This window comes from Eucyclogobius newberryi, unplaced genomic scaffold (genome assembly GCF_026437365.1).
Source record: "Eucyclogobius newberryi isolate DKJ021-1_F unplaced genomic scaffold, fEucNew1.0.hap1 SCAF_19, whole genome shotgun sequence".
NCBI classification, from domain to species: Eukaryota; Metazoa; Chordata; class Actinopteri; order Gobiiformes; family Gobiidae; genus Eucyclogobius; species Eucyclogobius newberryi.
Genome location: NW_027315823.1, coordinates 28,550,690 through 28,622,778, shown reverse-complemented (window position 1 = coordinate 28,622,778; position 72,089 = coordinate 28,550,690). Strand labels below are relative to the sequence as shown.

The 72,089-nt window shown below is 40.7% G+C and overlaps 3 protein-coding genes across 3 annotated transcripts in view; 1 reads left to right on the top strand and 2 right to left on the bottom strand.

Annotated features, from left to right (window-relative positions):
* Positions 1 to 7,187, top strand: part of st7l (suppression of tumorigenicity 7 like) — a 17,474-nt gene extending 10,287 nt beyond the window's left edge. The window contains exons 12-15 of the mRNA XM_072452589.1: positions 2,548 to 2,698; positions 3,122 to 3,214; positions 3,302 to 3,441; positions 5,475 to 7,187. Of these exons, the coding sequence (XP_072308690.1) occupies positions 2,548 to 2,698; positions 3,122 to 3,214; positions 3,302 to 3,441; positions 5,475 to 5,570 (480 nt within the window). The 3' untranslated portion in view covers positions 5,571 to 7,187. The remainder of the gene's footprint in view (positions 1 to 2,547; positions 2,699 to 3,121; positions 3,215 to 3,301; positions 3,442 to 5,474) is intronic.
* A 3,817-nt stretch (positions 7,188 to 11,004) lies between these two features.
* On the bottom strand, positions 11,005 to 22,987 carry LOC140365963 (protein Wnt-2b-like). Its single transcript, XM_072452588.1, has 5 exons — positions 22,702 to 22,987; positions 18,179 to 18,399; positions 16,292 to 16,566; positions 15,422 to 15,686; positions 11,005 to 12,580 (listed from the first exon to the last, which is right to left on the bottom strand). Exons 1-5 carry the CDS (start codon positions 22,815 to 22,817, stop codon positions 12,366 to 12,368), a joined length of 1,092 nt encoding a protein of 363 aa, XP_072308689.1. The 5' UTR covers positions 22,818 to 22,987; the 3' UTR covers positions 11,005 to 12,365.
* Positions 22,988 to 29,868: 6,881 nt separating this feature from the next.
* Positions 29,869 to 66,744, bottom strand: cttnbp2nla (CTTNBP2 N-terminal like a). The gene is made up of 7 exons (XM_072452587.1): positions 66,631 to 66,744; positions 60,144 to 60,248; positions 36,225 to 36,473; positions 35,417 to 35,524; positions 34,277 to 34,465; positions 32,356 to 32,526; positions 29,869 to 31,252 (listed from the first exon to the last, which is right to left on the bottom strand). The coding sequence occupies exons 1-7, from the start codon at positions 66,634 to 66,636 to the stop codon at positions 30,383 to 30,385; spliced, it is 1,698 nt and encodes a 565-aa protein (XP_072308688.1). The 5' UTR covers positions 66,637 to 66,744; the 3' UTR covers positions 29,869 to 30,382.
* Between the last annotated feature and the right edge of the window lie 5,345 nt (positions 66,745 to 72,089).

Below are 72,089 nucleotides of genomic sequence, written 5' to 3'. Positions count from 1 at the left end.
AGGAGGAAAACGTTTGACTATGTTTGTGTTAAATGGCAAAGTTCAAAAGACCGTAATATTCAAAGCAACAAATGGAATTGATACATTTTTTTGGTTTAATCTACTACTTCATTTGATAAGAGCATGTCCGTCCTGTCTATATAGAGAAACAAAAAAAGTCCTAATGTGAGTGCTCCCAAGTGGGGGCAGATTAGAATGAGGAGGCAGCTTATGAGTTATGCGCCGGGCTTATGACTGGCCCTGGATAAAAGGAGAACACATGAAACCCAATCCCTTCATCAAAGAGGTGCGAGCAGCAGAGAAGCAGACAGAAGACAGAAGAGAGGGGGGGGCTGTGTGGACTGAGGTGTCACCAGGTCTAATGCTTTGGCATGCAAGGAAGGACAGCTGAGCAGCCGGCCGTTCTAAATGTTTAATCTTCAAACATGGGTGCTCTACTGTATGCCTTGACCACAGCTACTCAGCCGGGATCAGAAATGTGGACAAGAAAGTGGACGTTCTGCGTTAGGGTTAGTCAGTCATCGTTTGTCGGTGGCTTTTCTGCAGTGACCTGTAACGTTTTGCTTTATGTGTTGGAGATGTTCTGCAGGGTGAAGGGTGGGAGCGGTTTACTGAGCGGAATGGTTCTAGCAGATGGACGATGTCCAGTAAGGTGATTGGGGTCCAGGTGGTGGTAGCCGTTCGATCGGGTGAGAATGGTTCAAGAGGTTGAGGTGAGAACGGTTCAGTTGTGTGAGAAGAATAATCCATGGGGTGGGAGGGTTTCGCTATGACGAGAGCTGTACAGGAGGGTGGAAGAGGTTAAGTCAGATGTGGGCTGGAAGGGTTCGAGCAGTTCAGTAGAATTAAAACTGTGCAGGGGGGTGGGAACAGTTCAATGGGGGGTGGCAGCTTTTCAGTATGATGTCTAGAAGGCTAGGGGCGTTTACATAGTGAGAATGGGCCAATGGGGTGGGAGCGGTTCAATAAGGTGATTAGGGTTTAGTATGGTAAGAATTACGATCGTTACGGTGATTGGGGTCCAGTTCAGTTTAGTTGGGTGAGAGCGGTACTGAAGGGTGGGAGCAGTTGAGTTTGATGAGAACGGTACAGAAGTCTTTTGTACCATTGATTTAGGTGAGAATGGCACTGGTGGGTTGTAGCGGTTCAGTTGGGAGAGATTAATACTAGAAGATGGGAGCAGTTCACTTTGGTGAGAATGGTACAGTTGGGTAGAAATGGTGGTAGCAGTTCAGTAAGACTCAGGATCAATAAATTGATTCAGTTCAAGTTGAAAGAGAATGGTCCAGAAGGGCTGGAGCTGTTCACTAGGATTGTACTTGAAGGTGGGAGCGGTTCACTTGGATGCGATCGGCACAGAAGGGTGGGAGTGGTTCAGTCGGGTGAGCAGCTTGGAGGGTGGGATTGGTTCAGTTGGACGAGACTGGTCCAGGAGGGTGGAAGTGGTTCATTTGGGTGAGAATGGTACAGATGGGTGGGAGCAGGTCAGCAGATCAGTTGGGTAAGAATGTCACAGGGGTTTCACGATCAGCGATGAAGGGCGGGAGCAGTTCAGTAGAACGGTACAAGACGGTGGGAGGGGTTCATTCGGGTTAGCAGTTCGAAGGCGGGAGCGGTTTAATTGGGTGAGACCGGTCCGGGAGTTTGCAATCAATGAGGGTAATCTCCGAGGGTCTGTTCGAGGGTGAAAATGGTCCCGGTGGGTGGTAAATGCAGAATGCGTGTTACTTTGGGGGGTGACAGCGCTCCAGCACACCGAGACCGGTCGGGGGAGACGGGCGAGGGACGACGGATGGATGGTTGGGTGAGCCTGTGACCATGGAGGGGGATTAGACAGGATTAGTGCGTGGGTAACCTTCCCAAAGTGTCGGTCTGAGATCTGGAGCGCTGTGAAGCTGGCCGCCTGGGAATCCAGCCGGGGGGCCCCCATCCCGCCACATGGGTTTTGTTTGACACAGTCCTATGCCACACCGGGCAACGCAGACATAAATTACAGGAGCAGTGATTCATCAAAGTAGGTATAAGAGCAGTAATAGCCATACCGACCACAAATCAGGATTAAAATCACACGCAAAGCAGAAGCTAAATAGAAGTGATAATAATAAAGGCTAATGTTTTACTATTTTAAAGCCTGTCTTGACTTCTATACATTTGGAGTCTGGAAAGGAGCCTTTGTCAGCGCTGAACTGATTGACCCCCCAGGGCAAACTTACACTGCAAAGGAAACGGGAGGGGCAGCGGGCAGTGACACACGATTCATGGAGCAAACGCACTGTATGGACACAATAACAGACGCACACATACCGTACTCCTCAGACAATTGCCAAAGAAGACTCCAAATGTACCTCACATGAAGAAAATACACATATTGCAGGAAAGGAGGCAGTAGATTTGCACAATAGATTGAAATAGCGATTGTGCTTTGAGGAAAAAGGACGACGGAAAGGAGAACATTGTAACATTTCACTGTGCTTCAAATTACTGTCCATGTTATAAGGAATGCAGTATTTAGTAATGCTATATTTCTCTCCGTCTCTCTTCTTGCAGTACTTATTAGAGATGAAGAGCCTGATTTTGCCTCCAGAACACATTCTAAAGAGAGGAGACAGTGAAGCAGTGGCATATGCATTCTTCCACTTGCAGCACTGGAAGAGGGCAGAAGGAGCCTTAAATCTACTGCACTGCACTTGGGAAGGGAGTAAGTGTCACACATGATCACAAATACGTCGCTGTTGTTGGAAAAGTGTTTAAATACGAGAACAAAATTCACAGACTTTCTTGCACAATAAGGTGCAACATAAAACAATGATAATGATTAGTTAAAATATAAACTATGTTAAAATAAGGACATGTAGTGTTGAAATTTAACAAAGCGGAGCATAATTTTACATTTTGTTCATTGTAAACCGCAAAGTTGATCTAAATCTTAGTCATAGAAACAGGTTATTGAACTCTTGAACCTGATTGTGGCATTTCACTGTAACATACTACATACGCTACTGATTTTCATTAATTTGCTTTTGTTTTTGAAAAGTGGCTTCGTTTCTTTTTAGAACCTAGGTAACTTTAAAATAGCCTCCATCTATGTAACATTATCTTTTGTATTTTGCTGTCCTCTCAGCCTTTCGAATAATTCCTTATCCACTGGAGAAGGGTCACCTCTTTTATCCTTATCCAGGATGCACAGAAACAGCCGACAGAGAGTTGCTGCCCTGTAAGTGACGCCCTTCAACTACTTCATAACATGGCCGACTCGAGCCGCATCCACTTTCTTAACTGTTGCCTCGTTCTGTCCATCCAGCTTTTCACGAGGTGTCTGTGTACCCAAAGAAAGAGCTCCCCTTCTTCATCCTCTTCACAGCAGGCCTTTGCTCCTTCACTGCCATGCTGGCCATGCTCACACACCAGTTTCCAGAGCTCATGGGTGTCTTTGCCAAAGCAGTAAGTACAGGCATGTTATATTATATTATCATATCATATTATACTTGATATAGTACATAATATTATACAATAGTATACTTAACATTTCATTCATTGCTTTATTTTGGTTTTATCTTTCCAGTCTTTAGTTCAGTTCAAGCTCGGGGTGAGCGAAAATAATTACAACCAAGGTCAATTCTATAATTATAGTGAAGGAGTTTTGATTGTTGCCAAAGTTTTACTTGGTCAAATCTGTTAAAAGTTGGCAACATTAAGCTTTTGTCACTTACTCACTGTGAGAAGAGTAATTTTGACCCAATCACTACTACTTTTGCACTGTAAAATATGTTACTAATGTAAGAGTATAAGTATGGTGTCTGAAAACTACTTTAAGTTTTAGGCATAGGTTGGCAATACCGATATCTCATTAAACTTCACTCCTGATGACGACTCAGCAGTTATAAGTCAAAACGTTCACCAAATCTAGCTCTCCCCCTTAAACAGTCAGCAGAATGAACTCTTGACTTGACATTCTCATTAGTGCTGATGAACCTCTAATCTCCGAGCCATTTTGCTTCATATCAATAATTTACGGTGTCATTAGTTAGTAGAAAAGCTCTGTTGTCCATTTTTTTATCAAATTTGGCAAGGTTTTGGGTCACGCTGTTTATTTGCTTCTGCCTATACATAGACACACAGCCCCTCTGCAAAACAAGGTCACAGAGAACATCTAGTGCTTAAGCTGGTGTTATGAGAAAGATAGGGTTTTACAGCAGCCCAGATGGGTCTGCTTTGTGTAATACATAAATGGACATCATGTAAAAAACGTTGAGAGGAGAACACCAAGGTCCGCACGCTTCTGAGGTGTCTTGAGTTTAGAGAAAATCCAACAGACACGGCAGTAGAAACATGACCTACACATTTTCCTTTATAATGTAATTGCATTAGAAACATTGTATTGGCAATTGGTAAACAATCACATGTACATGAACAGACAAATAAAGTTCTGTTCTAAACGCAATGTGGGTCAAAACCTGTGCATAAATGAATAACTAGAAATGAACATACACTATACGATTTTGTTTTATTGTTCAACTCCCCCAAATAATAGTAAACAGTATTTAGTGGTGTTACCTGATTAGTAATAGAAAAACAACTTAAAAGTAAACCGGTGTATATACAGATACTATATTACAATACTAACATGATACAATAGGAATCTACTCAATTCCCAACACTTATTTTGACAATGAAAAAAGCTCAATTTTAGGTCTTTATTCTAGTTCTAGGCTCGAGATCATTCTTAAACTGTTCACGAAAGGTCAAATGTTGTCCTGTTAAAGTTATTTTTTAGTATCGATACTTGCTCAAATGAGTATCTAGTCTCGATACTAGTTTTAGTATTGGTTAGTATCTGACTGTTGATTTTTTGACCACCCCAGTCTATAATTGAATGGCCAGGCAATAACAACACTACAAATCAAATTGTGATCCGATCCCTGCAACGTTCTGCCATTTTGGTGATTCTCCTTTGTCACATTGTGATTTACTGCTTCGTAATGCAGCTCTATACCCCCGACCCGCTCCTGTCGTGCTCTTAGAGAGTGACAGGTTGATTTAACCAATTACAGTGAAGTGTGAACTTTCAGAAGAGGTAAATGTTCGCTACAACTTAAAGACAATTACAAAGACACTAAATGATCAAATTAAAATCATCTGGCTTTAAGTAAATGGAGAAATACATGTTTTGGCACCTTTAACCATCTTCCCTTTGTGCATTTATGAATTGTGCAAAAGGAAATGCATCTCAAACCCTTTATACATTATAAACCCAACAGAAAGTGAAAACAAAATGCTGTAAGTGATGGATTTGTTGCATAAATACGCCAGGACAAGTCACAAAGTTTATATTAAGCTCGTGTAAGCACATTTAATTATCCACGCTTTCTACAAACAAAACAGATAAAGTGATTAGGCTTTTTTCACTGGAAGAATGTAACCTCTTGCTGCGCGTTTCGCTGTAGCCGCTGAAGCTTTCTCGTTCTGTCTTCCAGTTCTTCAGCACACTCTTCGCGCCGCTGGGCTTCTTCGCCGACAAGATGGAGAGCTTCATGCCGTCCAGTTTTTGGCACCAGCTGACTCGGATCTGACCCGTCCCCGTCGCGCTCTCTCTCTCTCTCCGACACACATAACAAAAGACTAAACGCTCCAAACCCTCCGAGATAATGTGTTTGCTCTTCTCCTGTCTCCAGCAGCACGGCCCACTTCCACAATTGTAAGTAATCGTATTGGCCGAGGTCGTATCAACACGACGCTCTCCAGCAATTGTCCCGCCGGAGTTTTCCGAGAACGTACTAAATTCAATTTTCATTTGTCATCACTATTGCACTTAAGCTTAAATCCAGGCTGACAAATGTAAACTCAAACGTAAACAGAAGTTGGGCTAATTTATTTTCAAGTCTTTTAGCGAGAGCTGTACTGCTCTTCAACCCTTGTTCGAACGCATCGGCAAACGAATCGGACATTTTATTCTCTGGGACAATTTTGTGTTCTACAATGAGCACAAATTGGTATGCGACACACTACTAAATGCAGTCCGTGAATTCAAATTATAATCAAAATGTGAAAATGTATAATATGACTACAGCTGCAATGATCAACTGAATAATCGTGACTACTCGACTATGAAAAAAAACTGTTGTAGTCATAGTTTGATGTTGACCGGACTATTCAGACTCTAAAACACACACGAAAAAAAAACTTCATTGTTTAACAAGAAATGAAACAATATCATCAATCATTAATATTACACTTTATTCGTATACGTTTTCTATCTCGAAGCCTTCAGTCACCATATTTCAACCTTTATGTCATTGATAATGGATTTAAAACGTTTCAATGTACTAAGGTTAGGCTTAAGCTAATCGTTTGACCAGTGGATTAATTGAAAAAATGATCGCCCGACTAGTCGCCTACTAAAATAATTGTTCGAAAATGATGGCAGCCACGTTTAGACTCTAGACAACCGTCTGCGTGTGTTTGCTCTCTGAAACGCTCCACACGATATACATACGTCTCCCGATAACTGTTCAGTTCAGTTCTGGAAGTCTGTGAGAAATCCTACAACCCTAGCCCTGATTTACCGCTCCAGTGTCCACACCGTGCGCCGCCGCCCGGCTGTTGTTGCCATGGCACGACACTTGAGTACTATATCACCACCACGACCTCTGACCCCCAGAGCATCCACCAGGAAATGGGGATCGTCACTGTTTTCCCATGTCCGTGCCAGTCAAAACCGCTCTCGATGACATCTCGTCTCGGCTGATAAATTGGCGTCAAGGGTTTTAATGAAGATCAGATTTGAAATGATTATAATCGTCTCGGCCGGACTCGAGCGGGCAGTGCAACAGTTGAGATACAGAATACATTGGAGTAGATGTGCAGAATGAAATGTGCCTATTGCTTTGTATATGGATTGTTGCTTTTAATGACCTTCGAGTTTGTCTTATTTATTGAATCGTAATGCCTTAGGATAGGATGTAAAAAAAAGAATAATGTCGACAATTATGTAGATTTCAACAAGTGCCTTTTTGGTTCTTTGGATATTAGTGTCCAATAAAACAAAGATAGATTGTTGAAAGATGAATTTGACGCGTAAGCTAAAATGGGAGTGTGCGTAAATGCTGAAGACAGGAGAAAGTCCAAAAGATTTAACCACCCTTAAAAACGATTAATGGCAAAGTCACAATAAATACCAACTCAAACATGCTTGTAGTTGATTGGTTTATTTCACCTTTTTCTTTTTCAGGTAACGAGTCATCTAGTCCTATGCATTTAGCCAGGGATGTGCAATTAATTTGATCGGGATTCAGTCACTTCAGACTTTAGAGGTGAAACTAGACTATTTTTTGTGTTAAAAGTCTGTATAGTTTGTGTTTAGGAACTTTATATAGAAAGCAAATGTTTTTAATAAGTCTAAATGATTGATGATTGATCAATATGAGTTTTTAATTTAAATTTTATTTTTTTAAATGAAAGAAAAGCTAGGAAAAAATATATAATACTATTTTAGAGATAACAGAAAAATATAATAATATTGATAATAATAAAATACAAAATTAAAGGGCATCCCATGAAAAGAGAGGTTAAGGCACATAAGTTTCAAAATAATTCTCCCATTTAGTCCAGATTCTTTTTAAATTTGTCCGATCCAGGTTGAGTCCATGTGTGATTTTATTTGTCCGTATTTCATCTATGGTTATTTTATATTTTGTCTTATGGCCCAGCTCTACATATACACTGTGTGATTTATGACCTGTGTTCTTTGGTCATTAACAGTCCAATAGCACAAAATCTGATTCAAACACTGTAAATACAGCCTGCAATGATCGATCAAGGGCAAATCTTTCCAGGCCGTCACTGCTTCTGAATGATATAAATTCAAGAGGCACCATTGCAATCATTATGGCTGCCCCACTCCAGAGCCATCAGCGGATGCTTGTAGTGTCCGCAGTGCTCCACCGGTGTCGTAATCACACTTCAGGCTGCTGGAGTGGTGAGGAAATGAAATGACTGGAAAGGGCTGCTCACAGGACCTTTAAAGATACTATATCATACTAAAAGGCCTTTTTTCCCTTCTTTTTTCTAAGCCATGTTCCAATGTTTCCTGGTTGTTTAGTTTCCTTCAGTAAGTAGATGGACAGAAAGGCTACAGTCTTTTCACAATAACCCAAGATGTCTTTAATCACAATTTTAAGACCTTTTAGTGGCTTTATTTAGAAAAGTTAAAAAGCCTGTACTCTATCTTGGCTATTCGTCCTTGTGCCCTGATGAAGGCCGTGTTCTCCAAAACATGTTGGTGCGTAACTTTTATAATCTTTTAGAGCCAAGCGCTAAAAGGTTATAAGTTATAACTTTTCTGAATGGTTACGTGAAAGATGATGGCCAAGAAACCCTCTGTCTAGTGTAACTTAGTGTAAGTACATGTAAGTAAGTTTGAGTGGGAGTGAGCAAAAAAAAGATGACACAAAACACAACAAAAACTTGATGACTTTCTACAAGATTGTACCCCACAGCCAGCCACTTAAGTACTTTCAAGTTGAAAAGAACCCTTTCTCCAAAGAGCACTTTAGAATTAGACTTAAACCTACCTGCAGTACATTTTTTTCAAAGAGGAACTTTTTAAAACAGTGCTTTGTGACAAAAATGAGACCACTGTTTGCTGTCCGCATCTAATAATAAAGTATTGTCTTATCAATCTGGAAGTTAGAGCTGAGAGAAGCGCTCTGATTGGGGTGGACCACCCAGCGCAGCCAGTTTCACTTCACTGCTTAAAGCTGTGCACGTGCCTAAAATGAATGCACGTGAATATTAACACTGTGCCAAAGGTTGAGTTCATAATATTGTCACTTTGTAAAAAATAATGTATTATAAAGAATGTGATGGATGTTCGCCAAAAACCCTCAAGGGGCTTAACATGTGATGACCCCCACATGAAACGCTCCAGTAAAAGCAGTACAACATAAGGAAATCAATTGATACTTCAATTAAATCAATCAAAGATACACTTCACGTTGAACTCGACATGTCATATGGAAAAGCGCAGTTGTTGAAAAGCAGAGGGTTTGTGAGAGCGAGCGATGAGTCACACACTTCTATTACTTCTGGGTTTGTGGTGTGAAATCAAGTACCCCAGCTTTAGTATTCTTATATTTACACATAATCGCAGCTCTTTATCTATTGGACACTGTGTACTGTCTGTGGTCACTTTTGATTGGTCTCGTTCTCTTGTTTCACAGCAGCACACAATTGCCAAAAATTGACTTCATATAAAATGCACAATAAGACAAAAAAAAAAGTCAAATTTCATACACACACAACACAGCTAATTCCCTCTGATGGGGTCAAAAGGGTCGTCATGTAGTCCAGCAATAACAGTGAAGCTACATTTTGCCAGTTCTTTTCATCACGACATACACACACGAGCATGTAGATAAAGTATATTAATCATGGTTGGTCTGTGTAGTAAAATGCAGCGGGGGGAGCGGGGAGGTTCAAGGAGAGCGCACACATGTTTACAATGAACCTGACAGCCATTACGCAGTGTAGACACGCGTTACAACATATCTGCGCTGTGCTCGGGATGAATGTGAAGCATCCGCAGGACCACACTCCCAGCATCTCCCATCGGGCCAATTTTAGCCCCGCTATGCTGTTAAAATGAGACAGCCATTTGATATCACTGTGATGGCTGCAGTGACACTCCGGTTATTTTTGTTATTTTTACAGACTGATAAATCACGGCAGGGACACTCGCACACTTCAAACTCAGGCCGGCCGCTGGATGTTTGCACGGGTCGTCTTCAGAATGGTGCAGGAAGTGTTGTTTAGAAGTGTTGTTTTTGCATTCAACTATGTATAGACGTTTTAAAAGTGTGTGAAGAAAAACATAAGTAAGATTTAATACGATTTCAATGGTGAAACTGGGATTCATTTAACAGAATATCACAACATATGGAAAATCGAGGTGGTTTTGCAAAAGAAAAGAATCCGTCAGATACATTAGTGATATCAGATTGGTTTCATTTAAATATATTTACAGCTGTTTTTCGCATTTTGTATTTATTTAACGGGACATTATGAGAGACACTTACTGAAAAATACCCTGATTTTTATGTTTTCCTGGACAAAAAGGTCAAGAAATGATGAGCCCACATGTTTGCAGTTAATCTACTTATTGTTATTCTTTTTTTTATCATCCTTTTTTAATAGAGACGAAAGCTAACTGACATTTCAACCCTAGAAATGACAAATTGTTACTTACTCTTTTTATGTAGACGAAAAATAATCATTAGCCTTAGATCTGATGTCAGTTAATCATTGTAAAGTTTACTTACTTAGTAGCATTTTAAAGGGGAACACTTGAGTTTGCAGTGTCAGCTTCTGATTCTGAGCAACAACATCCTAATTGTGTAATCAATAGCAGTTTGACCGAAGCCAATTTGCTCATGTCCAAAAAGTCAATAGAGTACGCTAAAGGTCAGAGGTTCTCAAACTCTTCGCACCATGACTGAACCCAGACTCAGAGTTCATTCTTGCACAGCATTCAAACTACAACTCAAATACCGTATTTCTGGACTATAAGTTGCACCGGTCTATAAGTCGCACCCGTCTATAAGTCGCACCAGCCAAAAAATGCATAATAGAGAAGAAAAAAACATATATAAGTTGCACTGGAGTATGAAATGCAGTTGCAAGTGTGAAAATAACAAATAAAAGTCGCTCCGGAGTATAAGTATATAAGTATTAAGTCGCACTCCGGCCAAAACTATGAAAAAAGGTGCGACTTATAGTCCAGAAAATACAGTCATAAATCTGGAAATAACATGGACAAGGCCAAATCAAGTCTACAACAGAATTAAACTGGGCTCAAAGCAGGACAAAACAAGTACAAGGGGCAACGCACTTTAAAAGATATGGGCTAAATCAAAAACACAGGTGTATTTTGAGTAAAACCTTAAAAGCAACGTTATGTCTTTGTTATGTCCAATGGTATTAACATGAATATAGAAGTCAGAATGAAAGCACCGTGTCATATTTGTTTATTTTGGACACATCGTATAATACACATAAATATTTAAGCAGCAAAGGGCAGTAGACATATAAGACATGAAGGAACAAATAAATTGAGAACAATCTGTTCTGTGTGTTTGTTGTCACTGTCGCCCTCAACTGGACTTTTTTACTGTTTAGTTGTTTTATGATCGTAAGAATAAAAGTATTCCAGAGCCAATGCACCAAGAACCACAATCCCCCTCCCTGTTTGTAACCCCTCACCTTTCTAATCTTTTACAAAAATACAGCCAACATATTCTCAATTTACATTTAAAACAAAAATGCAACAATTTACAATTAACCTTTGACCTGTGCACATTTGACATTGTGTTGTTGGGTTTGTTCAAAGCCCTTTTCCTTGGCTCTGCTCGTCATGACGTGGATATGAAAGTATGTGTAGTGTGTGCGGCCTGTTGTCAGATTCACTTAAACGTGGAAGCGCCTCTAAGGGACGTCCTGGCTGAAGTACCACATGGTGAAAAGTACAAATCAGGGTCTATGGTTACTTCAGTGCTGTTTTTGTAAAGCCTTGGACAGTTCTTCTCAAATACTTTTACAAACCAGTCCATGCTGTGTGTTCTTTTTAGGCTTAGATGTTCTGTGAGATTAGACAATTTATTATTTTACTGTAAACTAAATGACATTTGACATGTTATATTCAGAATTTTGACAATTTGTATGTTTTCATTTAGTGGTTGGAGCACTGGTTTACCAGGAAGTTGAAGGCAACAAAAATGATACTGGTCTACCCTTGACTTGGTCAAATAATCTGTAGGAAAAAGAATGGCATACCAGTCTGGTGGTGAGGAAGAGTACACGAGAGTGAAGGATTCTCTTTCAGTGTATATACACTTTATTGGTAACCAATGTGTACTTCTTGCTTAATAGTGGTAATTAATTTGCGTCAATTATTTTTGAAAAGCAGACGTGTCATTTTGTAGGCAAAAGACCTTTTGATGAAGATGAACAAAATGTGTTTTATTTTACACAACATTTACAGTGACAAATATTGCCTGAATATTATATTATTTTCATGTTTACATATTTTCTTGTTTTACCCGCTACAACGTGTAGGCTATGATAAGGTATAATAGTGTGTCTATGTGTTTAGGTTTCTTCTGGAGAAGCAGGCAACATACTTCTGTTACAAACATGTTCACATCTCATATTAAACTCTCAATAAAGCAGCATAGATCAGAAACCAGGTCTAGTTTCTAGTTTAGCGTCCGTCATGTGGCATCTCAGTGGAGTCCATTCGAGAGGCTTCAGGAGCGGTCCAAAGTCTATAGTTCAGAGAGTGGAACACCGTTTCCCAGAGTGCACCTCTCCCTTCAGTAAGGCCTCTTGTGTGGTTTACATGTGTGAATGTCCACCTCGTCCTCGCAGTCTTTACACTCCACAGCGCAGCACCATTTGAACTTGCACTCACACTTGGTCACACGTTTGACGGGCATGGTGTCGTAGCCCCGCCCACAGCACATGACCTCACAGCCGTCCGTCCCCCGTGAAGACTTGTTACACACTCTGCCAGCGGTGCCTAGGGAGCCTGAGGACAGCAGAGATGGGTTTTCAAGTTGCATAAACATAATAAAGGCGTTCTTCTTTTGTTTTATTTTAATTTGTCCTTTTGGGTCAGGTCTTATTGGCTAAACATTGAAACATTTGCAGCAAACAGATATTTTCATTAGAATATTTGGAGATGTCAGAGATGGAGACCAGTGAAAGGTACAGTTATATTGATTGTAGTAATAAATGCTATTAATCACCAATATGAATGATGATGAAATGTTTCTGAATTTTCCTTTGAGATATTGGATATACCACTTTTATTAACTTCACTTTTAAGACGATAGTAAAGACTTTTTTCATAATTAACAAATTGTTAATTAAGAAAGATTCAGGCTTATGGTTTTAAGCAGTTACTAAGCCTGAATCACTCTTGATAAACAGTATGTTGATTCTGAAATAAGTCCTTGTCATGCATCCTTAATGCAACTCAAGATGTGGTTATTATTAAGTGTTATGGTAAATTGACTTCTGTTATAGCCATGTTTTGACTCTGCGATGTGGCTAAAGACAGAGTAAATGAGAAACAACTTCTGGTCAGCTTTTATTGCATTTATTTCACTTCTCTGCACCTCGATGCGTTTTAACATGTATTTATTTTAATGTATAAGGCTTGGATAATGTTAGGTGCATTATGCACCTGATCTTGATGCTAATGTGTGGCAATGACGTGTGTCAATAGCATGGATCGATTCAATTATCTGTCGTGAGTCGGCCAAAGTGGCCATGGAAATGCAACAAAGAAATTCTCAGCCGGCCAGAAAGCATTTTTCTCATAAAACACACACACACACAAAAAACACTGCTCGTGTTCGGCTGACAGGGACCTACAAAATCCACTTTTCCTTCAGTTTTCTTAAACAGCTTTTAATTCTTGAGCTTCGGTTCACTCTGCTTCGAGCAGTTCTCCCTCTGATTGGTCAGGTTAAAGTGGTGACATGTGCTAGCGCGCACGGCCCATTGACTTCGATGGATGCATACTTTTGAAATGCATCTTTATAGTAGTAATGCAGTGGCCAAACTGCTTTGTCCCAACGGTGATTAATTTATGTAATGTAAGTTATGTTTTCATAACTTACTTTCATCTTATTTTGAAAGCGAAAACAATTTCTGCCTCCTATAATGTTCAATAGTTGGCCCTCCTCCAGAGATGACTTGAGGAGAAGCTATTGTTGCCAGATAACCAAAGATGAGCTCCCCCTCTAATGTCGACACTGCAAACTGATCCTACCTCTTCTTACATCACTTTTCCCACAGCCTGCAGACAATGTTGAATAAAAGACAACGCCGTACAGATGAGGTGCTACTTGTAACAACATCTCATCAGCTGCTCTGTTATGGATAATGACAAAACTTTCTCCCTTTGGCCTTCAAGAGAGCTTAAACTGACCAAAGACTGGATTTGAAAAATAATCCTGCATGTATCCTCGGGCAGTGAATTCCTTTACAATGGAGATTAGCGACAAGGAGGGTCATAAGCGCCACTTCAGCGTCACTTTTTCAAAGGAGCAGACAGCAGGCTTTGAATGGAGTGAGCGGCCTTTCTAGTCGGGGAGCAGGGAAGCTAATAGCACCAGGAGATTGGACTAAAGTAGCAGCATCGATATGAGCCGACTGGTTTTGCAAAGTGAAAGTGTTTGATGCTACGCTGAAGAGGCATGATTGGAGGAGGGAGATAGGACTTAACAAGGCAAAGCAAACAGGCTGAATTAAAGGGGATGTGAAAAGGTTAAACCACTGAACTCTAAGCTGTGGAGGAATGCAGGTCTTCAGGGGAGAGCCAGGTTCTCAGAGATTGTGATGTAAAAAGCGTTTAGGTCCTTTGTCTCTGAGGAGATGGTGTTGCTACTGTAATGAGGGGGCTCAATGTGCAAATGGTGGTATTGTGAGATGACATGTTACACAGTATTAGATATATTAAATGGGGTTTGTTGTACTTTTACTTGTGTATTCAAGTTTTTTCTAATGTTGACTTTATTTGGTGGGATAATATCTGTTGTGAGTATAAATGTTCGTTTTACACCAGTCTAGTTGAAGTTTGTGGACGTAAAAATTAAAAATCTTTTGAAAATTACACAAGGGAAATTCTGAATTCTATCCAAATGTTTGAGCCTTTGAACATTAATTCAACAAAATGATCATTTCTGTGTATATTACATGGATGTAGCGTTGATTCAAATGATAAAACTAAAAAATGTATAAACTGGGGATACAATTTGTCAAAGGAATAGTCCAACCTCTATTTTCGAAACCGTAGTTAATGTGATAGCAATTGTCAAACCTTTACATTTTGCTTGAATTAGTTGAATTTTGCAGTGTAAAGACTTACTTCACATATTCACATTAAAATAAATGCTTAAATATCTTATGTCTTAATATCCAATGTTATCAGGTTTATAGAAATATTCTCAATGGAGATACAGTGGACAGTGGAATCCATTGCAATCTTTGCGATTTGCAATTTGCAACCGCTCAAATTGCTATTTCGATTGCAATTTACCATATTTTCCGAACTATAAGTCGCACCAGCCAAAAAAATGCATAATAGAAAAGAAAAAACATGTATAAGTTGCACTAGAGTATGAAATGCGGTCGCAAGTGTGAAAATAACAAATAATATCACATATAAGTCGCTCCGGAGTATAAGTATAAGTATAAATATAAGTATAAGTCGCACCCCGGCCAAAACTATGAAAAAAGGTGTGACTTATAGTCCAGGAAATACGGTACCTGACAGACTTTTTTACAATATTTCAGAGACATTCCTAATATTATGCCCAACCCCTGGGAATCCGTGCATGGTGCAATTAGTAGTCCTGACCTGCTGCCCGGTCCATGAGGCAGTAGTCGGGGGAGTTCTCCACATACACCAGCTCGTTCTTGGTGTTCCCCCTGTAGTCTCGGTCTGCCACTCTAAAGCCCGTCCCGTCCTGGTTCATGATGACTTCCACGGCAGAGTTGTACTTCTTAAACAGGTAGTCCCCCGTCTGCCTGAAGTCGGCCATGGCCATCCAGCAGGTCCGCAGGGAGCATGAGCCGCTCACCCCGTGACACTTGCACTCAGGCTTCATGAAGCGCTTCACTGCCTGGAGCAAAGGGCAAAGGGCACAGGGCTTAGACACAAGGGAGGTGGATGTGTGTTCAGGCAAAGTCTTACAGGTGATACTAAGGAGATTCTACAGCAAAACTCAATATAAAATGGCTCTATTCACAAAATCAATTCCACTAATGCCTAGAAATGATAAGTAGTAGCTGCAACTAGCTATTAAACGTAATATTAAGTTGCACCAAACACTTCTCTTCTGTCAGTATTATGAAAGCCTTTCTACCAATCTGCATGAACAACTTTTTTTTTTACCACAATCAATCTCTTATAGACTGCATGCACACCTAGGCAAGGGGAAGGAAATGGCGCTATGCAGCAGTCTGGGCAATATTCAAAATAACAAGTTTTCACTTTCTTTGAGCCATTGTCATCCCAGACACTCAAAAAATGCATACTTGAAGTTTCTATTCTCTGTTTACATGTCAAAATATGTCCTCCATGTGGGTCAATAAACTTACTTCACGTTCAAAACATCCAACATGAATCATCCCCACTCCCAAAGAGAACCTCGCCATCTCCATCTTCTGTATTGTTTTTACTCATTTACAATTCTAATCCAGGCGTCAAACTGAACAGGAGGCTCACCATGCGGCCGCAGCGGTTGTTGTGCAGGTTCATGAGCGCCCGGGCGTCTCTCACGCTCCTCTCCTGGGCGTCGATGAAGGCCTTGGCGAAGCGTATGCCGTAGTGGATGTTGTCGCTGCAGCCGCCCCAGTCGAACGTGCCCCTGTGGTCTGTACCCTGGCCTCTCCTGTCGTCACAGCCGCACATCTTCAGCTCGCCCTGACCACACGCCCTGGTGATGGCGTACACCACCCCGGCCGATGAGATGGCATACACGAACGCCGCCTCTCTGCTGCCTGCGGACGCACAGGTATGCGGCAAGAATAGCATCAGTTTTCTTTGTGATGATTGTGGTTGGATTTAGAGACCAAGAGTCGTGAGTGGAAGAAATGATGTTCTATAATGGAAACCACAAGTGTGAAATTTAATGTGCTTGTAAATTGAAACAAATAGATGGGAAACATGCCTTGGAAGAAGAGTTTACAGAATTATTATCAACATTGATGTTCCAATGGTGGTTGCTCTACCATGTCATCTGTCAGTTTTAGCCTTAGTTTGTCAGTCATTCAAGTTAAATAGAGTTTGCTTATAAAGTTGTTGAGGGTTATTTTTAGATAAAGACACTTAACATATTGCCGTAATCATCAAACACTAATGTCAGTTGACTTTGTGATTTCTCTGCACTGCTCAAGTTTATTAGCAGTTAGATGTTGAGCTCATATTTAATTTAAAATGAACACGTTTAGAGAGTAAAAGATACGGATTGACTTTAGATGTAGTTTGACCATTTGTTGCCGTAGTCATTCTCCATCAGTAGCATTTGGGCTTGCACAGATTGAATTTTGACATATTCGGTTGATTAATAAAGGGGAATCACGGAGCCAAAAAAAATCCCCTTTGTGGTTGTGGGATTAGTTGAATTCATTCATCTGAAAAATGCTTCTGAGAGACATTACAGGTACAGGTTGCAGTTCTAGTTCTGCGGATTGTGCACGGATGATGATCCTCCCTGTCACTGCTCTGTGTGTTTTCATTTCAGAAGAGCAGAGGAGATTTCGGGGGGGTATTTGGTCTGGCTTTTCCCACCCACCTCCCCACTCTCATTCCTGCTCACGCAACCGAGCAGAACACAGGCGGTATGTCGGGGAGTAGCGCTTTGTCTGCCGGCCAGAAACATCCACCCAAATATTTACATCTCCTATTACTGTTTATACATCAGCACTGGAGATCTCTCAATCTACTACTTGTTTTTTGTCAGTGGAACGAAGCACTTTCTCAATAGGCCAAAGTTGACACCTATTAATTCCGCTATTATCTGGAAGAGACATTTACGAGAGTGATCGTCTTTGGTATAAACAGACACTGTCACGCAAGGGCAGAAGGGGTGGTGGTAGTTTAAAATATGACTTACCACTGTAAGTTTGGTTTTTGGCTCGATCGTCGAACTAAAATCATTTCCAAGTCAAAAGTCCAAGTTCAGTCAACACAATGTTATGCTAATTAAGTGAACAACATCTGTAAAACAAGTCAACATTCATTTTTTTTGTTACGTTTGTCAAAATTCCCTGATATTTGGGCACAGATATTTTTTCAAAGCTGCCCTTGCAGTATCTGTTACTTAAGTCAAAGTACAGACGAAGCAGCACAAACAAAAGTCAGTAAAAGTTTTGAATTAGCAGTTTAATAATGTACTTTAAGACATTTGGAGAACCCAGCATAAAAGCACCAAATGTGGTCATTTTGATAAAGAATTGTGCTTATCTTTGATCGACAAAGGTCACTGGTAATGGCTGAAATAACCCATAAAGGACCATCCTCGTGTGGTTTTGGCCAATTCTGCTTCATTAAGAGCTTGGATAAACTAATCCATGGTCTCCACTCCACAAAAACGATTGACCAGTCACTCACTTCGATGGATGACGCGGCCAAAGACGCTGTGGTCGCGGTCTAGGGTGCTGCAGTTCCAGCGGTGGTGTCTGAATTGGTGTTGGCACTCTTTGATCCACTCCATGGCGCCCTCCCCGATGGACTGCATCAGGTCGGGGTGTCTCTGGCAGAGCTGCCGTTGTTTGTTGACCAAGCCGGGGATGTGGGAGCAGATCACCCGGGCCCCCAATGCGCCAATGTACCTGCGAGCACGACAGGTAGTAGCAACTGTTACTCATTGAGATGATACAGAGCTGTGATAGGTTCAGCCGTGTGTCTTTCCCACTAATAATGGCTTGTCTTGGTTTGTCTTCCCCTGCTTTCTATCACTTTGTCAATGCCCAACCTTATTTAATCAGAAGCTAAGCAGGGTTGGGCCTGGTTACTACTTGGATGGGAGCTGGATACAGAGGTTTTACACCAGTGCCACAAATATTTTACTCCAATCCCAGCAGAAGACCGACCTTTGATAGAATGGCCCTTCTCATCACCAACAGAGTGAAGTAAGGCTTAGAGTTCTCCTGACTCTCCCTGAATGCTGGCTGTGATGGACGGGGACAGTGTGATGCTTGGGCTGCTGGACACAGTGGACTCTTTTGTCCTGAGTGCTGTTACACCCCTCAAACTGCCCTGACACGCAATCTGCTGACCTTACAAGATGAATCCACCCGCTAAACTAATCTACTGTATTTATCGATCAATGTAAGGCCCCGTATAGGTTCTCCTACTGACCAATGAACCTGGCTTTATAAAGAAGTGCACCCCAATAATCCACTGCTCCTATAAGACAATACCTAAAGGATGGGTCAAATGCAGAGGACACATTTCTCTACACTATTTAGCTTAATTGAAACCTTACCCTTAGTTCTTAACCATGGCTATGAGTTGTTTGGCCACAGCACACTAATATTTCATCGCCTAATAATTGTATAAAGTTCACCCTCTGTTGTTCCAGGTAATCACTGCGCTGGCCATAACTTTGGTCAACTCAACTCCGCTTTGTTCTCAATAATAAACAGATTTGTGCCAGACTACGTGGGTTTTATGAACTCACGATTATCCTGTAACGGTTTTGTGGCTGGATAGACCAACTTCAAATCCAGTTCTACGTTCGAGGTTGAACTACTTTAACAAATGTGTTTTTTTAATGCATGTTTTCTTACATTATTTAGCTTTTTCCCCAGTATGAAGTTGGTCTTATATACTAATACTTGGTGCAAATTAAAAGCTTAGTATATCCACCAATCCATTACCTAGCAAGGAGCTTGTCCTGCTGGAACTAAAATCCAAACAAGACCGAGCGCGAGGGAAACAAACAATTCATAACTGGGATCTGTCACTTGCAGTTAGAAACACCACGGTCAAACACGACAAAAACTAAGATTCAAGCCTGGTGCACACCAATCCACCCGATGACTACGGCCTATGTAACGTTTATGGTGAAGGCTCAACCGCTCTTACATGTATCCATCTTGCATTTAATTACAGGTAGTTTTAGTGCTAAATAAATACTTTGAAATACGTTCTCTCTACAGATTGTTCTGGTGGCATCGCCTGTGGAGATGTATCAGTTTGATGCCTTACTGTGGATTCAAGAAACCGATTCAAGACTGACTTTCATCCTCCACTCACAACCTAAGAATGATACCCATAGATTTCAGAATGATGGCTATTTTGTCATATCGCCATAGCAATAACAACTTCATATTTTAACCTTAGAATGAAGAAGAGTTGAAGCTGAAATCCATGAATACGGAGAACTTTTTAAAAAGGCGGAGCACTACTGTCTTACTTGACCTATAGGTAGAGCACTCCTGCACCGCACACTACATCTTTATACATTTATGAGGCGCTTATCCATCTAAACCCATTTGTCCACTTCAGGATGTGGAGGAGATTATTAAATTCCTGTGGTTCAGTGAAGAGCTCTGACAGGCCTGCGCTTCCTGCTCCATTCACACATAATCCTCCAGTGTCACAGCCGAGGTACTCAGACCAGAGTACAGTCATCTACAGTACGGTTCCCAGCCATTTGCCCACCGTAATGTGGTGAAGCCCCTTCCCCTAAGCCTGCACGCTCCGCTCCCCATCCGGATATCATTATGGTTCTTAATCGCAATTGTGTCGCCGGGCCACCGAGACAGAGAGACACGTAGCAGGCAGTTTCCACTCCTGTTATGGGCCGTCCGTGTGGAGGTGTAGCCATGGCTGAGCAGTAAAGCTGAGCAGAAGCCGTTCTCGTGTTTATTGTGTTGGACCGAGCAGCCGTGCCAAAAGACCTCAACACTGTCTAAGAAGACCCAGACAGAAACCGATGAAGATGGAGGAGATGCAATGAGAGATGACTCACTGCTTGGAGTTATTGCAGTACTTGTGATTGGGCTCCGAGCGTGGTGATACAAGTATACATGGGGTGACGGTGTGCATTTCAATTAGAGGTACTGTCAATAAATGGGTGTGTTCAGAATTTGTTTGTAACAGCTGAACAGTCAAAATGCTGATATTTGTGCGTGGTTGCTGATTATTGGATTATTCTGAGCCTCACATGACTGGAAATCTGGCAAAAAGTTCAACAGCTTGTCTGTCAGCACAAATCATGCCCCGCCCACTTTCACTTCTGACAGTTACTGCTTCTATTCTGCAATTCTATTCTGCACTTCTATTCTGCACTTCTATTCTGCACTTCTATTCTGCACTTCTATTCTGCACTTCTATTCGTGTTGGTATTTCTGGTTAAGTGGGAGCATCATTCATTTCAATGGAGAACTAGAAAAAAAGTCTGGTTGATCAAATAATCTATAAAACAGGTTGAATCACAAGATTATGTCAAATGTGGTCCCGATCATAAACAAAAAACAATTATATTATAATTTTTTGTATCGATATTACATATATGGGGCAAAATTTGACCTTCCACAACAGTTTTAGGACTAATTCAAAACTAGTATAAGACAACATGGTTTAATAAAGAAAGCACTATTATATTGTATTGAAATTTAAGTCTATTTTCCTTAAAAAAACAAAAAACAGGTATTTTAATTTTAATTTTGGTCTTGAAATTGGTGGTAGTATTGAAGATAAAAGTTTAGTATGACCACAAAATTAAATATATCTGCCATAGAGTTATATTTAGACCTCTCTTCTCCATCTGAAATACTGACATCATCAAAAACTACCATTCATATGCAATGTATTGTCTGAAATAGCTGTACGTGGAGCTTGTGCTGAGGGTTAGTGTTGTGACTCAGAATTCTTCTGAATGGAGTCAGCATCTCCTGTTCTTTCTTCCCTCTTCTATTCATAGATCCATAAATAGTCCTCTGTCAGTGTTTCTAAATGTCAGCCATGTAACTAACTGGACATTGAACACTATAGCTGTTTAAGTCCCACAGGTCAATATTTAAGATCTCGGTTGGAAAGAGACTATTGTGCAAGTCCCAAGCCAATGTTCCAGACTTCCTGCAGCTTGTGAGGAGTACGTATAGCAAAAATGCAAAAAGTATTTCTATATATTACATCGTTTTAAACTAAAATGTTTAATTGGAGAATACAAAGTTGCACAAATGGCATGAATACTCTTGGAAACGTGCAACAATTAAATGACACTTGGCCAAGAAAAGAACAAATATGCAATTTCTATTACATGTTTTTGCATCATGTAAAGTTATTGCATAATCCTGTATCAGATGAACTCAATCTCCTGGGCCAGCACTATGATTCATTTGCAGGCTCATGAATGATAGTGTCACTGCCCATCAGACTTCACTGATTTAGAATGACTCACTTCGTTGCTTCACCAAAATCTGAGCCGTTTCACAACATGGACTCACATTCACAAGTGCAATTTAGCAGAAATTTCAATACAAAGCAAAGCGAAACAAAACTCCAAATATGTGTGTTTTGTACCTCTGCAACACAGAATTTAACTTTCCAATAATCACTTTATTAAGCAGCTATTTTACTTTTTTTTTTACATTTTACACAAATAACTTTTGAAAAAAACGTTGCTGCAGGTGGAACCGCTCAGTTTAAGCGACTGCATGTATTTGACACCATATACTGTATGTTGTATTTTAGGATTTCGCCTTTGTCCTCGAGGCTGTTAAAGCCTCCAGAGAAATCATCAAGGGGCATAAATTCATGCACCACCGCCTGCACCTGCCACTTACTCTGGGCAAGATGAATGGATAGGGGGTGTTCAGGCAGCGTCATTAATCTTCATAAAGACGTGACACACTCAACAGAACTGTTCACTTTGAATGGACATGGCACCTCTACTGTCCAACATGCATTAGGCACAAAATAACGCACTTAACTCAGTCCAATAGAGACTGCATTTCTTAATTGAGTCAGTTTGAATACAAATAAACAATTGACAATGGAATAATGTGTCGAAAAAGTTAGGGCTTGTCACTTCTTGTTTTATCCTACGGTTCAAAGGGACAAATATTCAAATGCATATGATTAAAAATAAAAACGATCACAAAACTATGAATTGCACATACCACCACGACGAGTCCACCCTGGGCGTGCACATGAGCAGCAGCAGGATGCTCCACAGGTAAACCTTGTGGCACACGGGCTTGGAGCGGCGCCTCCTCGCCACACTTTGGCTCCCCATGGCACAGATCTGACTCGTCTCCTGCCAAGCTCCGAGGATCCCGTCAGCTCAGACTTAAGTCACGACTCGTCTCTCGGGTGTCGAACCGGTCCCCGACGCTCGCCCGCCGTCCATCATCCGGAGAAGTGAGACTCAAACGCGCATAGACTCCATCAACTTAGACACCTCCCGAGTCGAGCCCTGACATTGTCTGAGCCATAAATTCCCAGCTCTTCTCCGCGGTGATAAATCAAATGGGGTCGGAAGAGCCCGTCCTGGAGGAAGACGAGTCCCCTATAATGGACTGGGCCGCGCGCGCGCTGGCTGAAGGATCCGCTTTTACGCGCGGACAGAGAAAAGACGCAACCGACTTCTCGCGGCTCCAACTTGCGTGTGTCCTCCTCCTCCAACGCGCCCCGTGTGTCCCAAAGCCTCAGACTCCCTCCCATTTCCACTACGCGAGCTGGGACTCATTAGAGAAGCTGAGCGAGCCACTAAATGAAAATGATGGCTCGTAACTGCGTCCGCGGGGGGAAAAGAGGATTTTGGGTTTGGTAACCGCTGTCCACCAGGGGTCAAGCTTCATGTCACGACACATCATTAAACAGCAACTCAATAGAGGCAATTTCTCCCCAGGGCCATTGTTTTTTTGTGTGTTTTTTCTTTTTTAGACATGCGTTGAGTCATGTGACAATTAGATGATGATTAACCTGTCTGATCCGAAGTGTTTGTTAATTGAAGTAAAAGTATTCCCTTAGTTCTTCACACAAACCTGTGCATCTAAATCCAAGGCAAGTTGCATGGGTTTGGGTGAAGACATACATAACATTTACACCAAGCTGCATTATTCTTGGATAGAGTTTGTCTGAAATAGTAATAGTGTTTGTCTTAACAGTCTTCTTCAGTATAGTCTCCTCTGGCCTCTGTGGAAATATTTGACCCTACTCAAGGACTTGCTTAGCCGGCTTTTCGCTGTTGACTCTTTTGGCCGGTCGTATCTTTGTTCGACAGATACAGTATAAAGCAGTGGCCCACAAAAGACTCTTATCTTTTTTACAATTGTATTTTCTTATTTACTTTACCGTGGATAATCACATACGACGTGTTTTAATTTGATGCTCTTCAGAAGCTGTTAAAGGACATGACTCCAGAGCCTCCTGAGGGATAGAGCTTTCACTAGAGCCGCTGTTCCTTCCGTCACTCCGCATGATAAATAACCGTCTTGTGTTCTCTCAGGTGTTTTTTGCGAGTTCCACCTGGATAAACGTTGGGCCTCTCGCTCTGTACTGTAGTCGTTTTTATCTCCGCCCTGATCATTATTGTATTTAGGCTGTTTATTTGTTCATTTAGTCTGGACAGTGCATGTTGATTAATGAAAGTTCACGATCTACATGCTACAACTGTGGCATGCAGGCTCCTTCAAATATCAACTTGAAGTCATTTTATTGCACATTTTTGTTCTCTTTTGGGTTTGTCCTTGTTTATAACTAGTAAAACAATTGTGTAGCCCTATTTTAATTTGTTTAAAGCCGTAGTTTGGACATGGAATAGTCCTGTTCTGGACCTGGTTTAGATCAAGTGGTGTGAAACGCTTGGGAGCCACTGCACTAGACCTAGTGTGTAAAGCAGTCACTACAAACCAGGCTCAGGCTTCAGAAATAAAATCATTTATTTCTTCATTTATTTATATTTAACATAAAACAATAAAAACAAAACCGGCCGGATCAGAGAATTAGTAAAACATACAATTAGAAAATAAAGGTGGTCGAATCCACAGAAAAGTCCCATTTAGTCCATTGGTTGTCAAATTTGTCCATTTTCAAATTGAGTCCAAAAGTATTATCATTTTTCTTTTTTTTTCCATTATCCGTATGTAAATTATGATGTCAGTCCAGTCCTTTATTGTAGGCGCAATATGTATCGTGTCCATGGCAGGGGTTTCGAAGATTGTTCCAAATTGAGTGAAATTGAGCAAACAAAGTCTGCAGTGCCTTGTTAATTTCTGTCCAATGTGCAAAAAACACATGACGATTTCCATTTTTTTTATCGTTTTGACTTTACATATACATTTTACCAACTCAAATCACAAATAACCCTTTCAAAATCGCCTGCATTGCTTTTTGAACTCTGCTTTGTCGACCTCAAAATCCGATCCGTACATAAAAAGATTCCACTTCTCCTCGACCCACTCACAAATAGCCGCCCCTCATATCCCAGCTGTTTGTCCTTCAGCTCCACGTCATATCTGCATTTAGAGCCCCAATTGAACCCCCGTTACATGTGACCCGGCGTCTTTCTTTACCTCCGTTCTTCTCCTCCCCGCGAACGCCAGGACAAATTGCTTTACAGCGAGCAGCAGGTGACAGCGGCGAATACCACGCGCCGTCACATCTTGTCCTGCTTTGAGCCTGCTCCAGCTGTGATCTTTAAGGCACTTATTCTGGGATCGTCGCGTGGACATGGCTAATTCGGGAGCGAGGATTTAAGGGAGGAAAAGGAGAGAGGAAATGATTGAGAGCACACGGAGCGGTCGATAGACGCTTGAGCATTCGAGCATCTTGGACGGGGTTGAGGTGAGGGTTGTAAAAGTTGACGGACAGCGCATGAAAAGAGAAGCGCGCGCCCCCTTGACCGCAATGTTGTCATTTCAGAGTGACACTGTTCCCGTTTGTAAGCTACTGTGCACATGAGGAAATATGTCAGAGCGAAGAAGAGGGACGTTAGCATCGACTTTTGCGAAAGTAAAAAGTTGGTGCGCACGACTGGAAATGCATGCTGTCATTGTGTCCTTGGGCAAGATACGCACCTTCATTCATTTGTGGTTGTTTGGGGAGGGGATTCTCCGATTTCCTCCCGACAACCTGAGACCAGCACAATAGGGTAATCCGACCTAGGTACTGCTCCCAACAGCAGCATGAAAAGGTGGATCGTTTTGCTGTATAGGGCTAAACACATGCCCTTTGCATTGATTAGTCGACTGAAAGGAAGGCGTGGTGCTAGAAACTAAGAATAGCCTTAAAATTGACCATATATCTGACTTAAAATGCACACAAAAGATCATCACACTGCGTAAGTTCACTCAGTAACAACTTTGCATGCAGGAAAGTGGCAAGAAATTGTTAAAAAAGATGACTATCGTATTTTCCGGACTACAAGTCGCACGTTTTTTCATAGTTTTGGCCGGAGTGCGACTTATGCGCCAGAGCGACTTATATTATTATATTATTATTCATTATTTTCACACTGGCAACCGCAGGAGGGCGCTCTAGGCTCTAAGCGACGCAGAAGAAGAATCTGCACTTCCTCTACCTCTGGAGTTCGTGGAGTTGTTTTGAAGTGACACAGAGGAAGAAGAATTCAATGGATTTAGTGATTTGGGGTAAAACTGATGCTTTGGTAAACTTGTTAGCATGTTCTTTATGCTATAGTTATCTGAATAACTGTTAATATGTTACGTTAACATACCAGACACTTGGGACAGTTTGTTGTCTATGCATCATGGAGGTGTAACGTTAGCATACGTACACAAATTATTTTTAATTGTATTTCAAGATTAAGTATCTGTTCTTGGGTCTTGGATTTTATCAAATACATTTCCCTCAAAAATGCGACTCATACTCCAGTGCGATTTAGGCTACCCGAAATAAATTGTATGTTTGCTGTAACCCGACCCAACATTTTTCAAGAGGGTCGGTCGGTAGGTAAATTCTTATTTTTTTTACTTTGAAGGCAAAAAAAAAGATCCAAATCGTCGCCATTTTTTGACTCGGAGTGACCACCAGGGGTCAGGCTTCAACAGTCAATGACGGAAAACGTCTCGATCAACTCGATCGGGAGACTAAATCTCTCGATTTTAAGATATTTCAATCAACCTTTTGTACGCCGTTATCCTTTATTTTGGTAGCGAGGGCAAGCGGGGGGAACATGCCGAACATGCGGGGGACAAGGGCGCCGCCATGTTTGTTATGATGACGCTGCTGGGCGTGTTTCCTTCCCAGAAAGCAAAGCGCAGGTCAAATTTAACATGAAGCCACACCATGATGTAGAACGACATGAGCGGTGGCCAGGCCAGTGGCGCTGACAGAGGCAAACCAATTAATAAATGGCAATATAGTTTCACCCCTTCGATACGAACGGTCAGTGAGTCGGCGAAATATTAAAAAAATAAAATAATTTGGCGTCATTTTGATGAAATGCTGATATTTTTTTCCCAGTCGGCTAGTTTTATACCAGGTAGGTCAGGTTACGGCAAACAGACATATTATTTTGCTCAGCCTTATGCATTTTTTTTCGGTGCGACTTATACTCCGGAGCAACTTATAGTCCAAAAAATATGGTAAATGGATCTGTCACTCCTTGATTAAGACACCATCGACTGAACAATTGAATTCCCAATGGAAACAGTAAATTTGTACCTTCATCTTAAAAACGTTTTATGATGCCGATTTAACTTTATAAGAATGAACGTCACTGTGATGTTGGGGCAGCAGTTTCTCAGAGTATTCAAAGGAAAATACTACAAATGTACCTGTGGGTTTGTGAACAATAAATCAATGTAAAATTCATGTGAAAAAGAAGAGAAGGCTGCATATTATAGATATTGTCAGCACTGGTAAATCATCCATTTTAGCAGAAGTTTGCCCGTTCCATCACACATTAATTCAGGCTTTGAACCAAATTGTGGCAGAGGATGTTTAAACTTGCAGCAGAAGGTACAACCCGTGGTATTTTGGGCCAATTCACCATCCTCCGCAGTAGTTTGGACACCTTTGCTGTAGACTTTGGACAAAACAACAGCGACCTATTGATTTTTTTTGGTACAATTGATACTGTCTAAAGTAAGACACACACAGATTGATTTTGAAGTTCCGTGACAAACCCCGCATAGACATTAGAACTTTTACGCTTTGCAATTAGTCCAAACACAGGATAGAGACTCATTGCTGACGTAACAACTATTGTAAGAGAAGTTTGGGCACTTTCCTAACAGTAAGCGTCACATAAAATCAATGTCACTATCACACTGACCCATGCAAAACGATGAGTGGTACAATCTGATGCGTTGTCAAGATGTGTTATTGTGAAACAGAAGTCGCTTTAACACCAGAGCAACTTAACTGCAAGTTCATCCAACACATTAAATAAGTGAATGCTCTTTTTTTTTCACTTTTTAAACTTGGTGCTGCTTCAACATCTATGAAATACAGTCTAAAAACTGCAGGGCTGTGTTACATTTGGATTTGTTGTGGACGAAAATACCGACACCCTGTGGAGACAACAACTTCCCCAGACTAATGCTAACGCGTGAAAACGAGTGGACGCGGGAAGATTAATGTTTCGCTGTGGAACAATTACGCGCGCTGAATCTGAGCCAGTCTATTGTGCGTCCTGGCCGACAGCGTTGCGCTCATTTGTCTCGTGTCAGTGCGGTGGCTGCGGCCCGGGACACAGCGCGGAGAAGGGGGAGTTTGCGGTGGGACGGGCCCCTCACAGCTCGTCAACGTGAGCACGTGTTTATTATGGGGGGGCCAGGATTTGAAGGAGGAGCAGGAGGGCCTCGTCTGGATTTGGGCTATCAAAGTATTTGTTTATCATCAGAGGTTATGGTTATAGTATGCAGTGATAGGCCTCGTTGTGTGCAGTATTTTTTCAAAGTTAAAGTTATTTACCTTATTTTCCGGACTATAAGTCGCACGTTTTTCATAGTTTTGGCCGGGGTGCGACTTATACTTGTATTTATACTTATACTCCGGAGTGACTTATATGTGATATTATTTGTTATTTTCACTTACAACCACATTTCATACTCCAGTGCGACTTATATATGTTTTTTTCTTCTCTATTATGCATTTTTTGGCTGGTGCGACTTATACTCTGGAAAATACGGTATTTGTTTTTTTTCCTTTTCTTCCTATTACAGCATGTATACAGGCTTGGGATGGGCTCAAAAAGTCTGAAACATTCAAGGAATAAAACTAAAAGGAATGATTGCCGTGGTAACCTATAGTAACCAACATCCAGTTTCTGCCGCCTTGTTCTGACTGTAAAAAAAAAAAAATCCATTCTTTTACTCCATTACTCTTTACTGACAAATTTCTCTTAAATACTAATAATAGAAAAGAAATTCTGCTTTTATAACAACAGGCATGGAGTGTACTAGGGCTGTATGATGTGGAAAAAATATCTAACTGCTGTTGCGATTAGATTTCCGATTGATGTTTTAATAAAAGTATATAGTACGGTATATAGTAAAGACTGAAATATGAACTGACAAACTAATTAAATAATCACACCTATGTAACACCTTTGTTCAGATCTAGATCTTTGTCCAGATCTAGACTACAAAGTTTGTAGTTTTTACACAGAAAAAGACTGGATATTCTGTTGTTTGTGGAAGAAATGTTGGTATAAAAAATTGCAGCCCTTTGAGATTTGCCAATTGCGTCCACTAATTGCAATTTCAATTCAATTTCCATCAATCTTGCAGCCCTAGAGTATTCAGAATAATTAACCCTTATCATCAATGGTTGAGTCCACATGGCATATTTTTATTGACTAAAATGATTGACAGATTCTGGTGACATCGACTGAGACAGATGGAGTTCTCTGCGTTATTTGGACCACAAATACCCCCTATGTCTATTCAAACCCTTTCATCAGCGCATTTGCTTGCACTGTATTATAATTTTTCTGCTTTTACATCCACAAGGGTTGCCACAATTACCACGGCAACAGTACACTATATTCCTCTAGCTTAATTCATACCTAATTGCACTGCATTATCTTTTAAAAATAACTGTAACGGTGGTAACGTAAAAAAACATTTTGGAGTATAGATTGAAACTTGGATGAATTTACAATCCAATATAATTCTATAACAACATGACAAATAATGAGCTTCTGATACTGCTGCACCTTGACTCTATCAAACCCAGCACTGCCCTCTAGAGGACAAAGACAAGCCTTACAGCTCTCCATCAAGAGTATTGTATATAATATATACAATACTCTTGATGGAGAGCTTATATCATTGTGTGTAGCAATTGTAAATACAACAACACAAACCAGTACGTTTAAAACATTCATACAGTATTTATTAAATATGTTAATTTTCATATTCCAGCATGTTTAAAGGAATGATAAACAAAGCTATCATCTGGTTTCTTTCCATATAAAACAAAGTATATAAGTGCATTGGTCTTTCATCAAAAAAGTTTTACAATAAAGGTGAACTAATCAATGACTTTGAGTAAAATATACCCAGTATCTGATGTAAAAACATATTTAGCATATTAATAAACATATATATTTAGATATATACACACAACATTTTAAAAAGGGCTACTTTAATGTGAGTGTCTCTATGTGACAATGTACATTGGTCAAGTACTAATACAAGTACTTTACACAAGGAATGGTGCTGAATATCCATGGTTAAACATGAAAAGTATCTTAATCTGCAAAATTATTAACTTGACGTCTTTATACATTCTTGAATTGGAAAGTGTGCTGATTTAGAATCCAATAGTTAAAGAGAAATGGCATAAACAGAGCAGCAAGTCCATATTATTTAACCAAACCAACTCTTAGCTGGATGACACCACTATATCCAGCTCTTTGACCCCGTCCTGCCCTGAAATCAGCCCACACCCACCCGACACAGCGCTCTCGGACAAATGTCCCCCAGACCTTGCCGTTGTGGCCGGTGAGGGCGGCGCTTGAGCCAGTCCGGGCTTCTTGGGCGGGATGGGCGGCGGGTTTCCCCTCTCAACCCTGGAAATAGTCGGCGACCTTACACCCTGCTGCGACGCCCCGGCCGCTCGCCCGATCACCGGGGACAGGGGCGTGGCCAGGTTCCGGTAATCCGTCCCGAAAGGCGAGGGATTGGGCGCGGTTAGTCTGGGCTGCGCACTGGTGAAGCGGGACAGCACTTGCGTCACGGTGCTGCGGGCCAACTGCTTCACCGGGCTGGCGTCGGGAGGACAGGAAGTGGGTGGATTCTCCTTCGACGGGGCGGGGGGAGGAGTTTCGAGGGTTTCGTGGGTGGCTTGGAATTTGTGGCGGGCGGCATGGAAGCGCTGGTGGATCCCGGCCTGGTACGGGGACTGGTAGGACGTGGGGCTGGTGGCGAGGTGTCTGGTGAGGTTTGGCGATGCGGACGGAGAAAGAGGAGGCAGAGTAGTAGTAGTAGTAGTAGTAGTAGTAGTAGTAGTAGTAGTTTGGGGTTCGGTTCCGTTCTGCAGGTGGAGCCCGTTGGTGGTCTCTGTGGGACAGTGGTGACCGTTGACCTTCACAGAGGGATGGAGGTCCGTTCTGTCCTCCTCCAGGTCTTCTAGCGTCACGTGGACCGCTTTGGCTTTGGTGGCCCACTCGTGTGCTTTGTCCTGCGCTGGTGTTGTTCCGTCAGTTGCTGTGGCGACGGTCGCCTCCTCTAACTTTCTCCTCAGCTCCTCCACCTGAAACATGAATGGAACAATGCACTCAAATATTGCTAAAAGGATCATGTAAAGTTCACTTCTAACGGTCTAAGTTAGTGGATTCATGGATTTTTCTTGATTATTTTTGTAGATGAAAAGAGTTATCTATTAAAAAATAATTATCCAGACATATCTATACAATATATTTATACTATATGCAAATGGTCATCAATATTTTGGAAACCCACAGAAAAAAGCTAATTTGTAACACTTTATTTTAAGGTATACTTATTGACCAACTGACTTCTAATTCATATTCTGATAAGTAGTACATTATTTGTTAATTAGTATTTATTCTGCCATTATTCATGTCTTATTCTGCATAAACTTATTGTGGAAAGTAACAAAGTACAAAAGGAAAAGTACTTTACATTTCACAGAGGATGATTTTTTTTTACTTTTACTACATCTTAGATCAGGCATGTGTGCTTGAAAAGTAAAAAGTACTTTCTGAATGGTTTGACATGTCATTTTCTTTTGACACATTCAAAACAAAAATATACGTACACAAAATCTAGAACCATTGAGGAATTCATAAACCAAAACATCAGGACAGTTTTTCATAATGTATACCACATGTCACTCTTAAATATACGCTCTTTGGCTCTAAATGTAAAATTGTAAGCATGTATTTCAATATTTTTACGTGTTACTTTTACTTAAGTAGCAAAAATGAGTACTTTTTCCAACATTGGTAATAAACTCTGTATTACAGCTTTTTAGCCTCCCACAATCATAATTCATACACATAAAAAGGTTTTGCAGAATAAGCAGTAATAAGGGACATTTTAGTGTACCATAAAATAAATACCGCAGTATGAACTAAATATATTGACAGAATACTCAAACACATATCAGGCCAAAACACATGTATTTTTAACTGGTAAAACTATAAAAGTAAAACCTCGCCGTAAAAAGTAACAATGACTTTTTATATTCTGAATCCGACTGCTGCTGTGATAAGTGTGAAAATATTATCTATTCAACAAGAAATACTTTGGTTGATTGTGATTTTGTCGGATGTGGTGTTTGTGCAGCACAGGATTTGACGCTCTGAACAGTAAAAGACTTTTGGATCTGACCTGCACTCGGAGCAGGCAGCAGTGGGCCTCCTCTTTCTTGAGCCGTGACCTGAGCTGCTCTCGCTCGGTGTCAAACTCCGCCAGCTGCTCCTCCACCCGCGCCTCCATCCTCAGAGCCCTCCTGCGCTCCTCCTCCAGCTCCTTCTGCAGAGCGTGACAAGACTCGCGCTCCTGGAACACAATACGTCTTTAATGGCGCCGTGGCTGTGTTTATTCACTGATAATTCTAAGGTTCTTTCTTTAACCCGTGTTGAATGTGACACGTCTGACTATAGTGAGTTAGACTGCGTGTGCCGGCGGTGGACTTCACGTGACTTTTTACAGTTACGGATGCCGTTTGGACAACTTTCACCGCTCAAAAGATTTAATATGTCCTTTTTTGTTTAGAATACGTCATTTCAGTGACAAGAATCCTCACTTTTTAATCATTCTGAAAATGTACTGATCATTTTGTCAAGTGGAATTATTATTATTATTTGATTATTTCCATTTTTCCCTATTTTTTGGTAGTGCTATGAATACTACATTGTCTTTTAATTTACTTATTTTTATTCTTATATAACTATTTTGTATGTATTTTCAATTATCTTATGTTAAGTAGACAAAAGTGAGCAATGTGTAACAATAAGAATGGTACTAAAAGAATAATGAAAACATTGCAATGAAGTATTTAAAGCAGTACTACATAAATATGTATTTTCGGGGCGTTTGAATTGCCCTTCGTCGCCCCCTGCTGTCTCTGGGCGGAAAACGAGCCTTGCGACATTTGCCGACGTCGACACAAAGACAACTCTCCTGAGAAACCCTGGCACTTTTTTATATATATATTTGGAGATGTGAAATGTTCTTGTATGTGATTATGATGTCTTGTAATGCTAAAGAAAGAAAAAAAATGGGAAAAAAACGTTTGCGTCTCTTTTCAGACGATGTATTTTCACAAGGAAGCAGCTCTATCACTTAGTTCTACTTTAAAGTGTAAAAAACAGAGAAATGGAGAAAAAACAACATTTTACTCAAGTAAGAGTAACAAAATAAGAGTAAAAGAACAAAATATAAGTCCAAGAAAAAGAAAAAAGGAAACATCAAATAATGCACTAAATCTGGTATATTCAAGAGATTGACACAAACATGATAAACACTAAATCATATCTGAAACACACGCTTTTAAATCATTTAATATGGGCAATGTTAACATAAAGATTTGTCACTTTGGGAAACATTGGAAAGAGTAACCAAAACCTTTACTAAAGTATGAGTACTGTTACTTCAATAAACATATTTAAAAGTAAGGTAGTGTCCAAAAAACGACTCAGAGATGTATTATCTTATTTAAAGCCTATAAGCACTATGATGCATGCGCCTGCTGCTGTGTTACAGTCAGTATGTTTTATCATCCATCCCTAGTCAACAAAACAAATAAATAAATAAAACTAAATAAATATAAATTAACCAAGAAAAGAGAATAATATAATTTAAAATGTACTTTTGGGCAGCTAAATATACAATAGATTTCCTCGACTTATTTTGCATGATACTTCTTCAAGCAAAATGATCTAGAATTTAAATAACTACTGAACAACACACTTTACAACTAAAAATAATGATGTTAATGATTAAGACTAAAACGAATCGCTGACATCATGAAGACTGTGTGGTAAATAAGTGCATAAGTGATGTAAATAAGAGTGTTGTAAATGAGAGTGTTTACTTACCATTAGTATTAGTATTATTTAGTCTTATGCTAGCTTTTTTTTACTTTACTTTATTATTATTATTATTTACTTTATTTTATTTTATCTTTTTATTTAATTTATCTATTTTAATTTCTTCTCCCTCCATTCCCTATTAAGATATGAGAGGAGTTTTGTTTTTTGTTTATAAGAGTTCTTCTATGAGTGGGGTGAGTCCGTCCGTGCAGTACCTTGTCCAGTTTGCGGCTGGTCTGGGACAGCCTGTGGCCCTCCTCCAGAGCTCTGGCGCTGGCCCACTTGCACTCTTTGGCCAGGGCACACGAGAGCTGCTTGTGCTGCGCCCGCTCCTCCTCCAGCTGCTCCGTGAGGCGCCTCTGCTCCTTCTCCAGCCTCCTCACCTGGCAGCGCTCGAAGTCCAGCTGCACGGGACACGCACAAGCGCAGAGACAGTCAAACGGTGTCAAGAACGTTCAAATGAATGGCTCGTGAACTAAATGTGGATTTAATTGGCCCAAATGGTCATCACAAAACATAATATCACATCTTCAAGTCTAAGTAGCTTTACATTACTATATCAACTTATATTTCAATAAATGATAGATGGAACACTAATCTTTTCCTAATCGCATTCATTGTAGGTTATTTTTCTTTGAATTCATAAAAAAAACAAAAAAACAACACACAACTAGAAATTAACTACCGTATTTTCCGGACTATAAGTCACACCTTTTTTCATTGTTTTGGCCGGTGTGCGACTTATACTTATATTTATACTTATATACTTATACTCCGGAGCGACTTATATGTGATATTATTTGTTATTTTCACACTTGCAACCACATTTCATACTCCAGTGCAACTTATATATGTTTTTTCTTCTCTATTATGCATTTTTTGCCTGGTGCGACTTATAGTCCGGGAAATAAGGTACATGTTTCAACTACTAAGTGTTCTGCTTTATTTATTGCAGTTCATGTTTTTTTTTTGACAATATTGTACATTGTGAATAGTTTTTGTGTAAACGTGTTTCGATATTATCACTGATTGTCTATATTTTCTCCAGTAGTATATCACACTTCTAAACGTGTTAGCACAACAGGCCTAGGGACACTTCACCGTGATTGGTTAAAATTCCATGTAGCAGTTTTTCAGGCATGAGTTGTGTTCAAAAGAAAAGTACCAAGGTCAGATCACAATTCAGTTTTGTACTGTCGTGTTGCAGACGGTGATACAGCAAGATGCCCAAACAGAAACAAAAAATATATATATAAAACTTATTTGTTCCACCGGGCTAATTCAACAAGTTTATGGACACTGTTTTGTGGATTTTCTTATATATTTTTGCATTGAATCAATTTGTGCATTTTCACCTGCTGCTGTAAACGCTCTCGTTCTTTTTCTAAAATGTAGGTGACGTCGTCCCCCTCGGCAGTGTCCTCAGCGTGCCTCCTCTTCTCCTCCTCCAGATCTGCAATGACCTAGAACGGACACAAGGGGGAGACAGTTCAGTCAAGCTGCACCAGGAGGTAAATTAAGATAAGATAAGATAAGTATTCCTTTATTGTCCCACATGGGGAAATTTCATTGGTGCAACGCAGGTAGATACAGAGGTAGATTGGACTCACTAATTTGTGTCCAATAAACGTAAACAATGGAAATGACAGAAGAATATGAATACACATTTAAGAAAATGCTTCAACTATAAAATCGATCACATGTTGCACATAAGAAATAACAAAAAAGAATAGTTACATTTTGTCTATACTAATAGATCAAACTGGACCAAAACGAGAAATTTATTTTACCAAGAATCAATGCAAAAAAAAATTATATAATAATAAATCACATAAATAGGACAAAATTGGATCTTTCCTGAATAATGTGAAAATGTTCTTGGTCTTTATCAGAACAGTTTGAGACGACATATTAAACATACTTTGAGTTGAATGTTTTTACATTCTAGTGTCCTAAAAAAAATGGTGGCATCAAAACAATAATGTATGTATAGGGAATGTCATGATTATTTGGTGAATCGAGGTGATTATGTAACCATAGTAGTGTATGTGGCTGTTCACAATCACATGAACATTACTTTTGCTTTCAGAAAGTTTGATTAAATATAAAGCGTTTTTCTTGGTACACTTTTATACAGCTCAAGTTTAAAGTTACTGTGCTCACCCTCCTGTGCCTGCTCTCGGCCGCTGCCAGCTGGGACAGCATCTTCTCTTGCATCCTTCTGCAGTGGCTCACCACCAGCTTGAGCACCACCAGAGGGTTGGAGGTGGAGGAGGAGTAGCCCTGCTCCTTCTGCTCCTTCTGCTCCTTCTGACCCCCCACTGCCTCACTGTCCCGCTGCAGCGCAAGGAACGGGTCGCTGAGGTTGTACCTGCCGTAGCGCTCCTGGACAAAAAGGTCCTTTCTTTGGGCCTAGAACAAGAACAAAACAAGAAATATTTATTTATCTGAAACTATCGAGTGACTATAGTAATCAAAGGTAATAAGGCAAAAATACATTTATTCACGTACAATAACTAAACACACAAAACCCCTGAATAGTTTTGTTTGGGGACTTTTTTTCCATTAAAATATATAATAATCTGTTTTGAATGATTAATTGCTACGGCAACAGAATTTCATCATTTTGAAACCCATACATCGATTACAAATTGCATATACTTTGGTGGCCAGATTATGTTTAATTCAACACATGAATATGAGAAAATATGTTAAAACAATTGTGGTAAAAGTAATAGTCAGGGAATAAGACAATTAAAAAGGCTCCAATACACGCACGACTCGCTCACACTTTTGAACAGTCCAGAGTTCTTCTCTGGTTGATATTACAAGACAAGTTAGACTCATTTGACCAAAACGCAGTCAAGACAATTATATTTAATTTCCCTCCTTATCTTCTCCTTTTTTAATTATAAATAAAATGATGACTCACTGTTAGCGTCATCATTATGTTTGATCATTCTAAATGCTCCATTTCCTGTCGACTCATTTTTCTTCATTAACTGCTTCTTGCTGGTGAAAACTATCATTTCTATTTACAGCATCCCACCAAATAAAATCAAAGTTAGTTTTCAAAAATTCCACACGTACTGTATACAATTCTGAGACAAATGACGCTATGAAGCTTAAAACATAACCTCATTTTAAAAAGTACAAGTCTATAAGCGTTCATGTAAATAAATCAACGTCACTTCTGTTCAAAAGTCCCAAAATGCAGACGAGCTGAGAATAAGGAATAGAAAAAAGGAAGAGGAAACGCACCAAAGCAGATTTATAACAAACGGAAAGAGTCCGTCTGTGCTCAGCCAAACAGCTGCTTTCAACTGGGACTGGACAGATCTGCTCACTGTCTTCAACCGCTGACAACAGAGAAGAGGGTTCAAAGGCGAGACAGAAAGATTGAGAAAATACTGGGGACTGGGGGGGTTAAAGTGGCCTGGGATATGAAGGTGGAGTGGCCAACTGTGACACTTACACCTGGGAGGCCAATTCATTACAGGGGAAAAACAAAAGAGAAAGAGAAAATGCATGAGCTTTGGTGGGTTTTATAGGAGATTCATTGTATAGATCCAGTTGGACATAGTTGTATGATACACTACGATATAATGTCAACTGGATTCAGCCAAATATTGATTTATACAGATTTTTGTTGCAATTTCATGATAAACACCTATTTTTGTTAGTACACAGTTAGCATGTAACCAAGTACTTTGTAGGCAAAAAAACACTCCTTTAATTAGATAAATGAAAGAAAGACAGCTCGGCCCACTGGGATAATCCCCGGTATCCCTTGGCACCCAACGTTTTGAGATCCAATTGTATCAAATCAGAGTTTAGACAACTGCAGAGCAATATAGGAAAAATATCGAATTGCAATTTTTTGATACATGCAAAGATAATAAAAAACATACTTTTTTCTACATAGAATAATAAATCTGCACGAAAGGAGAAAAATATAATTTTGGATGACCATCTTTTGTATTGCGATATCTTAATATACTTTTTGTTCAGTTTAATTGTGCTTTAATAAACCACCACTGACTAAACTAAGACCAAAACAGGACAAAAAATAGGAACATTCTTAGTGGAAATCTGAATTTTTAATAGTTTACCTTCAAAAAACCAGTACATTTCTGTCGGATGAAGAACTTTCTGTTGCGATGTATTTATTTGATTGGAATATCGATTATTGTGTGATATAAAGTGACGCGTACTTGCTTTTCGTTAGCGTGTGGTCTTATACTAGTTATGATTGGGAAATGTCACATTTTGTCCAGTTTATGGGACTTTTTTCAGTATCCAAACTTGCTCAAATGAGAATCTAGTTTCAATACTACTTTTGGTATTGATTAATATCTTATTTTATCTTCTACACTGTCAACATTTACCTGTAGAGAAACTATTGACCTAATATATTTTATACCTTGTAGAAAAAAAAACCTGTAGAATGCATCAGATTTGCGCCGGGTTTTGAAGTGTATAAGTATTATTCTGAACAAGATAATAGTGTTTTTGATTAGAACATTTTTGTATTTGCCGAGAGCAATAGCTGAAATTATTATAAAGTTGAATCACTGCACAGCCCAAAGAAAAGACTGAAATTTGAATTGCTAAACTAATCCACAAATCTCTAGCAGTTTAAAACATGTTTGTTGAGCTATAAACTACAGGTTTTAGACATGATTAAAAACTATTTTGTTTGAAAAAATGATATTGCTTAAATTATACCAGTCTTAGGTTTTGATACAATTGCAACATATTTTGAGATCAGATTTGGATGAATACATTACGCTATTCTTTGTATTAAATAACGTTGATCTTTACACAAATTGAGTTACACACAGATACATGTTTGTAGAAAAAAAATACGTAAAAATGAAAATTGTGATTTGTCAGTACAAGAGATAAAAGGTTGTTCATGGCTTTGTCGGGAGGAAGAGAAAAAGCAGGATTGAAAAGCCCTTTGTGAAGAATAATTCAAAGAGATGAAGAACGAGGAGAGGCAGAAGTAGAGGGAGGGAGCGAGTGCGTGTTTTAGGTGCAACAAAAGCGGATCAAGAGATTAGAGAGCGCAGTGTCTTCAGTCAGGGCGAGTGTGGCACAGGGCTCGTACTCAACAAGTTATAAGTGCTGCTCAGGAGTGGATTCATACAACTGCACACAAACTGCACACAGACTGCACACAAACTGCACACAGACTGCACACAAACTGCACACAGACTGCACACAAACTGCACACAAACTGCACACAAACTGCACACAGACTGCACACAGACTGCACACAGACTGCACACAAACTGCACTCAAACAGCACACAAACTGCACACAAACTGCACACAAACTGCACACAGACTGCACACAAACTGCACACAGACTGCACACAAACTGCACTCAAACAGCACACAAACAGCACACAAACTGCACACAGACTGCACACAAACTGCACACAAACTGCACACAGACTGCACACAGACTGCACACAAACTGCACACAGACTGCACACAAACTGCACACAAACTGCACACAGACTGCACACAAACTGCACACAGACTGCACACAGACTGCACACAGACTGCACACAAACTGCACACAGACTGCACACAGACTGCACACAAACTGCACACAAACAGCACACAGACTGCACACAGACTGCACACAAACTGCACACAGACTGCACACAGACTGCACACAAACTGCACTCAAACTGCACACAGACTGCACACAAACTGCACACAGACTGCACACAGACTGCACACAAACTGCACACAGACTGCACACAGACTGCACACAAACTGCACACAGACTGCACACAAACTGCACACAAACTGCACACAGACTGCACACTGACTGCACACAAACTGCACACAGACTGCACACAAACTGCACACTGACTGCACACAAACTGCACACAGACTGCACACAAACTGCACACAGACTGCACACAAACAGCACACAGACTGCACACAAACTGCACACAAACTGCACACAAACTGCACACAAACTGCACACAAACTGCACACAGACTGCACACAAACAGCACACAGACTGCACACAAACTGCACACAGACTGCACACAAACTGCACACAGACTGCACACAGACTGCACACAGACTGCACACAAACTGCACACAAACTGCACACAGACTGCACACAAACAGCACACAAACTGCACACAAACTGCACACAAACTGCACACAAACTGCACACAAACTGCACACAAACTGCACACAGACTGCACACAAAAGGAAGATTGGACATAAAAATAACATACATTTTAAGGACAAATTAATGACTGATGTTGAAATGTTATTCACATTTATGTTTGTGTACATTTTGCTTCAGCATTCGTTTCCTGTAGTGAACAAATCGAGTGCTATAAGAAGAAAACTAAGTGACAAAACGCTTGTAGTTTGTTACTTTATCAACATTTCAGTCAATAAATGATAGCTGGGGGTCAGGATATATTGTGGTTACCCCGATAATGCTATTTAAACAATAGTATGTTAATTCAACAGAAATGTGTTAAAATGTCTGTATTTGTTAAGGTTTAATTATCAGACAAATGGGAAATGTCTGTAATACTACTCACAAAAGGGTTGAAATATTATCTTTTTTTGGTTTATTTCATTTTTCATCAGCTGTTTTCATTGTTGGCAGCGCACACAGCGGTAACATATAACGCACAAACCGCATTTATTTGTAATGACAATCTGGCAACCAAGACACCAAACCTGCGCTGATTGGGCAACTTCATTGTGCGCGAGGAGCTCGAGAGCAAAACATAAACACAACAGAACGTGGTCCCTGCGTGGTCATCATGTCCAGAGGAATATATCCCCCCGATGCCGAAAAACGAAAGAAGAAACTTCTTGACGATGTAAAGAAACTGCAAACTCAACAACACTCTCCAGGTATTGAACTTCTCTTACAAAGAGACGGTTAATGCTGCTGTTTGAAACAACACGAGTCTGTCACGTTAGTTCGCTCAGGCTGGAGGCGACGAGAGCTCTGCACCGCGCACAATAATGTGTCTGAATGAAAGATAATGAGCTTAACATTGACACCAGCCCAGTAGTGTTAGCTGCAGGTGAGGCCGGTGAGGGGCGTCTATGCCCCGGTCACTAAGAGGCGGAGATCCGGTCCGGACGAGCGCCGTCTCGTCCAGAACCTCTGACGTGAGACTTTGGAGTGAACAGTGTGCGGCCCCTGTCCCGGGCCCCTGTCCCGGGCCCCTGTCCCGGGCCCCTGTGCCGCCTCAGTCAGAGATGAGCAGGTTTGAGTTTGCGTCCCTCTCTCTCACATCACCATGTGTGAGATCAATCGTGACTCGTGATGTCTGTTTTACTTTGACTTCTTAAAGTGCAATAAGAGGAATGTAAAGGTTTATGCATGTAAGGTCCATCAGCCAATCACATCGCAGCATTGTTTCATGTCCAGTGTGTGATGTTCAGATCAGAACAAACATTTATATTGTAATTCACTTTTAATAGAGCAATAAAACATTTACATTTATTTAAAAAGCATCATTATACTATTTGTTATAAATTATAATAAATTGATAGTGAAAAATAACCAGACATATTATAATTACGTCTGTTAGAATAATACTATATATTTTTATATAAAAGTGGCAAAGTTGCAGAAACGCAGTCTCTTCACTATAGCTAGATTTGGACCTTCACTTCTAGTTCTGGTCATTCTCTGGGAATAATATGTTTGCACTGTTTTATCAGTGTTAATTGTTAATCAAGCAACGCTTATGCCATTTGTTTAATTTAATATAACTTGTTTTGTCACTTTGGCAAGAAGGAACAGTTGGGAGCAGTAAGATAAATTAGTAAGGATAACTATTACTTTTACATTTTCAGTTAAAATGAATCAATTTGACCATAATTATTTTTCATAGCCAATATTGTATTGAGTAATTAAGGCAAGGCAAGTTTATTTGTAGAGCATATTTCATACACAAGGCAATTCAAAGTGCTTCACACAGCAGGAAAAATGCATTCAAATCACAAAGAAATTACAGAAATACAATAAAATTAACTAAATTAAATTAAAAATTATCAATCCAACTGATTGTCTAAACTAATAAAATCACAAACAAAAGAGAAGAGTGCAAGAAAAAAATCCTTTCAGTCGTATGCGCAGCTAAACAAAACTGTTTTTAGCTTAGATTTGAACATTGTCAGAGTAGAAGCCTGTCTCACATCTTCAGGAAGACTGTTCCAGATTTTAGCTGCATAAAACTGAAACGCAGATTCCCCATGTTTTGTCCTGACTCTGGGCACCAGCAAGAGGCCGGTCCATGTTTAGTCCTGACTCTGGCACCAGCAGGAGGCCGGTCCATGTTTAGTCCTGACTCTGGCACCAGCAGGAGGCCGGTCCCTGAGGTCCTCAGAGTCCGAGATGGTTCATATGGCACTAACCAAGATGTACTTTGGTGCTAGGCCATGGAGAGACTTGTACACAAGCAGAGCTGCTTTAAAGTCTATTCTCTGAGCCACAGGAGCCAGTGCAGAGACCTGAGAACAGGACTAATGTGCTCATACTTCCTGGTTCTAGTCAGGACCCGAGCAGCAGCGTTCTGGATGTACTGCAGCTGTTTTACAGCTCGTTTGGAGAGGCCAGTGAGCAGGCCGTTACAGTAGTCTAATCTACTGGAGACAAACGCATGGATAAGTCTCTCTAAATCTGGTTTTGACACTATATTTTTGATTTTGGCAATGTTTTTTAGATGGTAAAAAGCTGCTGATGTTATTGATTTGACGTGGCTATTAAAGTTCAAGTCTGAGTCCATTATTACCCCCAGATTTCTAATTTGGTTTGTAGGTTTTAGAGCGAGACTCTGGAGGTGACCGCTAACACTTTCTCTTTGTTTCTGTGGGCCAAAAACGATTATTTCAGTCTTGTCTGAGTTCAGCTGGAGAAAGTTGTTTTGCATCCACAAACTGATCTGTTGGATGCAGTGACAGAGTGAATCCACTGGTCCATAGTCACCTGCCGATAGTGAAACATAGATCTGAGTGTCGTCTGCATAATTGTGATAGGACACATTTTCACTGCGTATCAACTGACCCAACGGCAGCATGTAGAGGTTGAACAGAAGGGGACCCAGGACTGACCCTTGGGGCACTCCACAGGTCAGGGTCATGTGGTCTGAGACACAGCTACCAATTTCAACAAAGTACTTCCTGTCTTCCAGATAGGACCTTAACCAGTTTAGGGCAGTGCCAGTGATGCCCACCCAGTCCTCTAGTCTCTGTAAGAGGATCCCATGATCGACAGTGTCAAAAGCAGCACTCAGATCTAACAGAATTAAGACTGAGGCTTTGCCCGTGTCAGTGTTCAGGCGGATGTCATTTGTCACCTTGACAAGAGCAGTCTCAGTGCTGTGATGAGGTCTAAAACCTGACTGAAAAACATCAAATGAGTTGTTTATTAAGAGGAAATCTGTGAGCTGTTGGTAAACAACCTTTTCAAGGACTTTGCCCCAAAATGGCAGATTAGAGATGGGCCGGTAATGACTCAGTACTGCGGCATCAAGACTGCTCTTCTTTAGGAGAGGCTTTATGACCGCAGTTTTCAAAGACATTGGGAATGTTCCAGATTGAAGCGACATGTTAACTATGTGAGTGAATGGTGCTAACAAACTGTTCAGCACAGACTTTAGAAATTTGGTGGGTAACACATCAAGGCAGCATGTAGATGAACTCAGACTGGTGATGATCTCATGGACAGTTTTGTCAGTTACTGGTGCAAAGTGAGTTAGCTCTAAGTGTCTTGGTGGTTTTAGGGTAATTTTTTGCATTGTGGGATTTATAGCATTTTTAATGCCCTGAACTTTGTCATTAAAGAATAATGCAAACTCATTACACTTGGATGTGGAAATGAGTTCTAACGGCAGCTGAGCTGGAGGGTTTGTTAATCTGTTTACTGTGGCAAACAGGACACGCGAGTTGTTACTGCAGCTTCCAATTATTTCAGAAAAATATCTTTCCCTAGTTCTACATAAGATTAGGTTGTACATGTTCAGCTTCTCTTTGTAAATCTCTTTTTGAACCTGGAGCTTTGACTTGCGCCATTTCCGTTCGGCCCTGCGGCACTCCCTTTTCTGTGCCCTGACCGAATCATCATTTCTCCACGGCGCCTTCTGCTTATTTTTAACCATTTTAGCCTTTATAGGGGCGATGGTGTCCAGAACATTCAAAACACTAGATGTAACAGAGTTCAACAAATCATTTACATTAGAACATAAGACATTTTCAAAGTTTATCATTTCCATAAACAGTGCACCTGTGCCATAATTGATGTGTCTCCTCCGAACCACCGGATCAGCCGGTGGTTTGGGAAAGACAGACGGGTCAAAGAAGACACAGAAATGATCAGACAGAGCAACATCGATCACATTAACATTTGAAATATTTACCCCCTTTGTAATTATGAGATCTAGAGTGTGTCCTTTGCTGTGGGTGGGGCCTCTCACATGCTGAGTAAGACTGAAGGTTTCAAGGACAGCATCAAGCTCTTTAGCGTTTCTGTCACAAATATTATCAACATGCACATTGAAATCACCTGTAATGACCAAACCATCAAAGTCTGTGCATATGACTGAAAGCATCTCAGTGAAATCATCAATAAAACTTTGGCAGTGCTGGGGAGGCTTGTATAAAACAATGAAGAGAACGGATGGAGACCGTTTTAGCTCCATTTTAAAGGATACATACTCAAATGATGAAAACACCCCAAAAGACAACCTGCGGGTAATTATTTCATCTCTAAAGACAGCACAGACTCCACCCCCTTTTTTGTTTTCTCGTGTTTCAGATTCAAACTTAAAGTTGGGTGGAGCAGATTCTATCAGAACTACATTTCCTGTGTTTTTGTCAAGCCATGTTTCAGTTAAAAACACAAAATCAAGATTATAAGAAGAAATAAAATTATTAATTAAGAGAGATTTGTTACATAAGGATCTGACATTTAGCACAGCAAGTTTCAGACTAGTTTTAGTGAGACTGGGCTTTATCTTTTCACAGGGAATATGAATCACATTTCTCAGATTGGGCCTGACTCGCATTTTGTTTTTCCATCTCTGTGATGATGTGACTACAGAAATAGCACTAGGGGGGGCTCTTTTTACATAGGGCCCCGGGTTGGTTTGATTTTTAATGTGACAATAAGTCCCGGCAACGCTGAGACCCAGTGCATCCTAGCTATGGGAGATACCAGGTGAAAGGCGAGGTTGGATGTGTGGTGGGGCTTTTGTAGCCAAGGAGAGTTTGAGACCAGGTGAGAGGCGAGGGGGGATGGGTGGTGGGGCTTTTGTTGGTGTAGTCGGTACTGACATAGCCCTTGCTATATTGGGCGTGAGTGGAGCCATCTTAATGCCTGATTTGATCAGACTTTCAAAATGGCTGGGAAGGCCCATGGGTGAGAGTGGAGATGAGAAGGAGAATGATGAATCTTTAGTGGGAGTAGATGTTGCAGGGGGAACCCAGGGCTGGTGTGAAGGCAGGGGCGATGACAGGGATGTTGTTGGGCTTGTCACAGATGGGTCCAAGGCCTTTGAAGATTGTTCCTTTGCTGGAGGCGGTGGAGGTGAATGTGGAGCAGCTGGAGCTGAATCCTTTGCTGGTGGTGGTGGAGCAGCTGCTGATGAATCCTTTGGTGGAGGCTGAGGTTGTGGTGCTTTTGATGTTGAAACATTGGCTCGGTCTCTGGCTGATGGAGCAGGAATTCTTCTCTCATTCCTCTCTTCTCTAACTATCTGCTCAGGACCCTGTCCAGGCCCAGTCCAATGCCTCAGAGCATGGAGCAGGTTCTCTGTCAGCACCCTCACTCCACCTCTGCATAGGTGGGGGCCATTTCTCTTAAACAGGTCCTCTCTTTTCCAGAATAGATAGAAGTTCTCAATATAGTGTAGTCCTCTCGGGGAACACTCTTTGGACAGCCATGTGTTCAGCTGAAGACGCCGGCTAAACTTGTTTATCCTCCTGTCGATGTTTGGAAGAGGTCCACTTATGAATGTTTAGATTTCCATTTTATCAAGCACGTCGAATAACTTCAAGAAGTCTCTTTTCAAAACTTCAGTCTGTTCCCGCCGCATGTCCACTGCACCCACGTGCACAATCAGCTGTTTAGCTCCTCCATGCTTAGCCATAATATTTGGAAGGAGTGACGTTATCTCAGAAACAGTGGCGCTTGGAAAAGAATGTGTGTTTATCTTTTCATGCGTCACGTGACTTATCGCGCCATCCCCAACTAAAACAATCTGCGTGACCTTGGCTTGTGGCACAGTTCCTCCTTGCTGTATTTTGGCCACGTCATCTTTCCTTTTTTCATTTAATTCCATCTCTGAAAGTGGTAAAAATCTGTTGGTGAGCTGTATTTTAGGTGACTTCACGTTATCTTTGTATCGTTTAGGCTTTGCTCCAAGTTTGTTCCAAGAAACAGCCTGGTCTTTCTGGTTTTTAGACAGTTTTGGAAACGACACAGAGTCACTGCGGTTTAGGTTGAAAGTAGCAGTTTTTCTTGTAAAAAGTGTGCTCTTCTTACCGTCGGTTGACACAGGAATGGTATCGTGAAGAACTTTTTCAGATTCCAAAACAAATATCCGTGTTTTCAGCTCATTAATTTCTTGTTGATATTTCCGACACCGTTCACAGTCTTTCCTCCTTCTTCTCCCGGACATTTCGCTGGCGTCTGATATGTCGTTAAAACTGGAAAAATGTTCTTAAAATCCTTGGTTTACTTGAAAAAGTCTAAAGCAAAAATGTTTGGAAGACAAAAACTGATTAAAAAGCAAAATAAATAAGGAAAGCAGCGATAGCAAGCGGAGCGAGCAAAAAAGCGTGTGCACTCTTCGGAAGCAGGATACTAACACTAATGTATTAATAACTGGCTTTAGTCATTTTCTCCTGGCACAGTTTCATCACATCATCATTTTATAGCATTACAACCTCAACATTTTACTCTTACTTTAGCCGGCTGGACCACATTAAAATGCACCAGAAGACCCAAAAAAGGTCTGAAAATCTCTGGGGGAGGGCCCCCAGACCCCCCCCCCCCCTGTTCATTAATTTAAACTAATGTGCTAATGTGGCTGTAGACCCTTAATGCCCACAAATACGCCCAAAAACATATCTGGGACGTGTGTTATTTGTACAGGGAGTAGAGGTGATGTCAGCGGAATACCAAATTGCATTGTGGGATTTAAGTTAGCAATATTTGAGCTTGTGAGGTGTTGAGAATAAACTAACTGTCAAACGGATGCCCTGGAGTTTTGGTGCGCTTTGTTTGCGTTGAAGAAAGTTCCCATATGTGAATTGATCACTGACAATGGCAATAAAACTGATTCTAATGACGTGGTGAGGGGCCCCCAAAAATGTTTTCGCTTAGGGCCCCCTGAAGGCTTGGGCCGGCCCTGGCCCTGTGTGTGCACGTCTGTGTGTGTGCCCTGCGTGCACCGTGTGTGCGCGCGTGTGTGTGCCCTGTGTGTTCGCCATGCGTACGCGCGTGTGTGCGCCCTGCGTGCGCCGTGTGTGCGCCGTGTGTGTGCCCTGTGTGTGCGCCATGCGTACGTGCGTGTGCCCTGCGTGCGCCGTGTGTGCGCCGTGTGTGTGTGCCCTGTGTGTGCGCCATGTGTGCACGCGTGTGTGTGCCCTGTGTGTGCATGTGTGTGTGTGCGCCATGCGTGCGCCGTGTGTGTGCGCGTGTGTTTGCGCCGTGCCATGTGCGCAAGTGCCGTGTGTGCGCCGTGCAAGCGAGCGTAATACCTGGAGGCATATTTTGAGCATGGCGGGTCACAGTCGCGGCCGCCATGCTAAAACCCCTCAGCGAGAACGCTGTGTTTTTGTTGTAATATTTACTATAAATGATAAACTCAATATTAAATGATGCATATAAGATAAGATAAGATATTCCTTTATTGTCCCACATGGGGAAATTTCATTGGTGCAACGCAGGTAGATACAGAGGTAGATACAGAAGAACAGATCACTTATAGGAAGTCTGAAAAACACTTTCAGTAGAAGATCTCCTATAAATAAATAAAAAACTCCCATAGACAAATAAATAAATAAATACATAAATACCATTGCATGTGATCACGACAGTAATTGCACATGAATATGTGTCACGACAGCACATAGATTGCACATGAATTTCACAGTAATTGCACATATGACGGAATTGCACATGGTTAGGTCAGTATTGCGAGTGTTCAGTACTAACAGTGTTTGTTATAAAGTCTGACAGCAGCAGAAGGAAAGACCTGCGAAACCTTTCCTTCACACAGCGAGGGTGGATCAGTCTCTCACTGAAGCTGCTCTCTAGAGCGGACAGAGTGTCCTGCAGGGGGTGACACTCATGGTCCAGCATATATGTGAATCTAGCCAGGACCCTCCTGTCCCCCACCTCCTGCACCGAGTCCAGAGCACAGCCCAGGACGGAGCTGGACTTCTTGATGACTCTGTCCAGCCTCTTCCTCTCCCTCTCTGTGATGCTGCTGCTCCAGCAGGCCACACCGTACAGGAGGGCTGATGCCACCACAGAGTCGTAGAAGGTCTTCAGGAGTGGCCCTGTCACTCCAAAAGACCTGAGTCTCCTCAGGAGGTAGAGCCGACTCTGGCTCTTCCTGTACAGTGCGTCTGTGTTATGAGTCCAGTCCAGTTTGTGGTTCAGATGAACACCCAGGTACTTGTATGAGTCCACTCTCTCAATGTCCCGTCCCTGGATGTTCACTGGTGAGGGGGCAGTGGGGTGGCGTCTGCGGAAGTCCACCACCATCTCCTTGGTCTTCCCCGCGTTGATGAGGAGGTGGTTCCGCTGACACCAGTCCACAAAGTCCTGCGCCAGTCCTCTGTACTCCGCGTCATCGTCGTCCGTGATGAGTCCGATGATGGCAGAGTCATCAGAGAAATTCTGCAGGACACAGCTGTCCGTGTCGTGTCTGAAGTCTGCAGTGTAAAGGGTGAAGAGAAAGGGCGCGAGGACAGTGCCCTGGGGCGCCCCCACACTGCAGGTCCGAGTGTCAGACACACAGTCCCGGGCTTTCACAAACTGGGGTCGGTCTGTGAGGTAGTCCAGGATCCACTCTGCCAGGTCATACTCCACACCAGCCGTCTCCAGCTTGTCCCTCAGGAGCAGCGGCTGGATGGTGTTGAAGGCGCTGGAAAGATCGAAGAACAGAATCCTCACAGAGCTGCCAGGCTTTTCCAGGTGAGAGAGAGAGCGGTGCAGCAGGGAGATGACGGCGTCCTCCACTCCGATGTCAGGCCGGTATGCAAACTGCAGCGGGTCCATGGCTGAGCTCACAGTGGAGCGGAGGTGGTCCAGGACCAGCCGCTCCAGTGTCTTCATCAGGTGGGATGTGAGAGCCACTGGCCTGAAGCTGTTGAGGTCTTTGGGGCGCGGTGTCTTAGGCACAGGTACCAGACAGGAGGTCTTCCAGACCTGTGGTACCACCCTCAGCTTCAGGCTCATGTTGAAGACATGCTCCATAACTCCACACAGTTCATCTGCGCAGGACTTAAGGAGCCTGGGGCTGATGCCGTCAGGTCCTGCTGCCTTCCTCACTTTAATCCTCTTCAGCTCACTCCTCACCTGTGCTGCTGTGACAGTCAGTGGTTGGCAGGGGGACCGTGTGCTAGGGGGATGGGTGAGTCCAGGCGAAGTGGGGAGCTGATGGTCCGGGGCAGATAAGCGAAGAGGAACAGATGCAGGGCATTGTCCAGCTGTGGAAGAGGGAGCATGCAGCTGTGCAGGGGGAGGGGCGGGTGACCGATATCCTCAACACATGCGAATGATATATGCAAAACATCATATCATCTGCATTTCTAATAACTACTTCATACAAGAAAGTGACATATGGGTAAATAGATGCGTGTTACAGGTACAGAGTGCTTCCTGGAGGATGGGCTGAAACAGGGAAGCGTGCTGCGGCACTCACCAGGGTGACTCATCCTGGTGAGTAGGCCCTGTCTGTCTGCTCATCCAAGGGGAAGGATAGAGACTGTTCTCTAGCTAAAGACTGGAGGAATCAGTCAAAAACCACTTTGGGCACATATGAGGTACCAATAGCACTGTAAAAAGGTCAAAAGCTCTGAAAAGTTGATTTTGCATGATATGGGACCTTTAACAGTTTCATTCTGCTATTTGTTTATTGTTTATTTTTTAACAATATTGTATTGTTATAGTTTTTTGTGTCAATAACATAAATTAGTTTCTATATTATAGTTTAGCATCTATATTTTCAGGTCTACTGTACTTACAGGCCTATAGTACTGATTATAATTACAATTTTCCTCCAGCCTGTTGTCTGTCTTCTGGAAGAAAAAAGGTTTTGCATGAATAAAGTTAATCTGACTACTTCTGTAAGGTTGATGAAAGCAGGGCCGGGTCTGTGGTACAGCATATTATAACTGAGACGTATCTACTGAATCATAAATGATTGAAAAGCTGATGAAACCTTCAAATGGGTCTGACGGTAAATGACAGACTTTATCATTTTCATCCTGAGGCTAAGAGTGAGGAGGGCGTAGATCTGGCTCTTATACAGTTTTTGATGTGGTCTGTGGGGAGCAGGGGCGTGAGTGAGATCAAACATCACCACAGAAACATACAACGTGCCCATCCACTCACTCACACTGCAGTCCAACAGAGACATACACACTCAAACAATAAACCGTGTCCTGACTAGAGCCGGGCCACACATTCAAACATTTATATTGTTGTTTTGGAGCTTTGCAAACTAAAATTCATTTAAAAATAATCTAAAACAAAGAGAGAAAACAAAAAAAAACCTTGAGACCTTTATCGTTACAGGCACATTTGAGCACATTCCTGATGCAATGTCTCAATATTATTATCCAGATATTTTTTGTAAATATCAGCCAGGCCTGGTCCCAATGTCTCAATTGTACACTATTTTGTGAAAATTGACAATGACTAAAATAATCGAAATATAAATTCACATTAATTCACACTTTCAAACATGACACTTTGTTTTCAAGAGCTCCGATGTCTATTTTCATAAAGTTTTATTTAATAAAGCTGTCTGTCATATACTAGACTATAGTATGTATCCATCTGAATAAATACTACTGTTAAATGTTAATGGACAATGATAAATCAAATACACAAGAAACACTTTGAATGAACGAATAGAAAATGTTTATTTTGGCTATTCAGTCATTAACTATTTTTAATGCCTGAAATTATATTAGTAAATTAAGAATAATTGTATAGAATAGATGTAGCTGGTTATAAGGAGACACCAATCATCAACATTGGTGTAAATTGACAATATTAGAAACATGATTTAAAAAGTCTGCTGCCTAACTCCAGTTTTCATTTTTTTATTTGTTGAACTTGAAATAGCAACAGTTACAGCACCTCGACTTCCACTTACTATAATAAAGCCATAATGAAGCCCATTCAGAGGCAATACTCCTCACATCTAAATGTGTTTGAAGCTCCTCCTCATTCCACAGATTCCCGGTTTGTTGTCAGTGCAGTAAATCTCTCCTCAGCCTCTTGCAGTTTCAATACATTTCTATGGCAGGATAATTGGGCCTATTTTTTGGGACAGTGTCAGTCTGTCAATCCTCTTTTCAGCCTCCTCCATTTGCTTCTCCAACACAAAGGCGCTCTTTTTGCCTCCGCATCTATAGACATTTGAAAAAGACAGGATTACAGGAAACAAATCTCTTTTCTTAAACTCTAAATCTGGCTAAATCTCTTTCATTACATCACACTGTGCATGCACAAAGCGTGAATGGTAAACACGTAGCACAGACTATGTCCATAACACAGGTTTTTGTCTTTTGGCCTGAGTTATTGGTGTTTTGCCTTTGGGGGCTCCATGTGTGCCAAGAACTCTACACGGGTTCACTTTAAGTTTATCTACTTCAGACACATGCTTGTACTTTTTCAGGTGGTTAATGCTGTGGGCTGGAGAATTATGATGACAATTGGGCATTTTAAGATGCTTAAGGTGCTGAAAAATAGATAAGCTACTCAGGATGGGAATCTCTCTAAATCGCTGTATGCCAGAGGATAAAATTAAGATTTGACTTTCTGCATGACAGTTATTTGTTATTTTATCACAACTTATGTTTTATTCAAACAGACTTTAAGAGCTGACTAAAGCTATCTGTTCACATGTCACAATGATGAATGGTTAAAGCCACTCCGAGCATGACAGTGGCTGACCAATCCATGGGAATGAGGAGTAATGAGGACCGTTGTCATAGCAATTAACAATTTGAAATACAATATTTGTATATTTAGATTTGTTTTTTTTGCACATAGAGCTGCATTAAACTAAAAGTTAATCACAATATGACCTTACCATATCGCCCAGCCCTACTTGAGAGTAAAAGTACACTGTTAAGGATAAAGTTGAAGGATTGGGCCTTAAAGGTTGAATAGAGGATTTGTTGGTTGGTTGACCAAGACACCAGCAACTTGTTAATCGGCTAAATGTCTAAGGATCTACAGCCCTAATATGTATACCTCCATGGGGATGCCCAAACCCGTCAGACTGGGCCTGGTTAGTACTGGGATGGAAGATCTCTGGGATTATGCTGCCATAGTGGGGCAGCTGTGGCTCGTGATACTGCTGCTGTGTCACAGACACCCACCTGGCCTAGTATGATTGCGTTGTGAGAGTGATTGGTGTTGGTTGGACAGGCTGATGAGCCTTGCCCCAGGGCAGCTGTGGCATCACAATGTTGTCGTCACAAATACATAGCCACTATATCGAGAGGTGTCAATAATGTTAACTTAGTTTGAGTTTCTCTCTCCGCCGTTCCCCCTTGTAAAATCCCACATAAGGTAAACTAGCCTAAATTACAGACTTGTTTCTATATTTAAGTCCCTTTCAACTTAAAAGCCTTGTGTTCTTATCCCAAATGCAAAAAAGGGCCCTCTGGATCTGTGCTAGTCGTTTGGAGCCAAACAGAGGGGTTGCCAGAAAGTGCACTTCCTTTTCAAAGCCACAGCGTCAGGGAGAAGAGTGCAGCTGCACAGTGACTCACAGGAGGGAAAAATGTGGCAGATAGTTGGGATGCCTTTCATAGTGTTGTGGTGTAGTTAGAGCAGGGCACATCATTAACCTCAGAGAATCTTGTATTTTGACAAAGGATGGGGTTGTGTGATAGTAACCCATGCTGTAATTACTGTTGAATACAGCGCTGGGGGTACAATGAATGTAGACAAAGGTGCTAAAAGCCTTTTCACAGCTCCTATGTATGCATCTGTTAAAGTACAGTGACCTATGTCTTGCCCTAGGACCCACGTAGAGATACACTCACTCAACATGACGTGGTGGGGACCTATTCACCCTATTCTCGCCCACTTTTCCCTCTTTTCCAACGTAAGTGCCTTTTCCGTTTTAATGGCACTTCAGGTCCAGCGGAAACTCCGTTGATTTAAATGGAGAACGAGGGAAAAGTCTCGCCGCTGAGATATGCTATAAAGTAGTTCGATTTGTGTAAAATAGTCAACAATGCACCGATTCCACGGCTTTTTAGAATATAACTTGTTTTCTCCGCAGCTCATGTTAAAAAAAACTGTCACCATCCACCAGTTTCCAAATTAGAAAAGTTCTCTTACATCATCACTTTTATTTTCGTGGTCAATACCAGCAAGTTATACATCATTTTAAAGGTTATTTTCTCAACAAAACAAATATATTATTGATTGATTGAATAATATGCCCCAATAAGCAATTGCCAATAGTTTGTGAGAAAGTCTCAACTTTTACAAACGCATGTCCTACCTGTTTGCTGTTTATGAAGGACGAAACGGCTTTAATTCTGTACATCATTGAACAACAATATCCACTTGTATTCTTCCTGAAGTTTTCTGATTTCGAGATATTGTCAAGTAAACAAAGTTTTCTTCAGGGAAAATATTCGGGATGAAGGCTCGTTCGGCGCATTTCTCCGTCCATAACAAATGACCTGTTTGACTTATAAGATGGTGTTTGGCATCGATCTTCTCTTCAGACTGTTAGCTACAGAATGAGACCATCCACAATTTTTTTACAGCCGCCGCAAAAAAAAATGCGCCACTTCCGATGCACATGGTTCCTCTATTGACATCCACATAGCGCAAGTTAACGGTGACGTAGAAGACTTTGATTGACATATTATTCTAGCCAATGAGTATAGCTTTCGAATGCTGGCTGGGACACACAGAATCGTCTCTATTCAGATGCGTAAAGCAGTTAGAGCCTAGATTTTTCGGCAGGAGGCGACTAGATTTTACGCATCACATTTTCTGATTTTATTTATACTTTTGGAAGCGCATTTTGTTAGATGTATGTATTATTATACCAATACAAAAATAAAATAAAAATATTATTAATTTAATTTTTTTTTTCCACCTTTATATGGGAAATTCATGGGTAAACTCATATTTACACATTTTCACATACATTGTTTTTAGCAGTTACAATGGGTATTAGTGGCCTACAAAACATCAAAATGTATGTTTTATGATCATAGAGGAGCTAAAATTATAATAAAACAGTTTGGCACAGTTGGCACATATTTGGATCACTTGTTTCGAATATACTTTTTGATACAAAAAGGTCAACAGCACCAAAATGCCTGTTCCCAGAGATCTGAAACTGTACACAGTTGCTGTCAACAAGATAAACAGCATGTGCAGTGAACAGCATAAGCACACAATGAAGTATGTCTTGCTCATGATCATTACAAATTGACAATATTCAGGCGAGACTAAAATAAGAATGTTTTGTTTATGTTTGGGCCTCTGTAGTGTAAGTTCTGAAGCCCTGACAGTGTTCATGTGCACATCTGCAGAAACTAGAAGGCCTAAGCTTTCTAATGATGCATCACACTTGCATGTGGGCTGTAAGATCCTCTTTTAATAAATAAGCAATGCCATTTGGGTCTGTCCAACCATTGTGCACAGGGCGAAATAGGTGGCTGGTAACAGGTTAAATAATACAACCGGAAGAAGGAGTGTGTAATGAAAAGTGGTGTTTGAGCAAAGAATGCCCACTAATGGAAGGTTAGAACATCTCAGTTACTTAAAACAGCCCATTCATTATAATGTAGAAGAGCTGCAATATCCCGCACTGTTCAACAACTCCAAGAGCAAGCACAGACTTAAGGATATACATTGTGCCAAATACAGATAAGAAGACACGGAGAAGATGACGATGGTCCAACAGCACACAATTGCATGAATAAGACGCTAACGGTAACATGCTCCTCTGATGCTAGTGCCGCCAGCTGTGTTTTACCATCAGCTGAATAATCTGTTTACATTTCTGTGCTAACGCTCTGTCAACGTCTGTTAGGACTCGACACGCCAGGCCAAGACCCCTAATATGACTATACGGAGCCGCATTACATGGAGGAACACTGAATAATGATGATGGACGGGGATCAGATAATAATTCAAGTTTTAATCACTAGTTCGCCCCTTTTTACGCCTGTACATTTTATTTAAACTGCTGTACACTAAAGTAATAGGACGTCCAAGGCCGGGAAGGAAAAAAAAGTATATTTATCATTACATGCATGACAAGGTTATATACAATCAGACACAGATTTCCCATACAGTGTGAGAGAAACTGTTGAGTGGAAAATATCAGTTGTCATCGCCATGGTGACTGTGGTCTAAGTAACCATTGCTCACCTGGCCCTGTGGTTTGTGACTCATCAGTTTAGTCCAGTTTAAGCAGAAGCACTATGACTCTTACTTCTGGGACTAAAATTACAGGCATATGTGCTGTAGAAGATAACTATCAGTGTGAGAAGGAGCACATTCTTCTTTGGTAAATTCCTTTACGGCACACAAGGAGTTTTTGGGTGTGTTTCTATCATGATTTTCTTTTTCCAACTCAAAACTTAATTCACAGAGACCTAGCCATAATATTTCACCAAGCTTCCTTTCTCTATATTGATACATACACAATGTAAAGGTTAAAAAATAAAAGTAATTTAGCTACTTTAAAGGAAACCAACAGAATGGATGGGACAAAACTCAATAGGATAATGCAGTTCAGTACAATATACATGGTTACACAACAAAATACTGGAAAAATGGTCAAGACAAGGCTAGTGCAGAGGTGGAATTTTCTTACTTAAAGGCGCAATGGACGATTTTTCGGTGGAAGTGCGCATGCGCACTCCCCCGTGCGGACCGATACAACACACACGTGCGTTTGTTTATTAGCGCAACGGAGCGCATCGCAGCGCTCGTCTCCCGTAGATTTCTGTCCACTTCTGCATCAGCTCGAACTGTCTTTCTCCGTCTTCATTTTTTCCCGTACACTGAGGGAACTATATTATGATAGATCCATGCACTTAGACACGCGGAAACGTGGGATGAGCCGCACGAGGCTGCAGGTGAGCGGTAGGTGCGTTTTATGATTGATACGTGGCAGGACAAATGATTTATCCACGCCACGAGGAAATAAGACTCAGATTTATGCCAAAAAAATCGTCCATTCAACCTTTAAGCAAAAGTGCAGGGGAAAATATCACGTAAAATGATTGCATAAAAACAACTTATGTAAAACCACTCACATCAACCATTTTACAGATTTCTAAAAAATAAAAAAGAGTCAACTTATTAGTCTTGATAAAGAATTGTGCTGATTTCTGGTCATCAGAAGCAATTGAATGTTTAATATATATATATATATTTTCCCTCAAAGCTGTGACTCAAACCCTCAAGCCAGGATGAGCTAAAAAAGAAAAGAAAAAAGAATAATAAACTGATCAGCTTGAAAACGCAGGTCTGGGTCTGAGTGTTCACAAAATTGTTACTACGCAAAAGTAGTTCACGACCATTTCGAGCGATGTCACCAATCACTTCTGCTGCGATGACAAACGACTTTTTATTTAAGTTCCGACACTTCAACTTTCCATTCAGCAATTTCCCTTTGGGTTTATTTTAGGAGCAAAGCCAGATGTTTGACACACTTATCATCGGTGACCCAGGCCCCGAAAGAGTTAAGCGCGAGGCTGTGCGAGCTGGGGAGGCATTAGCGACGCACACGCACCCTGCCCACAGCTCCACTTAAGGCCAATGTTTATTTGTTCGCTCTGCTCCGGCTCCCATTGAGTCATCAGGCGCCCGGCGTGCTGTAACTCCTCGGGTCTTAGATGGTCATATCCCGGGAGAGAAGAAGGAATGCGTTCTAGACACAACACTGCAACGTTCAGCTGGAGACACTCGCCAGTGGCTCAGTTCGAGATGTAGACGGACTTTAGGAGGCGACGAAAGCACACATTTAGTCCGCTTTGACCATATAACACGCTGTATTTGGTAAAGATGCACGGAACCATCTTGTGCAGTTCTGACACTGATACTAATACTTGAGTTTAGATAACTTGTAGAGCGAACATCTACTCCAAGCTGCTCACTTTTGTAGTACAGTGATCCCTCGCTATATCGCGGTTCACTTTTCGCGGTTTCGCTGCTTCGCGGATTTTCATCATGCATTGTGTTCTGCATTCTGATTGGCTAAACAGTCTCTCCGTGTCTTCTCTACCTGTGTGTCAATAACGTTATGGATTAATATGTACACGTACGTAAAACCGCTTGCCAAATTGAAGTTTGCGAGGCCGGTGAGAGCGGCGCGTGTGAGCTTCAATGTTTTATGGAGTATTTCATTGTATAATAACTGTAAAACAAAATAAAGGTTTCTACTTCGCGGATTTCGACTCCCGCGGGTTCTTCTTGGAACGTAACCCCCGCGATAAACGAGGGTTCACTGTATCTGATTTCCAAACCGTGAAAGGAGAAGTAGGGTTCGAGCACAGCTTTTTCAGACAGCAACGCGAAGCAGAATGGACCAACCTCACGTGCCCAACCAGTTTTTACCCCAAAGTGTAACGTACGGGACGTTTCCAATGCCCAAAAGCGATCCGTACTGCCCCGTTTGAGGGTTCCCAAGGGCATCGCGTGAGGTACAAGCAAAACAGATATCAGACTGAAAATAATCATTCTTCACTAAACGCTGACTTGATCTGGAGACAAACCGCCGTATCTCCAGCGATGATAACTTTATTTGTTGCGCCGATAGACTTAGCAAAATGAAGCTAGTGCATGTTGGCATTAGCTGTTTCTTGTTTAAGGCACGGCACTCGCGCAGTTGTTCACGTCAAGACCCAACATATTCTATTTCCAGTGCATAACGCCTCTACCACTATCGCATGAAGAGGCGTACAGGTGCAGAGAAGTGAAATAAACCCAACAACAAACATGGAATTACTACACGTCTTTTGGGGCAACGCCAAGATCAGCCTCGTGAAGATGAAGAACAATTCATATATGATTTAGACATCATTGTTGTTAGAAAACATTGGTTATGTTTGCTCACGTAGCAAACCCCAGTGAGCCAGGCCCTCGCCATGGAAACGCAACCCGCCATTAACGTAAGTGTCCCGAGACGCTCCTACATAAACTAGTCTGGAGGACCAGGGCTGATGGAAAAGCAGCTATAGCGACGCAAAATAGGCTACTGTTTCTTCTGCAATAGCGATAGATAAAATGTTTAGACGCAGGAATTTATGAAACATTTACAACTCAAGAGCTGGATGAAGCATAATGAAGCTTTTGTGTAAAAACATTCAACACATATTATTTCTGCTTTGTCTTTCTGATTTCTCTCTTAGATAACGTCCAACAATCCATTGAGTCTCATCTATAGAGGAATACACTTCAACAAACTAAGTTGGTTTTCAATGTCATGAAAATAGTCACAGTTGGAGCTGACGAGATTGAAACTGAAGGCAAAAGGATTTTGAAAGAAAGCCTCTTGGATGGTGCCTGCGGCCTGTTGGATAATGCGGCTGGGACGAGATTCAGACATAATGTAATAAATAAATTGTACAATTCAGCTCACAATTTTGGCCTGGGAACATTAGATTTCTTTGACTTCATATTTTTGCTGTCATTCTAGCACTGTTCTTTGGAAGTCACCAGCATTTAACCTTTTTTTGTCCAAGCCAAGTGCAAACAAACGGAATCTCACAAGATCTTTCAACACGTGATTGACATTTTAATACGTTTTGCCCAAGTAAAACAGTCTCGGAATCAAATGGCTGTTTCTGAGAGTTTTTCTGGATTAAATCTGGAATATTATAAACTGATAATATGGAAAAGTCCAACATTAATACGACTAATAATAATCATAACACTATTAGGCTATAAGTGTTTTTGATAGCCTAATAGTGTTATTACATACAGCTTAATCATTAAGAATTTTGTTAAAGTCAAATTAATAATAGGTCAAAATGTTTTTAATATGTCTTGAAATGTGTAGAGTATTCTCTTAAATAGTTGACCGATTAGAATATGTCGACCACTGGAACATAAATGCTTGTTTTTGACATTTTTGTAGATAATGAATAATGCATTTTAATAATGATATGGTTCGATTTGCAAATTACCGCTTCCCAAAAAGACCACTAATGACATTTCAATAAAAACCCTCCACCATTTATTCCCACATTATAATAAATGTATCCCTCTTTAATTGTTGCTATACAAGTGGTCACTTTCAAACCTAAAACGACCCTGAACACACATTGAACCATATCATTCTAAGGGGACACTATACAGCATAAACACAATTAAGTATTCCAGAAACATTCATAAGATGTTTTAGAAATACCTATTATCTTGTTATAAGATGAAAACAACAAATGACAAAGTGAGCGTTGAGAGCCCAGACCAAAATGTGCATCTAATTACGGGCTCTCCTCCCAGGAATATTTACACACTTGTTAAAACCTTTCATAGCCAAGTCGAACAATAATTAATTTTCCCTTCAGAAGCTGCCCTGGAGGCCTGCCTGTGGTTTTTCACGCCTTTCCCCACAACACTTGAAGGTTTACTTAAATGTGTTGGCCGTCAACTCTGACATGCTTCCCTGCTCTGGACACCTGACACCTGCCTGGGGTTTGGAAATGGCATAAGACAGACCAGACCACAGCTGCTCTTTGACTCTAACTAACACCGAGAGCTTTCATTTTGTCTGCTCCGGAAAGGGCCGTAAGTTATAATCACGGCTCAGGTGATGGTTACCTTGAGGGCTTCGATGACCAGATCCCGGGCCTCCAGCTCTCCCTCCAGGACACTGAACAGCATCAGCAGCTCCGGCTTGCTCAGTCGCTCCATGTTTAGTTTGGACTGGAAAAGAACGTATAATATGATAATACTTTGTCTCTAAAATTCCCTGAAGGTCTTTAGTGCAGTCATGTTTCCATAGATGGCTGTAGGTAAGGCTGTTTTTAGTTTTCTTTTACTAATATAGCGTTTTAAAGGGAACATATTATGCGATATCAACTTTAATGAGCTTTAAACTTTGTTACAACAGTGTTTCCTCATCATTAGTTTACTCAAAGTTGTATTTTGATTGATTTCTGCATGTTTGAGTAATCCTGTATTGTCCTGCAGAAAATTCCTGTTTTCACCTACCCCCTATCTCCGCCCACCTTCCTGTACTTAATTGTGACTTTTTTGAAAAATGAAGACTCCCAAGTGGGGTTTAAAATGTTTCCTAGCCACTTTTCAAAAATAAAATATGTGAATTAAAATCTGCTGCTTGCTACACTTAACTGCCATAGTGAGGAGGAGGCGGGGCTTATCAGGTCTGCTGTTTTGAACAGGAAGTTAATGAACCCGTTTCTATTATTAAAGGTGGTATGGATGATTTTTTTCAGCAATTTTTTTTTATCATATTTCCTCGTGGCGTGGATAAATCATTAGTCCTGCCACGTATCAATCATAAAACTCACCTACCGCTCACCTGCAGCCGCGTGTGGCTCGTCCCACGTTTCCGCGTGTCTAAGCGCATGGATCTAACATAATATAGTTCCCTCAGTGTACGGGGCAAAATGAAGACAGAGAAAGACAGTTCGAGCTGACGCAGAAGTGGACAGAAATCTACGGGAGACGAGCGATGCGATGCGCTCCGTCGCGCTAATAAACAAACGCACGTGTGTGTTGCATCAGTCCACACGGGGGAGTGCACATGCGCACTTCCACCTGCGTTCTCAAATCGCCGAAAAATCGTCCATACCGCCTTTAAGCTGTTTTAGATCAATATTATAGTTTACTTGGAAAAAATGCAAAATGATGATCTAGTTATTTTATAGTTCAATAGAAAAACCCGAAAACATTCATTATATGCCCCCTTTAAGTAAACATGTATAACATGGACAGAAACTAAACTTAAAATGATGTAATCTTTCTCGTCGGGGGTACACTCCCTGCATGTTTCCATAGAGATGTTATTTCTTTGCTGTGGGATGTTCCACAGTATGGCTTTACCCATAATGTATATGCTACAGGTCAGATCTAAGGAAAGATAACTTCACATCAACAATGTATGTTTTTACATTTTTCATGTATTTTTAGCAATAATAATAATGAAAGAGGGACAAGTTTAAAACCATACAGTGGATCATTCCAGTAAAGCCATAACATCTCCATGGAGACCAGCAGAATAGTTCACTTTTAAACAATGTTTTCCACCATTTAACACCAGCATTTGTTTTGTTTTGTTTGAAGTCTGTTCCAAACAACTTTTTTCTACCACATTGACTGGTAAACCTGGTAATTAAACCACCCTAAACCAATAATTAAAATCTGGAATTGATTCAGTAACTTAATTTGATTTAAATGTGATTAAACACACAGCCCATGTTGCAGGCTGCTCTGAACCAGAGCCATAGATCACGGTGTGGTATTTTTTTATACTTATAGCTAAACTAACCCTGTAACTGCAACAGAAAACTGCATTTTTAGACCAAGAGCTATCAAATAATCAGATAATAATATTGAAACTTTTGTATTGCAAATAATGTTACAATAATATTAAATCTGAACACTTTGTTTCACCAGAATAGATCAATATAGACAATGAACAATGAATCTTTGTGCCTTTCCCACATGCTCAAATAATCAATAATATTTCAGAAGAAAAGCTCATCATCTTCTCCAGTAGCGCCCAAACCAAACATCCACAGACATGGGAGCTCACTCAATAAGTCATCAGCTTTCTGTGGATACTGGTGAATTAAACCGGGGTTAGCGTCTTTGGAGACTCGAGTAGAACAGTTTATCTCTCATATTTGGAGTTCAGAAATGTAAACTGAAGATATTAAAGTAAAGTGATAATATTAAAAGTATATTTGAACTGGACATTTCATAAAGACTGTATATATCCTTTACATAACAATTAACAATGACAAAGAAAAGGTTTATTTTATCCTTTATATTACACTATTACATTTGAATCTCACTTGATTAAGAACATAGCGTACTACGAAACAACCTCTGAAAACACGTTGTAACCCTAAAGTAATAGAGTTAAACAACCTCAGAAAACACGTTGTAACCCTAAAGTAATAGAGTTAAACAACCTCTGAAAACACTTTGTAACCCTAAAGTAATAGAGTTAAACAACCTCTGAAAACACTTTGTAACCCTAAAGTAATAGAGTTAAACAACCTCTGAAAACACTTTGTAACCCTAAAGTAATAGAGTTAAACAACCTCTGAAAACACGTTGTAACCCTAAAGTAATAGAGTTAAACAACCTCAGAAAACACGTTGTAACCCTAAAGTAATAGAGTTAAACAACCTCTGAAAACACTTTGTAACCCTAAAGTAATAGAGTTAAACAACCTCTGAAAACACTTTGTAACCCTAAAGTAATAGAGTTAAACAACCTCTGAAAACACTTTGTAACCCTAAAGTAATAGAGTTAAACAACCTCTGAAAACACTTTGTAACCCTAAAGTAATAGAGTTAAACAACCTCTGAAAACACTTTGTAACCCTAAAGTAATAGAGTTAAACAACCTCTGAAAACACGTTGTAACCCTAAAGTAATAGAGTTAAACAACCTCAGAAAACACGTTGTAACCCTAAAGTAATAGAGTTAAACAACCTCAGAAAACACGTTGTAACCCTAAAGTAATAGAGTTAAACAACCTCTGAAAACACGTTGTAACCCTAAAGTAATAGAGTTAAACAACCTCTGAAAACACTTTGTAACCCTAAAGTAATAGAGTTAAACAACCTCTGAAAACACTTTGTAACCCTAAAGTAATAGAGTTAAACAACCTCTGAAAACACGTTGTAACCCTAAAGTAATAGAGTTAAACAACCTCTGAAAACACTTTGTAACCCTAAAGTAATAGAGTTAAACAACCTCTGAAAACACTTTGTAACCCTAAAGCAAACCCTAAAATGTGTACTTGTGTTATTATAGGTCGTTACACAGTGCGTTACTTTAGGCCTGGGCGATATGGTGAGAAAAAGCGACTCGTGATCTCATTCCTGTGACAATCTGCCGTTTCGGTTAAATCGACATATCGTGATTCACAAATTTTCTCTTGAATGTACTAAAATGTGCTCACAAACGTGTTGTCGAGGTTTATGTTTCGCACAGAATGTGAATTGACCGTAAAAAGAACCACAAAAGTGCAGAAACATCACTTTATACTCTACGTTTCTGTCTCTTTGTGGAGGTCATTTTTAGCCGTACACGACCTACTCAAGCTCTTCAGAACAGCGTGTAGTTCTTGAGGTGAACGTATAAGGGAATTGTGTAAAATAACGTGTTACAGCGGCCTTGATTGCTCAGCTCCCTCTAAACGTTTTATATCTGAGCCGCGCCATTTCCTCCGTCATGACACGTCCTGCAGGCGCCCACAGATCAGATAACGCAGAAGAACCCGTCTTTAAAGTTCAGCGCTGGATTTGATTTCAAACGCCTTCGCTTTGTTTACCCAGCACATGCTTGTGTCCCGGCGCAGGTGACGGCAGCCAGGTGTTTTGTTTTGGAGATGTGATGCGTGTCCCGCTATACAGCTGTCCCGGGTCGAACTGACGAGCCCTGCGGCGGCCGGCCACACCCCCCCACTCGCACTCGGGACAAGCGAGCGTAGGCTTTGAAATGGGATCAAAGCCGGGCCTGTTATTACACCGCGCATCCACGTTCTGCGGCAAAACGTTGTGTATGACAGTCTGCGCTGGACTGAAATAAAGCCGCTTCAAAAAGCTTTTACTGGAGACAGTTGTGTGTGAAAATGGTCTTTGTAGAATCATCCAGAACTGAAGATGAAGGAAGCAAAAGATTCAGATAAAGGTTGAATAAAGCCACAGATCTCACTATTTTGTTTTTGCTAACATTTTCAGACAGACGAGACGAGGTGCTATTTTAAAATGTGAGAAAATCGAAGGCTTTAGACATACACACGATGTATTGTCACTTAGTACTTGGGTATCAGTACTTTTTGAAGCCTAGGCTACGGTAGCAGCTTGCAACGTGAAGAGTCCTTGCAAGTTTTGATTATCAAGTTTATCGTCTATAATTATACAAATTGAAAAGGAAACAAACGAGATGTGAAGTGCAGTCTTCCAAACAAAGGTTTAAATGGACATTTCTGCCCTTTAGTCAATGTTAAGGTCCATTCACGTTCTGTGCAATACTCGATCCTCACATTTTAGCACATCCTCATTGAGATATTGTTGCAAATATCGCCTACATTGAAATACGAGTCCAAAAAGTGTTAAATCCAATGCACTATCCTTCGTTTGTACATGTTAGTTAGTCACATTTGTGTTTAATGAGACAGAGTACGAATAAGGGACTTGCACACATAAGCCTACAATTACTGCTTGTGTTGCTATTACACGCTTTCTCTTTTTGTCATGTTCAAGTAACTGGGAAATGGAGTGACATTTCATTAGAATCTTTACTGGACGTGCACAATGGCGCTTCAGTCGCTCTCACTCGGCCTCTTGTGACCTGTGCTTATGCCTCCTCCTAATCCCTACAGCAGCGTCTTAAAAGAAGGCGTGCAGTGTGTGAAATGTGCCGTCCCCGTGGCCCTCGCGATCTGTGGCTAAACCGCAGGGCCAATATGCTAATTAAACTCCAACATTTACCTCCCTCGCTTTTGCTTTACAGGCTCCGACGCTAATTTCACGCCTCGCAGTAATTGCTAGAAGAGGACGGGCGTCAACTTTTGTGCAATAATGCGTTTTTAGGCTTTGTTTTGAAAGTTAGAATGAAACAAAACGGTTTGAAAATGCAGACGTCGCCGTGAGAAATTCTGATTTTCCCACGTGTCTTTTGCTTCCGAAAGCCTTGCGACGTTTAATCTTTTTAGCCCTGTTAGTTTTAAGCTGGTCGGCCAAGCGCTTTGTCTGTGTCACTCATTAAACACAGTAGTAGCCTCCGCTGCAAAAACATAAAAGGGCAGCTGGTTTGTGAGCGGAGACTTTATGTAGAGACCATAGTGAGAAAATAAAGCCAGCCAGCCCACATCATATCAAGGGTCATTATAAAACACTTATTATAGGGCTGTGAGTAGTTTTGAACTTAGTGGCTCATGGTGAGGCAATGATTGGACTAACAGGAGTGTGGGTGATTACAGTGGCAGAAAAGAACCAACATGTAACACGTATTTCAACTTAACTTGGTGTGGAAAAATGTCTGAATGTGCAGTGGACTTGAGCGGCCCAGCTGGCAACAGACATATAAGAAATAATGGAATTTATGGGGTTATGTATTGAAAGTTATCACGTGTTCCATCTCTCTTTAAACTGCAATCATATGTTTACATGGACTGTACATCAGATAACTAGGATAATCAGATAACTCGCTAATTTGATCAGATTTGTGGTGTGTTTACATGCACAAACGTGTTTTTATTGTTTTTCAGAGTAACTGTTGTAGCATATTTGGAAGACAAAGTACAGGTAATTCTCTTTCATCGGTCTCTGTCACTTTAATAAAGAGTCATTTTCCTTGTCAAACCAGCACAAAAAATACATTTAAATAAATCAGATTACTCACATTTGTTTAGGAATGATTTATGATTTTGTTTTTCCTATTTTTTTGAACGTAAACATTGTTGTGATGTAGGGCTAAATATGACTAAATAACGTTAGAACATTAGAAGAAGTATGGCCAACTAACAAGGCATTGAAACAACAAATCCAAACACAGTTGACCCTCTTTCAGGGCCAATAAGGTCTAATGATTCCCCTTGTGTTAATCAGGATGCCTCAGAAACAGCGTGACCACGAACTAAATTGGATTTGCGGTTCAACCTATTTACGTAGGCCACAGACACGGCCCCGTAGCTTTAAGTAGTCCTATAGGAGCCATTGAAATCTAACGCACACACCGATCATATGCAAATGTGGAGGATGCAGATCATGGAAGCCCCGTTAGCTCTGAACAGTCTGCAAAGCTCTGTAACTCCAGTTCCTAACAACAACAAAAAAGAAAAGTGACTTTTGTCATCTTCCCCTTTTTTTTCCATAAACGTTGATTTGATGTACAAACACGAAGACTTTCCTACTTGCAAATGCACAATTCCGTGTCGTTAAAGTCCAACATGCACCGTTTGGCCTGTAAACTCGACTTCTTCTAACCATCTTCTCTCTGTTTGGATCAGAAGTTGGTCCAGACGCGCGCCCCGCAGTCGCGCGCGTGCCTTTGCGCTCTTCTCACGCGCGTGTTACAAGTGCTTTTGTTCCGTTTCTTACCTTCATGTGGCCGCGTGAAGCCTTGGGAAACTCCGGCGTGAACTTTTCTCCTGTCACAAAATTAGTTTGCGTTGATTTGGGTCCCGGATCCCGACGCAGCGGACGCACTGCCAAGAAGTTTTTGTCCGGCAGCGGGAGCAGCCAATGAGCGATGTGGAGTGCGGCGTGGTGACCAATAGGAGCGCTTCTGTGCTGGAGTGGGCGGAAAAGTCCCGCCCCTTTGATTCTCGCTGGATTTCTTTGTTTAGTATCTGTGAAAGTTTGACTCTTCTTAAAGATTCTCCTGCACTTAAATGGAAGGCAGGACAGAAGTGCAATTATAATAGTGAATATTAGTCTATAAACATCATATAATACTTTATGCTCAAGCCTAACACACTGCAGGCTCAATTATAATAGTGATTGTTGGTCTATAAACACCATATAGTACTTTATGCCCACTCCTAACACACTGCAGGCTCAATTATAATAGTGATTGTTGGTCTATAAACACCATATAGTACTTTATGCCCACTCCTAACACACTGCAGGCTCAATTATAATAGTGAATGTTGGTCTATAAACACCATATAGTACTTTATGCCCACTCCTAACACACTGGAGGCTCAATTATAATAGTGAATGTTGGTCTATAAACACCATATAGTACTTTATGCCCACTCCTAACACACTGCAGGCTCAATTATAATAGTGATTGTTGGTCTATAAACACCATATAGTACTTTATGCACACTCCTAACACACTGCAGGCTCAATTATAATAGTGAATGTTGGTCTATAAACACCATATAGTACTTTATGCCCACTCCTAACACACTGGAGGCTCAATTATAATAGTGAATGTTGGTCTATAAACACCATAAAGTACTTTATGCACACTCCTAAAACACTGCAGGCTCAAGCACTTGTTTTAAAGCCAGTTATGGTGTCACAGTCATGTTAGGTGATTTCAAATAGAAATGTTTTTATATAGTTTGTTTTTAAAATGGCCACAATCCTTGATTCTATTTTTATTGCAAAGGGTATATTTTGCTTGCCTGCTTGAAGATTGTATTAGATTTTCTTCTCCGTTTATGGGCCTAATTAAACATTTACTTCTATTTGATTGCCATAATTTTGATTCAGGCCAGAAAATGCATTTGAGTGTGTACTTACTTACCCTTGTATTACACAAAACCTGTACAAAGCCAACCATCAGCGCAGTAATAGCTGCCAGTAGAGGGCACTAGTCTCATAACTTGAGTTCACACACAGGCACCGTGTGGATAACAGTCTAGTCTACACTTGCACTAAAACGATCTATTATTTTGGTATTAACAATTTGACAGAATTTACATTTGATCAAGTCGATTTAGCTGTCTAGGTTGCAAGAGACCTGTGAAAATAGATGTTTACGAGTTTGGCGGAGATGAAGCCAGAGAGATGCTGCTTGAGAACATTAGACTGTATTTACAACTAAATTATTCTTTTCATTGAAACATGCATCAGGAAAAGCACAGGACTTGCTCATGAATGTGGAAATCCCTTTGTCTCCTGAACAGACCAGCCAGAACAAAGTGTAGAAACAGTAAAGTATCTGAAGAAGAAAACCACCGGCACGTCCAAACCAGCCGACATCACTGAAGAGGAGAAGAAGTCTGAAGACATACAAGAGGAAGAGAAGTGTAAAGAGGAGACGTCTGGTGAGGAAGAGGAGGCCAATGATCCTAAAGAGTCTTCTTCAGCCAAGACAGTTCCATGGAACAGCCAGAAGAATCACATGAAACATTAGACCATTTACCAACAATGTGACACACTACAAGTTTCAATGTCTATTTCTTATTTCAGTCCTTGATCATCAGCTCAGTTTGTGTCATCCATAGTTTAGTGATGACCTTCTTCGCTGCTGCAAAGCCAATGCTCCAAAAGTATCCATTTATTGTGTCTGCGGCGGAAGTTTCGAGGCCCAGATGACTCACGGGATACGACGATATTAAGTTGAAATGATCGCTGGTGATTTAGTAGTTGTCTGATTATTGCAGATCGAGCAATTCACCGGAGATGTAGTTAGGTAGTAGACGGATAGATAGTGCTAAAGATAAATGTAACAGTATCAAAAATGACTGTTGTAATTGCTGTAGCGGCTTTAATTTGACATTTAAGTGGGACTTTGACCGCTTTTGAGCATTATTCAATACTTTATTTAATACATCTTTGACACAAATGCTTCCCATCAGAATGCTATCTTGGTTTCGGATACAATCACTTTCTCCTCAGCTGGAAAGCCCTCTACGGGACGAGCTAATGAAACTAGTCTCCTTTCTCTGGGCGATATAACCAGTCTTCAGGTCGTACTGGGAATGGAGTTGGATCCAGTCGACTCAGCACAAGTTGCTTTGAAATCTTTTGTACTTTTTCGCTCCTGTCTGATCTGAGTGGACATAAACGCTGACTGGACCTTTTCAACACGTCGATAGCTCATTTTTGGGAGATGCCGTGACTTTCCGTGTTCCTTCAGTTAGACCTAAACAGAGCGTTGACATTTCACGGAGCAGGAGATGGAAAAAGAACACTTTGACTTTTAAAATAAGCTAAAGAAATCATCTGAAAATCCAATCAGGTACGCGCCGCGGCAAGTCACAGTTCTTTTCTTGGGACTTGAAATGTACAGTTTTGCAAAGTATTCACAGGTTGGATTGCTATTATTTTTATAGTTTATAATTGTTACACTTTTAATAAAGCATGAATACTGTTTATTAAACATGATAACTACTTATTTTAAGACTGTTTGAGTTAAGAGTTAGACTATTATTTAAAAAGTAGTTACTAAGCCTGACTCATTCTTACTAAACTATTTATTAATTGTTCATACTCTTGGTCGCTACAAATTAACCCTAACCCTGCCCAAGGCAGAGGACACATTTCCCTATAAAGGACAATAAAGTGTACCATAACCCGAACTATGAGGTCAAACTACACCTTTAAAGAGGAAGAAGCTATTACTGCCTCATGTTGTTTGATCCGAGAAGAGAGAAGTACAATGTGCATCTGGGTTGAAACTTAATATCAAATATTCCTGATACTACACTGTTATTAGAAAAGGTGAAATGCAAAAGTAATTCAAAATGCTCTGAATGTGGGAGGAGTTAGGGTCAAGGTTTCGATACAGAAACAACTGTACACAGTAATGTTCTTACCATAAAACTGAATTTAGACGATAGACATATTAAGTAGCCATATAATATACAATATATATAATAATAAGTAGTCATATAATATAATATTATATGATATAATATAATATATAAGGACAGAGTTTATATGTTCTACATTTTCTACTGTCTATTGGTATTATATATGATATGTATGACTTTTGATTCCCTTTTGAAATGCGGTTGAACAATCTTTCCCTTTATGTTCCTGTTCCAGTTTTTTGTTTCTTAGATGACAAACATATACATTTTTTAAAAGAGTGAATGAGTATCAAAAAATCCTGCTGTGACATCTGAAACTGAAACCGTTTTGACATATTTCTAAACTAGATTTGCACGTATTTCTGCTGTGTTTGTGTTTGTTTGGTATGAGCACGTTGTCTCGGTCGTCTCCGCATGTTAAGATGATTTGTTGAAGAGTCGGAACATCCTCTTACCGTCAGGCGGCTGTTGTCTGCAGAGCAAAACGCTGCTGTCCAATGTATCATTTGCATTTCCACTTAAATTATATCTGCACGACAAACAGACTTGTTTTGTTTTTGGTTAGCCATTGTGTTCCAAACGTCCTCTTTTGTGTTTTGGGATCAGGCTTCTCAGCGGTCACATCCGCACTCCTCAAGTTTGTGCTTGAAAATGGCCGACATCATAATAACTTTTTCAAGCATTTAAATGAGTTGTTTCAGAAAGCAGATAATTATATGAAAGATTGTACCATGTTGTCTCTAAATCACAAAACTGGTATGACATCATTTATAAGTAAGCTAAACAGGGTCATTTTTGTTTTCTGAAAAATAAATATACCATTATTACCACATACAACAATACTCAAAACTATATTGTTTATATATGTTTATCTCTTTTAAATGAATATTATGTTTGTTTGTGTTTATTTTGTGATTTAATATTGCAACTTTGTAATGTGGGTAAAGCACTTTGAATTGTATTTTGCACTAATACATTTGATATATCTTTCGATTGATAAATAAACATTACATTTTTAATTAAAAAATGCCTTTCTGACACAACAATACAAGTCCAAATTGGGACCGACCCCAGTTCAAAACCATTGAATGAGCGTTTGGGAGCAACAAGGTTTCACTTTTCAAATTTACAGAATTTATAAGAGACTTTTTTTATTTATTCGCTTTTCACAAAATGTTCCAACCTTTCTTTTGTTCATAAATCCCTCTGTTGCACCTTCTCCTCACTATGAAATCTAACATCTGGTGCGCCATCAGTTGGAATGAATCAAATGCCTAACTTTTCTCCATCTCTTCTTTCTGACAAAAGTGCTTTGTTCAATATTTCATGTTTTCACACCTGGCTCTGTCACAGCCGTCTGTAGTAATGGCTGAAAATATGGCGATATGAAACGAGGCACTGACAGAAAGATCGAAATATCCTGTCTATGGAGGGAGCTGCCCACAATCCCGCCTAATCTGATCTGGTGATCTTCATCTGTTGCCTGGCACCGTTTCTGTGGGAGCTTTGGTTATTCATCCATTGCTCCATATCTTTCTATCTCATTTGCTGGATGCGTTCATGGAGCAGTGACGACGCCACCAGCCTCTCATGCACAAGAGTCAATCCAACAGTAATGCGTCCATCTGCTGCACCTGATTACACGTAGAGGGGTTCGAAAAAGCCTAAATTGATTTGTCACGCATGGGTCTGGTTACATTTAAATGGTGCGACAGCCGTAACCTCGGATCAGTGCTGATTAATAATTTGCATCTTCCAAGTGATAACATGTCCTCGGGCAGTGATGGAAGCTGAATGTAAAATGTGGAGGTGTTCAGAAAGGTTGTATAAACAAGGCTGCGCCATCAAAAAAGGGCAAAACAGAAGCTAAAACTCTGCAATGATCAGTTTTTAATCATTTCTTTTTTAAACTCTTTTTTCTTGCTGTCATACAGGCGTTATATAACATAACATATAACTTAATTTATTTAGCAACAGCAATGGAAGTCAAGGTTTATGAATGTAATATGTTTCAGTTTCTATCCTGGAGGACCATTGTTTGATGAATAATGGATTATAGCCACGAGTTTGTTTTGGTATGAAATATCTATATATTCAGTGGTTGTCTCTGGAACTGTTTTTCTGAATGTTAGATTTAACACAATTTAGATTTTTGTGCTTCTTCCGCTGCTGTGATGCTTCGACCAATCAGCGGGAAGATTTTTTTTAACATCTCGACGGCTTTAACATTCCTGTATTATATGATTTTTCAAGAAAAGTAATGCAATATAGTCACTTTTTGAAAAT

What these genes read in the sequence shown, in the direction of transcription:
- LOC140365963 (XM_072452588.1), bottom strand. Translation starts at nt 22,817, where the DNA reads ATGGGGAGCCAAAGTGTGGCGAGGAGGCGCCGCTCCAAGCCCGTGTGC. An exon ending in TGGCCGCGTCATCCATCGAA is followed by an intron (nt 16,567 to 18,178) that starts GTGAGTGACTGG and finishes GTGCGTCCGCAG; the next exon opens with GCAGCAGAGAGGCGGCGTTC. An exon ending in CCTCATGGACCGGGCAGCAG is followed by an intron (nt 12,581 to 15,421) that starts GTCAGGACTACT and finishes TGCTGTCCTCAG; the next exon opens with GCTCCCTAGGCACCGCTGGC.
- cttnbp2nla (XM_072452587.1), bottom strand. An exon ending in CCGAGAGCAGGCACAGGAGG is followed by an intron (nt 35,525 to 36,224) that starts GTGAGCACAGTA and finishes TGTCCGTTCTAG; the next exon opens with GTCATTGCAGATCTGGAGGA. An exon ending in CCAGCCGCAAACTGGACAAG is followed by an intron (nt 32,527 to 34,276) that starts GTACTGCACGGA and finishes ATTGTGTTCCAG; the next exon opens with GAGCGCGAGTCTTGTCACGC.